A 72,089-nucleotide genomic window follows, 5' to 3' on the forward strand; every position below is an offset into this window, starting at 1 on the left:
TTATCGCCTGCTTTCGTCTCCCAGGGATGTTCATGGACAAGGGCCTCATAACAGGTGACAGAATGCCTGCCAGCCGCCCCCAGTTCCCCACCCCCACCCCAGAATGGTGACTATTATAAACCAAAAACGTATGCTCTCAATATATATGCAAATGATGCTTGGTCCCAAGGTGAAGTTCGCAGAGCAGCAACGCCGCTTGCCTCTGTTTTGCTCATTTGCAAAAATGTTGAGAGTAACAAAGACCACAGGAAATTGAAAAATTGTTACTAAGTATTAGAAAAAGCAATCATTTTCCCCAGGCAGCCTAATCCTGTGGAAATTGATCTCACCTCTCTCCCTGACATGCACTGCTAGGAAAAACACATAAGAGGAAAATGCCTGTCTCAGTGTTACCTGGTGGAAAATTTGTTTGGTTGTAGATTTTTTTTTTTTTTCTTTTTTCATAAAAACCACACCGTCCTGTGTTGTCAGGAGCTGGTCTCTTTGTTTGCCCCCTTGGCTGCAAACAGGTGTAGTGAATCCTCAAAAAGAAAATTAGTAACTGGTGTGTAATTGTTTTCTAGACTTGCTGCTGCTTCTGCTGCTGCAGCTGCTGCTGCTGCTGCACACAGCACTGAGTAATCTTCCTGCCGGGCAGATCCATTCATGCTACATGCATGCAGATCTGTCCATTTGTTGTCTAATTTTAAACAGGCTGATACCATCTCACTAATGCATTTGCTCTTCCTTTGCGTGGAAGTACAAATTGGAAACGACAGTCTATTACCCACTGCTCTGACCTTCGTGATGGAACATAATGTGAAAAGACCTACAATGCCTTTATTTGAGGGAGGGAGGGCGAGGACACAGTCGTGATTAATTAACCCAATTAATTTAGACTAAGATTATCTGAACAATTATTTCTCGATAAATCAGAGCAAGGTGTGATGATGACTATTATACTTAAGGTTTAATTACAGCATTAGAAAATGAAAGTACTTCGCTAGGAACACACTGGAACGCTCCAGTAGAACGTCTTTGGCTGTGGATGAAATTATTACAGCTTCTGCTGAAATGAAAATTATATATGAGAGACAATATAACTAGAAGAAGAAATCCTCCTCCGTGGCAAACTCATCCGAAGTTAATGGAAAAGTTTGACTTTTGGGGAAACACACTTATATGCCTTCTATCTGAGCGTTACGGGAGGACACTCTCATGTCTGTGGGCTAAGTATGAATCTACTGCCAGCAGCCGGCTAACTTAGCTTAGCATGAATAATGTGAATGGGGAAACAGCTAGCCTGGCTCTGTCCAAAGGCAACAAAATCCACCTCCCAGGACACTTAGACAGGGTTATGTAGGCCCTACCATGTGCTTCTCAGTTTGGACCAGTGACTTCCTGGAGTTTCCAACTGGTTCTGTCCAAGAAACAATTTGGCGCTAAACATACAGGGAACTGTCATTTATATACGTTAGTTTCTGTACAGATTAAAGAAACAACATACAACATGCAAACTCGTGAGCTTCTCTTTCCAGTCTTTATGCTTAGCTAAGTAAGTGTTCTGCAAGTTACTTGATAAATGTAACCCTAACCCGTTATATTTTATATGCCCAAGTGCAAAATCCAAATCACAGGAGCTGCAGTTTTTTTGATAAAGGTAAAATGTGTCAAAACAGACCATTGATTTTTGCATATCATTCAGCCCTACTTTTATTATATACTTGGTTACTGTTGCTGCCACTGACGGCTAACTTAATGTTAGCACTCCAGATGTCGGGTTCTCAGTGACGCTGTGGGATCCACACAAATCCAGGTCATTCATGATTGTAGGCTTTCCAGTTGCTAACGTTAGCACGTGAGACAACTCTGAAGTTGCAGAGAATTTCATTGCTCCTCCCACCACCTCCAGTGTGTCCACTGAATGGTCCAACACCAAGCATCAAACCCTGCACATAACTAGTTAGTCAACTTAATATAATTACTGAAGTTCAGATTGTAATGCTTCACACTACCCTCACTGTAATGTGTCACTGAGTGATGTGTTACTGCCAAACACTATTAGCCAGCTGCTGGTGGTGGCTTCATATTTACTGTACAAACATGAGTGTGGTATCGACCTTCTCATCTGACTCTTGGCAAGAAAGCAAAAAAAGCTTTTTCCCCGAAATGTCAAACAATTCCTTTAAGACCAAATGTTTGAAGCTGTAACCCACATCCTGCTCAGGCTTGATTCTTGTTGCTGGTACACAAAAGAAATTATCTTCGCCTTGGAAGCTGACACATTTGTTCTTAGTGGCTGACATGAGAGCTCCTCACTGAGCATGATAGTGGGTAGCTGGTAGAGATTTCATATGGTTTATTGCTCCCACTTTCACTGAGGTTATTTATTGAACTGCCATCGTGGCCCCTGCTCTGCACAGCCACCCAATGCCTCTGTGCCCCTCAGTATGATGGAGGAATTTATGCCACATGAACAGCATACTGAGCTCGAGTTTAAGTATTATTAAGAAGCATCATTCATGCATAGGATACTATTTACAGTAATACATTCACACATGCTGCGACTTCCTATGACGGCTCTTGAAGGAAAAATGATGATAGATTGTGTGCAGAGTGTGCGGCTGTAAGAGAGAGCAGGGTGGTGGGGGTGGCGGAGGGGAAACTAGGTTTCAAGTATTCCACAGGCTAAATGAAGAACAAACATGCACCATACAAGACAGTGAAGGAGAAAAGATTATCATCTGGAGATGAAAGGCAGAGAGAGAGGGAGAGAGGTTCATTCTCTGCCACACAGCTGTCTTATTTGCAAGGTGTTGAGAAACCAGTTTTTTTTTTTTTTTCTCTCCAAGAGGATGAAAAGATTCTTCTGAAGCCAAAAGGGTCTGCTATCATTTTTGGGCAGCTTGAGCGGTAGAGATGTTATTAGCATAAATTATCTCCCCCACCAAAGAGATAGGAACATGCTAGCTCCTTTCTGCTTTTCACACTTAATTGCCCTATTTACTGAACAGTTGCCCATGGACAACAAATGCACACACGCTCCGAGATGCATACAGGACAACAGGCAGACACAAGCCAAATAGGGCATGAGTGATACACTGAACTATCTGCCAAACAGCATTAGATACAGTACAGCTGGGGAGGCTGTTAAAGTCCATTCAGACTTCATGTTGGACTGGGAATCCACAGTAAAATGTTAAATATTGCCTTCGTGACCTTAACCATTGAGCCATGTCTGATCACTGTCTGTGTAAACAGACATTTAAAAAAGGATTTTGCGCCAAATGCATGCATGACGGCTGCCAGAGTCACAAAATAAATAAGACCTTTGTAATGAAATATATACTTGTTGCATCTAAAACAAATTCATGTTGTATTTTAAACTTTTTAATCATCATCATCTCTTGTCTTTCTAAAGAGCACAACAGTCTCCTGCTGTAGCAGCTCAAAAAAGCCTCATTGAAGTGACCCAGTAAGCAAGAGTGAGGTGAATTATAGATGGCTATGCCTAATGGACTCTTAGCTTCTCTTCACCTACCCCAACAAGCTCAGAGTGTCTTTATATAAGCAGTGGCTATTAGGAGACCATAAATCATATTTTCTGTTCAGTTAATCTTCTTTTTTGTCAGAGTTTGCCAGGTGTATGAATTAGCTGAAAGCTAAATGATTAAACAGACTTCACATGTCTGTAAATAGAGATAATAAAGCTCTGCAGATGGGGTAACTGTAGGTGGAGTCTCCTGTGGAACAGTGCAAAGGAACAAATCAACTAGATTGACTTCATTCATTCGGCGGGGCCAGGTCATCTCTGTAACCCTGGAGGGCCATACAGGATGTAAATGAGGCTGATTGTATCACAGCTTCCCCCCCCCCCCCATCCCATCTGACCAGAGTGAAGCCCCCCGCTCCAGCAAAGCAAAGTAAAAACCATTCCTCCAGCCTGAGGGGGTCAGTCACTATGGTAACGTCCTGAGGCAGTGACCACATGTCAGAGGGAGTCTGGGGGCCATAAGTGGACCGGAGCTCTGGCATGAGGAGGAGGAGGAGGAGGATGTGGAAACAATTGGCAATGAGTTTCCTGCTGCTGGAAACAAGTAAACTGAAACAGCATGTTTCCTCTTGTTTGTCACAATTCACCTCTAACCTGTAGCTAACTTGTTGCGCTCATTCTTTAACTTGTCTTTAAATCTCATACATGATGGAGCGGTGCAATAATTAATTTACATATTATATTACTATGAGGCAGAATACAGCCTGAGCACAGAATATTTTATGTGATGTTACTGTAAACAGGCTGACTGACGTCTTTTCCAGTTACAGGTGGCTTCTTCCATTATGTCATTACATTTCAGCCCGGGCTCAGCTGGGGGAGCGGACATCAATATAAGTGCTTTTCCAGTATCAATAAATATGGCAGATATATGAAAAATTGATATAAACTCATCGTGGTTCAGAAAAACAGAAACCTTAATAACTTGTTACTAGGTTTCAATCAGTTATTTAAACAGCGTTGTTGTTGTGTTGGAAAAAAAACAATAACAAAACATGATTGCATCGTCACAATACGATTTACCTGAATGCGATTTATGACTCGATACGATTGTCATCAATCAGTTAGTCGATCAGCAGAAAAATAATCTGCAAGTACTCTGTTAATTGATTAGTCGTTTCAGTCATCTCTCAAGCAAAACTGTGAAAAATTGCTGAATATTTTCTGGTTCCAGTGTCTAAAATCGGTGGATTTGCAGATTTTTTGTGTCATATATTACTTTAAGATGAATATCTTTCAGTTTTGGAGTAATGATCTGGTAAGTTGGGATGGGTGTTTGCTTTTTTTTTTTTATTTCATAGACTAAATAATCAATTGATTAATTTGTAATATTATTCCATAATAAAACTACTTATTATTGCAGCCCTGATTGAGATTCTTTCCATCCTCACTACTGCCGTCTAAATATCTACTCAAAACTCCTGCACTTGCCATATTGATGTGAGCATTGCCATGTTTATACTTTAAAGAAGGAAACTCGCTGAGCTTCACTGCACCGTACAGAGGGGCAGAATAATGAGAGCGTCTGTCAGAGGTGAACTGTAGCTCACCAAGATACCGACTGCAGGTTTGAAAAGATGCTGAAAGAGTTCAATATCAGTCAAGGCAGGTTCATTGTTCATTTTAACCTTCCTGCTCCATGGAATCAAGACTGAAGAATAATTTAGCAGTTAGAGAGATTTTTTCTTCTCATGAACAAATCATGATCTCTGCAACAACCCTGACGTATCAACACGAGACGCTGCAGGTGATGGTATCTTTAGGAAAACAGGTGGTGGATAATTAAAGAAATGGAGTTTATGATTTTCTGTGAAATATTCACCTGACGACTCATACAAGATGATGTTTATTAAAAGAGATATTACACCACAAACAAAAACAAAAAGCTTCACTTCAGCTCATTATTTTAGACAGTGATGCTTCCCCTGACCTTCCTCGTCCTTGCCTCTACACTATAAGCTCAGTTTGGTGACAGCAACGTGAACTTGTCCCGTAATGTACAATCACATATGTGTGATAAATCCTGACTGCACTGATTTAACAACCGCCCCCTCTTGAAACCTGTCGCGTCCGAGATGCAGGGTCACTCGTAGCGGCAAGGATGATTTAGAGTGACCCGGGTGAGGGGGGCACCCCTAAACGTCTGGATAAATCTATAGCACCTTTAACCACATTCAAGCACGATTTTAGGAGCCTGATCGACATGGAAAGTGCAAAATGAAATGAATGACATCAGTCATGAGTTCAGCCTTCCATCTCAAGGCTGAAGGACTTTGTCAAGTTTTCCAGGGGATTCTACAAGTGGTCTTATACACTTTTCATTGTAAACATGTTGTTTGAGTATATGAGTGTTAAAATGAACAAAATGATATAAAACTAATGCAGATACTGTGAAAACTAGCAGAAAATTAAGCAATAATTTTAGGAATCAACCACTAAAGGTGCTGTATGCAAGTTGCCGCTGAACATGGTTTCTTTTGCCAGGAGCAGGTGGTGGTGATGGTCACTTGCCAGGTGGACTGGACACTACTATAACGTATTAATCAAGTATTATTACGAGATGGAACTGCGAGAGCTAGCTGGTTAGCATGCTAACTTCAGCAGAGGAAGTGATAGTGATAGTGATAGAAATAGAAACAAAAGAAAAGTGGTTCTGTTTCCACCACTGGTGTCAGCTCTTGCTGAGTACAGGAATGAAGTTTGATTCTGAACCCACAACATTTCCTCTCGACTGGTTAGCAAACAGCTGTTAATGCTAACTTTGTCTAGCAACATTAAATATAGCTCCTTAAAGACAATTATCAAGCAAATATTTACAGCCTCTAAAACATGAGGATTTGCTGTTTTTTTGGTTTTAAATTAAACTGTTTAAATTAAATAGCTTTAGTTTCTAAACTGTTGAATGCACAAAATGAGCAATTTAAACATGTCACCTGGGGTTTTTGCAGAAATTGCAATTTTTCGCTATTTTCTAACATTTTATTTTTTGAAATCATTTGAAAAAAAAAATCAATTTCCTCCTGCAATACTTTGCTTTTCCATCATGATGACCTCACCACAGCCACTGTTACACAACAGCCACAGAAGCAGAACAGCTGCACAATAGGACAGAACAGAGTAGACACACAGATCTGCACTACTTTCTGATGCCTACACTTGCTCCACCGATATTATGTTTGCTGTAACAGGAATAGAAGTGTTAGTCGTTAATCTTATTGTTTTAATGCTGTCAGATGTTAATTAATCAAACAAGTGGCACAAGTGTTTCCAGTTGATGATGAATCATACAGGTGAATCATTTCTGTTTCAATTGAAAACTTGTTGCTTTTAGAAGCAAACACAAGATTTTTTTCCTCTGTAATTATTTCAATTTGATTTATTCTAACGAGGGAACAACAACTGTTGAGCTCTAATGAAAAATACACTGTATAATGTAGCATAAAATTCATAGAGTGAACTAATGAATCCACACATATACAAACCAACCCAGAGATATCTGGCCAATTTAGCAAGCACGGATCTAATTCTAGATTTCACCCTAATCAAAAAAGATGTAATTAATTAATCAGATAATTCACTGCCACGCATGGCAGGACACACATCTGTGCAGTGATAATGGGGAGAGAGAGACAAGCTGAGCAGTGCAGCACTAGTACTTCCCCCCCGGTAGCCCGCTCGTCAACAGTGCTGGTATCCTGTGCAGCTTTAGAATAAAGGTCCAGCACTGGCAGACGCTCAGCTAACCTCTCCTCTACTGTATGTGTGCTCTGTGATTGTGAGTACAGTGCAGTGTGTCGAAGGGACGGAAAGATCTGAGGCTGTTTGAGGTAACAGAGATGACATGAGGGAGGCAGCGCCTGTACACGGCAAACATAAACTGTGCCACTTCATCTGAAAACAATGGGGGACAGGACACTGAGTGTGCTCTCATCCACATCTCCATTGTCTGCCCTCCTCTTTTACTCCTCCTCCGAGCATGGAGCATAAGCGGGGTGAAAGAGGGAGGGGAGTGAAGGAGAAGGGGGAGCAGCAGTGGGGGCAGTGGGGGTCTGGCTGTGTTCTTTCTCCTCTGTCTGTGTGCGAATGCACAGACGGTTCAGTAGTAATTTGATGTGTGTCCCCGGGGACATTTGATGGATTAAAGCTAAGCAGCTCCATTTCGCAGCACCACCTGATCTTCCACTGCCTGTGCCCCATATAAAGGCTGGCGTGATTGCTGATCTCAGCTAGTCTGACAGTCTCTCTCTCTCCCTCCTCTCTCTGTCTGTCTCCATCTCTTCTCTTCCTCACTGGTCCCTTAAGCCTGCTGCATCACAGGAGCTATCCAGTGCTGAACAGGATCGCTTTTATTTTTTATTTTTTTATTTTTCTTGGGGGAAGCTGGGGGAGCCAGAGAGTATCACACAGCATTGCCGTCAGCCTTGTTCTCCACTGATTTCCATTTTCTTTCTTATCTTATGTTTTTGGCCGTTGTCTTCACATTAACCGCAAGGATTACCGTCAAGCCAGCTCTGCTCGCGTGCTTCCTCAGAGGGTCTTTTTATTTTCTCTCATGCGTTTTTCTCAGCTCTGTGTTTTTATCCATTGAAACATGCCCCGCTCATTTTTGGTGAAGAAGATCAAGCTTGATGATTTCTCTTCGTCCAATGTGGCCACATCCAATCATCATCACCACCTGGACGACTCGTTCACTTTTGCACGCTCCATCACAGACTCGGTGACCAGCCTTGGGGTTCGTCTCAGTGAGAATGGTGAGTTAACATGCCTCCACTAGTCTGCCCCGCTCCAGTTAGAGATGTGCCAGCGCTCCTGCCTGTAGTCAGCTCCGGTGCTGATTTCAGCATGCCTGACATTTCCACACTTAGCACAGATGGCATCCTCTTTTGTTTTTGTGTCGGCTGAGATTTTACTTTAGCTTGGGGCCAACAACATGCTCGTAGAGTGTAAATTATTATGAGATGCTACATGCAGCCAGCTGATTTTTGCATCAGTATCCTGAATAATCCCCTTCAGAGGCACCCCACCCCCATCTCTGTGCTCCCAGACTTTTGTTTTTTGACTCCAGTGAAGGACAGACACAATTCAGGTCACAGCCACGGATTAGCTTATGTAAATAGGCAACACAACGTGTGTCTAATCGGGAGAAGCTCCAGTTACGTATGTGTATGAATTCACCAACCCTGTGGTAGCTGAACACGCATAGACTGACTGTATCTGGTCATCATGTGCACTAAAAAATTCATGAATATGAGAGATGAGTATCAGATGATACATTTGTCCTTAGCTGTTATTGTCCTTGAGTTCCCATCACAGTCCGATCCTCCCTTGCCCCCCTCTTCCCATCCAAATGGAGCATGCACAGTCTCCCCACCCCCATCGCTACACTACATCTTTCTCTTCCTTCCGGGCATTTGAAAACTAGCAGGGGTTAGAGTTTCAGCCATGCAGGCCTATCGTCGCCACTAGAGACATCTACACACTGTACAGTACGGCCGGGAGGGAGGTGGGGAGCTGGGCTGAGGGGATAGTGAAGGGAAGGAGAAAGAAGGAGACAAAAATGCTTGGGGCAGCAATGAGGCCGATCACGTGATAGAGGTTGTACAGTAAACATGAAGAAAGGCACATAGCTGCACTGTGGTCAACACACAGACCGACCACGCTAAGCTCCAGTCAGCGCTGAGCGGCGACCTTCACTTTCACGGTCTGCTTTAAGCTCGCCGCTTCCATTTTGTGGCCACGTTTAGAGGGCCATATGTGTGTCTTTGTTATGATTTGTTGGGATATCTTCACAGCGCGAGGGGCTCCACAGTCCACAGTTAAATGTTGTGATGAAGCCCACCTGTTATTCAGCTGTGTCAATAACAAGGTTGAGTGAAATTTAGATGCATCAGGATTAGTGGATTTCATTTTATTTGTGCTAAAAGAGACTGGGCTGGTTTGTAAACTAAAGAGGTTTGTTAAATTCAAAACAAGCTGCTGGGTAAAGACAAAAAAAAAATATGGCAAGAAATAAAAACATTATTTATATTTACCAGGTATGTATTGTAGCTTGTAATGACTGTTCTGCAGATTTCCTGCTGCGTGATTTTATATTATTATTAAAGAATCCATTTGTATAGTTATTGTCACTCTCTATTGTTCCTGAATCTATTGTTCAACACCATGAAAAATAAGCAGTATATTAAAATAGAAGAGAGAGCGATAAGGCACTACATTGATGTTGACAAAAAGGCGTTTAATTTGAACAAAAGAATCGTCCTTTTCATGCTGTGTTTTAAAAAAAAAAAAAAAAAAAAAAAAGGGAAAAGGCAAAATAAAAGAATCCTCAGCAAGGCTGAAATACCTAACATCAGCACTTCTGCCGTGCCAGGAGATTTTCTTTCCCCCCATTGTGGAGACATTTGACTTGAGTGTCTGTTGAACAACAAAGAGGGGTGGCTGAGAGGGTCCATTAATTACATGCTTGCTTTGCATTAGAGAAATGAGTCTATGAGCTGTAAAGGCTGATACAGTGCAAGTCCTAAATGATGAGCTCCATGTCTGACCTTGGGTAATTGAAACATAGTAAACAACTCTGCTTACGCTAATGCACTATGGTTCGTTGAGAAAAAAAAAAGATCAGCAAAATAAAGGCCGTGCTGTTGTATGTGCTGTTTACAGCTATTTTCATGCCACTCTGTGGTGGGACTGTAAAACAGGTGGATGTGGCCACGAATAATTGTTGCAGCTGCAGAATTTAATTGTACATGTAAGAGTTTCGTTTTGAAAATTACAAACAACTCATCTTCCTTCATGTTTTTATTTTCTTTGAGAGGAAGTGTTGCTCTCCCTATCAGACAAACACCATCTGTGTGGCTGAAAACAGTGAACCCATGCAGTGCAGCATGATAATGTGTGCACAGGCCTGGTGTTTCCCTGTCCCTGGGTGTCACGGTCATGTCTTTGACAAAGTGGGTGTGTGAACAGGAACCCTTGGGAATGGAGACGCTGTAGTAAGAGAGCACTTCAACTGATTTCTTAATGGCCTGTTTCTTGAAGGCACTTCAGCGCCGTTTGCCGCTGTAGGCAGGTGACCCTCTTCACAAACAATGTGTATGATGCCATGTTTCATATTATCGGGGCTCGAGCAGCACCATGCTCAATGAAACATTATTGTGTGTCGCAGATACTTGATCTTTCTCCACTGTTCAAGCAGCTTCACTATTTTACAGATGATAGCCTATTGATCAGTTCAAAACTTTGAATTTCATTAAAAAGCAGTCAATACCTAATTTCCACTGCTTGCTGCACACAGTGCTTAGGAATGGCTTTTTTTCTGCAGTTATGCACTATTTCTCTCAGGAAAGGAATTTCACCACATCTTATATTTGCTCTAATATGTTCAACCTGTACAATATCAACCCTGAAGGTAAATTGCATTTAGTATTTATTCAGCTCCTGAGATTCACAGCATAAGAATATATATATTGAGTTCTGTTTGGATGCGTTTAGCTGCCAGCAAGCCTTTTAGCTCCTCTGGCACTGAGCAGCTTCGGAGGGAAAGGAAAGACATGAATGATGCCAACAAAAATATATCTCTCTGAAATCATGCTCTGTACAGTTGGGGGAGATTTAATTCGCTCATAGCACTTTGTGCTTTGCTGCATCATGCTTAAACCTGCTTGGAGAAGTAGCATGAAATCCTACAGGATGTAAGTAGCGATGTAACAAGTTGATCTGGTCCAAAACTATCAAATGTATTAGTCTGCAGGGAAACAAACAAACAGTAATTCATAGAGAAAGCTCTCAAATCAGCAACCTGTTTGAGGTGTTTGTTGTTTTCTTACAGCACTTTCATTAGAAAAAATACAAAACTGCAAAAAGAAAAATTCTGGAGAAATAATGTATTTAAGGTTTAGTGTTGAGACACGACTAAAAATCCTAATGCCAGCGCTCACAGAGCATTCATTAAGCAGCCATGGAGACAGGCCCCAGCCACAGAAGTGATGCACCATAGATGAAGAAAAGGATGTCTGATCAATGAGACTACTTTATTTAAGAGGGGCTTCAACATGCACCTTCTCACACAGGAGACTTCAGTGATGAGCTATTATCTAGCACTCATCCTCACTGTAAAATTGCAACCTCCCTGAACGCAGCTGAGCGCATCCTGTTTCCCTGCATCACTGCACTATTGTGTGTACAACCTGTGAGTTGTGGAGAAAAAAAAAATGCAATTAGCTCTATGCTGCCACTCACTCCTTTCACCATTTTACGAAGGGCAATCATCCAACATGATAATCATGTAATCACCAGCGTGTCACTGTGTCCTTATCCATCACAACCCCTGGCCAACTGTGTTTGCGTGTGTCTCTTACCCAGGCTACATCCAGGATTACATCACGCCATCTGTATACCAGGGGGAGAAGAAGATGGAGCACAAGCTGGCTTCGCCGGTGTCAGACCCCCTGTACACCCAGGTGAGCAGCGGAGGGGAGTACTGTGACCCCGACCTGAAGCACCCCGACAGCCCCCAGTCTGGCATGACAGCCAGCGGCTTCTACAGTGGTGAATCGGAGGCCCTGGCCGAGGGTTACACCATGGATGCCTTCTTCATCTCTGACGGGCGCTCGAGGCGAAAGGGAGACACCGAGAGTCGCGGAGGGGGCTCAAGGAGCAGCAGTGCGAACGCTGGGGCTCAGGAGAGGGGATCCGGCACGCCTCGCCACACCTGCAACGAGTGCGGCAAGACGTACGCCACCTCCTCCAACCTCAGCAGACACAAGCAGACGCACCGCAGCCTGGACAGCAAGATGGCCCGCAAGTGTCCCACCTGTGCTAAAGTGTACGTGTCCATGCCGGCGCTGGCCATGCACATCCTCACCCACGACCTCAAGCACAAGTGCGATGTGTGCAGCAAGGCTTTCAGTCGGCCGTGGCTCCTTCAAGGTCACATGCGCTCGCACACGGGGGAGAAGCCCTTTGCCTGCGCCCACTGTGGCAAAGCCTTTGCTGACCGCTCAAACCTCCGCGCCCACATGCAAACACACTCTGCCTTCAAGCACTACAGATGCAAGCGCTGCAATAAGACCTTCGCTCTCAAGTCCTACCTGAACAAGCACTATGAGTCAGCTTGCTTCAAGGGCTCTGCAGACGAAGACGACTCTGGATCAGAAAACTAACCACAAGGAAGAAGCAAAATTCTGAACCCCTGTTGTAGGTTCGCCACCAATAACCCTGTTCACTCTGCCCTCCATGCCTTTTTTCTTCCCTTTTTTTAGAAAGCAATATTTTCACTGAGATTACGTGAAGAAACTCTAATGATTATGGCAAAGACAATTTCAAAAGATGCTGGATTTTTTCCCTGCACAGTAGCTAATCGTCCACAGAAACATACAATCAAACAACCTTCCCCCAAATAGAGACTGTAGATGATAGTTGTACACAATTAAGCAACATGTGCTCGCATGGATGTGGGCACATGTAAACACACACATTCACACAGACATGTATGCACACACACTTACACACACACACACACACACACACAGAAACACACATTCGTGTACGCACGTGTGCACACACACACACACACACAAACACAGACAAACACACACACACACTTACACAATTATATATGAGGCCTGGCATGTGAATTTTTATCAATGACTATAATGATATTGATATCAATAGTAATAATATTTAGATTCCTGATATTTTATAGCAAATAGTAAAGAGAAAATGAAAAAAAAACAAACATAAAAAAGGACTAACAGTGTTCTTTTGTTTTTTAGAGACAAAATGACCTCTTGTATTTTTATGCTGCTTTTTATTTGCTAAGAATTGAATTCTTTTGCAACTGCCAACATGAACTTTTTATGAAAATGTGAACTATGACAGTATTTGCAAAAAAAGGGAGATCATTTTAAAAGGTAAAAAGACAAACCCCCTTTTTCCACACCAATGTTTCAATTCAACGGATGTTATTTTTGTATTTGATTTTTCTAAATTTATTTTTTTGTGCTTATTATCCCTTGTCGATCAAAAGCATCTTTGTAACTGTGGGTATTCAAAAAACAAAAACAAAAAAAAACAAAAAAAAGCTCATTTAAATAAGCTATACAAGATCATAGGCCATAGGTCATTCAGTTTAATCCTCCAAGTGATTTTAAAAATGTTGAACAGGCCTGTTGAACAGGTTATCACACACTACGTCTGATCAAATTCATATAGTCTTGCCCTGATGTACAAACAGACTCGGACAAAAACACTAAGAGCCAGACCAAATGATCTGTTGTTATAAGTGCCATGTGCAGTTGACTTGTCTATAGCAATGAAAACTCGTTGTTCTTCCTCCACCATGGTGGCTTGCATAAACTCTGCTGCCTTTATGGTGCATCGTCCAGTCTTAACAAGCAATCTTCCCCCCCCAGTGTTTGAGGTGCTCCCCCACCCACCGCCAGTGTTACCTCAGAGTGACGGTATGGACTCACACACCCTCAGTTACAAAGTGACAGTCAAATTATTCTGTTTGTCTGTTTTATATGTCGCTCAAAGCTCCGCCCACGGTTTAAGATGCATACCATCTATTTATCATGTAAATACTTTATTTATCTTCCTATTTATCTATTTATTTAATTATTTATTTACCTTATTTTTTGTGTATTTATTGAAAACTTGCTTATTTGTTAATGATCATGTATTTATTTATTGGTTTATAATTTAAAAAATGAACATCCATTGACCTTGTAAGATGCTGCTGATCTTCAAAGAAAAATGTTTATATGCATGAAAACTGTAGAGAGTCCATGGGACTTAGTTTTTTAAAGAGGAACAATGTACAGTACCAGTGCTAGAAGACTTCAAACAAATGAATGCAGAATTACTTTTTGTTTTTCGTGGCAATAACTTTACTGACACAGCAACTGACATGTATAACAATCACAGCTGTCCTGTTTTCAGTCAATTTAGGGCAATAAAAAGAAACAATGACAAATGAAAGACTAAAATATTCTCCATCTTGCTGTTTCCCCCAAAAGTCCCCTGCCTCCTGATGACAGGAGGTGTTTGGCCCCCTTTTTTTTTGTCTTTAAATCTCAGGCAATATATAATTCCCAGAAATGGCGTATGTTGATGTGCATGTAGAAATCGCCATGAAAATGTAACAGTATCCATTTGTTAAAATTAGAGAGCAGAATAATGTAGGTGTAAATCCAGCTACACCAAGGTTGAAAAATGTGTAAAAGCAATAACGATAGTGATGCAGTAACTATGAGCAACACTCAATCCTGTATTGAGCGTTTCCCAAACTGCTACAAGTGTTAATTAGACTGGAACAAAGCTGCTGATCCTTTATATATATATTTTATATTATCATTTTAACTGTCTCTTTTGTTTTAAAGAGCAACCAGGTAAAAAAAAAAAAATCTCTTCTGGCAGCTGAAGGGCAGGCGTGATTTGACTGAACTGTTAGAAGGTCACATATTATACAACAGGATTACAATAATTCTCATTTAGGTCACTGACATAATGAAGTATTTAAATAGAGTTAAATTTAAAGTCATCCACAGTTTTCAGCACCGTTTAAAACAGCTAAAGCGAATCTCTGAGGTGTGAGAGGAGAGAATCCTGCTGAGATAACATATGGATGGCTGTATACATTTCTAACCAGCACTAATGGAAATGATCTTGATGCGAACTGTCTCGGCAGAGAAAGTTTTCCAGAGATTGTTTGAAATAGAACTGAAACGCTGTAATGCGCTTCTAACTCCCCCATCATTTGTCCCTGCCTGGCATCCCTCCCCCCTCCCCACCAGCCGTCCTCATCCCGTCCCCAACTGCCTCTAAACAGACGCACCGAGGATGAGATGTGCTGAAGTGGGATTGGCGGAGGGTGGCGGAGTGTGGGAGGATAACAGGTGTTTGCAGACAGACTGCAGATAGGGAGCGTAATTGAGTCGGTGAGCGACCTCCAAGGGGAAGGTCAAGCACCAGCAGGCAAATGCACTGTCAGCTATTTGCATATTCCAAATGGATGACACGATCGCAGTAATGCTGAGCTCGCCCCCCCAAAAAAAAAATGTTTTAAAAAAACACACACATATACAAAACTGAGGAGAAAAAAGACAGAAAAGAGGTGTCTCTGCTGTGATTTTCTCTTCTCTCCTCCATGCTCCACCATCATCCTGTCAATGGTCGTCTAAGTGCTACAGCTGAATCACTGCATGAGAGCATCCAAACCACCTGTCTCCTGATTAACTTGCAGAACACAGTGTTTGGCACGTTGCTGTATTATTGAACTAATGCAGAAATCATTACTTCCAATAGATTCTTTTTTAGATGTTTTATATTTTCCTGTTGGACAGAGATATAATGTACCTCCAGAACCTGGGGACTGTGTTTTAATAAGGAAGATAAAAGTAGTGAGATCATTAAAAACAATTTGGAATTGGAAATGTGCTGCAGGCTTGTTGTCTATGAAACTGGCAGCGATACAGATACAGATCGTCCTCAGAGAAAATCCTCTTTACAAAATAAAAAAAAAAAAAAAAGGAGGCACAATTTGATTCTAAACTTCTGAATTTAGATGTAGGGAAACATTGTTCCTCTTTGATAATTTTGTAAATATATTTGTAAATATATCACAGCAATAATATGACAATGCATGTAGACATTTAATTGCTCTTTTTCTATTCATGTTGTCTTTTTTTTTTATTAAAAAGGAAAAAAAAGACAAATACAGGTACCAATTGCAGTCGTCTGGGTGGCCATTTGAATCAGGGAGTGTCTTGATTAAAAAGCTATCTGTTGTAAGTTACAAACAAAAACTTCAAACTCTGTGTATTCTCAAAGATTTGATCATGTTCTGTATGATTTCTCTGTTCTTGTTTTCTTTTTATTTATGTGCCCGGCTTGGCTGCGCAATGAAAAAGTGCCAAAAAGTATGATTTCCATGACAAAAGCCTTCAACATATGGTTGGCTGCTTGAAACCTTCCATATGGTCCTCAAAGAAAAAAAAAAAAAAAAAAAACTGATTAAGATTTTCCACTTTCTTTCTCACTCTCTCACTCTGTCTGTCTCTCTCTCTCTTTCTCTCTCTCTCTGTTCCAGCTGAGTATGAAGAAACTTAAGCCATGATTGCTGAGGGGTGTTTCGATTTATCTTGTTCTGCTACAATTAATAACGATGACAACAATAGCAATGATAACGTTAATAAAAACAATAGCACAAGGAACCTACAAGTCCACTCTTATTTCTTTTAAAATAGTCCAATTTGATTTTTTTATACGAAGAAATTGTTTTTTTTGTTCTTTTTAAATCACTGAGAGAAAAACACACACACACACACACACACACACACACACACACACACACACACACACACACACACACACACCACACACACACACACACACACACACACACACTGCAGACATTTACGGACAAACCAACCTGTTCATTCACTTTTCTTCATAATATATATCTGCAACAAAATGAAACGCTGAGAGCTGGTGAGTCTGGTGTGTGTTTGGAGGAGCCCTTAGTCAACATTAACACAGTGCGTGATTATAGTTATATGACTGTAATGTTCCATCAGCTGTAGCCTCCTCTGTCAATGTTTGAGGGATTTTATGAGTTTCACTGTCAGTTTACTAACTTTTAATTTCACCGCTATGAGGCACCAAAAAAAAAAAAAGAAAAAAAGAAAAGAAAAAGAAAAAAAAAGCCAATATCCTTTGTTTTCTACAGCAGCGGAGAACGGGAACAGTCAGAGGACCTGACAACACCAATATAGCTCTGAATAAGAGTTCCTGAGATGTCGGCGTTATCAAAAGCAGAGGCATCTGTTCCACCACTATTAAGCCCTTCCTGGTCATTAAATTTTAATGGAACATTGATTTCATGCTGGAACTACTCTTTCTGAGTGACTCAAAAGCCAGAGAAAAATATGGAACAAAATAAAAATGAATCATGACAGCGGACAGGGATTATTATTCTGGGGCTTTTCTTGATTGGTTTCCAGGGAATATACAACACTTGAATTCAATCGCTTGTGTCCTTCAGTGTCCTCCAGCAGCACAGCAGCTGTATAATGAGACAGCAGAGCAGAGCAGAGCAGGGACTCAGAAACAAGACACTCTTGCTGCACACTCCTCTCCTCAGTGTGGAGAAGCAGAGATTTCCATTGCTGCTGCTTCTATGCCAGTTATGTTGCTAAAGGTAAACAAATAACTAAATCGAGTGTCATGTCTGTTTTCACACGCTGCCTCTTCTAGGAGTCAAACGACGAGTCCACAACCAAGTGTTGATTCTCGTGCGCGCAGCAGCAGCAGATCAGGAGAGCTGCGGATCAGGAGTTTGCAGACCGCACATCAACATTCATGTGCAGCACTCGCTCAAACTTTACCCCGGCAGATGTTGTCCCTTATCAGATTTTATGATGAAAGTAAATAACTGATTTCATTACATGGCAATGGACTGTAAAATGGGGACCCATGGAATCCAATTACATGACCCGTGGGTGTGCTATGTGTGTGTGTGTGCTGTGTGTGTGTGCGTGTGCGTGTGCGTAACAGCAGTTGTGAGTGATCAGCACCGGGAGACAGGTAGGGAGACCATGGCCTTGCATACATATCCCTGCAACACTCTATAGCATGACACACAGCCACAGCCACAGCCACAGCCACACACACACACACACACACACACACCCACACACACACACACACACACACACACACACAGAGCGCATATCAGGTACATTATTGAAAACAACCTTTAAAATTGAGCGAGCTACACTCACACTTCAAAGATATTGACCTGAGAATGCCATCATCTTCTGAGGGACTGTCTGAGAGGAAATATTGCTGTCTTGTGATGGGGTGAGGGGCAATCACAGGGTTACTACAGCTATCTGCAGCAGCAGACACAGAGCTATCGAACAACACAGGAAGCAGGAAGGACCAGACGTTTGTCCTCTTCTTGGAGAACCTCGAGAAAGTCCAGTTGTCTTCATATAGCTGGTGATTATCATGCTATTTATAGGAAAACAGTGAATATTCAAATGAGCTGTGAGCTGCTGCCGTGCACAGAATAATTATCTTTACCCCAAAAAGGAAGCTGGAGAAGAAATGATATCTGCAATGGATGCTGTTGTCAATTTCAGCATTTTTGCTGCAACTGGTGTGTTTGTTTTTCTCATACATGACCGAGAAACGTCAATTCGGAGCTGAAACGATCGGTCAGATAACTGATTAGACAATTAACAGAAATTAATTGGTAGCTATTTGATAATCAATGAATTGTTTGAGTAAAACTTGTTCATCCCCTTGTTCTAGCTTCTCACCCTTGAGCATTTTCTGTTGTGTTTTGTGATTGGAAATTGAATTAGAGCTGAAACAATCAATCAATTAATCGATGAGTTGAATGACAGAAAATTTAATCCGTTGGTTTCAGATTCTCAGTTGTGAATATTTTTTACTTCATAGCAGTGCAAACTGAATGTCTTTGGGTTTTGGTCTGACAAAACAACATCTGTGACATCTGGACATCTTACATCAAATGATTAATTGAGAAAATAATCAATAGAGACGGGCCTAAACTGAATTTCTTTGTGTTTTGGACTGTTGGTCAGACAAAACAAACTATTTGAAAACGTCACCTTGGGTTTTAGGAGGGTGTGATGGGCATTATTCATTGTTTAATTCATCTAAATTATAATCACCAGATTAAGTGATGATGAAAATAATGGAGTTGCAGCATTACAAAGAGGAATAGTTGTTGCTTCCATCCATTTAAAACTCATTAAACGTATTTTAGTTGCAACTGGTGTCTCTCAGTTGAATAGAAATCAACATGTCCCCTTTGTAATTACATAAACTATCAGTTACTTGATACAGTGCTCCTCAGCTGGTGCTGGCCCTGGCTCTGACCCTTCTCATACATCTGGCGCCATCTGTTGGCTAATCACCAATTGTCAGCAGGAGCAGTTCAACGACAATAAACAGGGTTTGTTTGATGATGATAGTGCCATCAGTTCAACTGGATAAACCAACTGAAGGAGGGACTATTTTATTTTCCAAATGCAAACATGAATCTCTATTCAAACAGTCTCCACGTTATAACCGGTCTGCATGCACACTGACCAAAGTCACTCAGAAAGAGGTTGGTAAAACCATTTGGTTCAACCACTCAGGGCCAAAAACAAAACAAAAAAACCATAACTGCCCCTTTAAGAGCTAACAGTTTGTCTTTTCACATTCTGCATCACAGGAGAGATGCTCATTAAAAGCGCCTCCATTCCTCACTGTTTCATCAAGTGAGACTGCCAAGCTCTTTAACTCAGTGTTCTTGATGTTTGTGCTGTTTGTGTAAAAACCCATCTGTTTCCTCGTCTCTCTGTTGGCAGAGGGTCCACCTCATCCGTATGCTTCTCTTTTTGAAGTCATGTCAAAATCGCATTTTTATACATCTAAGATATCCAACTTGTCATCAACACTCAGGGAGAAGTCAAAGAGGGCACTCCTTAAATAGCTTCTTTTCCCCTTCATATGCAATACATGCAGAAACAAGGATCGCAAAGGAATTAGATATTTTATCGTTTGTTTCAGAGACATTTTAATAATTCTTTTGTGGCGTTTTAAGTTGCTAAAACATCTTATCCTGCTTCTGTTTTTGGGGTTAAGATAATGAACTGAAAGAAGTGTAAATGGAAAGAAAGACTACCGCTTAATCCACGTCTAAATAACCTCACTCCAGAGCACCACTTGTTCTCTCTCAGGGTGAGGTTGGGAGAGCAAATTTATTTCAAGGCAAAGGAAGATCATTAAACAGAAATCCCGCTCTGGGCAGCTGTACTAGAAAGAGATAGCGTATAAAATAATTTCAGAGGTTTAAGCAGCGACAGCCACCAGTGAATAATCAACATCGCCGAACAAATCAGTCACACATCCAGCAGCCGCAAACACAGCAACATCCACTGTTGCTAAGCCATGTCATGATTTCAGACACATTCATCTATCACAAAGCTATAGTTTGAAGACTGAAAATCGCTGTCAGAATAATTATCACTTTAAAAGCATGTCAACGTGTAAAGAAAAAAAAAGAAAAAAGAAAAAAAGAAAAAAAAGAGCAGGTATAAATAAATATAGCTCACTTCCCCGTCGGAAAGCTGGCAGGTAATTTTCTCCAGCTGCTCTAAGTGTGACAATCCCATGGGGACTGAAATCTAATATTAACAGCAAATCATTATGTGGGAACTGTTCTTCCATGACCTGCCACTGTACCTGTGTGACTAATTCAATCTAAGTAATTGAGATACGTTAGCAGCTAGAATGCAGTCCTGCTGTGACAGCAGAGGGTCACGCAGAGTGTAGTGGGACTCCAAACACACCTCAGCACTGCGGATGATTTACACGTCTATATGCTTTGACTGACAGGGTCTCTACTCTTCATGTGACGCTGGTTTCTTTTGGTGCTTTCGTTTGGTGCGTGATGAGGTTGCTTTTGATTGACAGCAAAGAAGCGACTCGACTTTGACATTGTATAAAGCAGCGAATGCCCAGGGGGGATATGTCACCATACATATTTACTATACTGTAGTTATTCATACAGAAACACCAAGTCATGTAGCCAGCTGCACATTCAGTGTCAGCGTATTATAGTCTAATTGGAGTTTTTCAGTTGTTTATCCACCACACTGGTGTCAGCTAAATTGCTCTTGAGGAAAAAAAAAGAAAAAAAAAAAAAAAGTAAAAAATATAAGGTGGCGTTCAAAGCTAAGCTGCTTTTGGAGAAACTATAAACAGATTGTTGCTGTTACTGCAAAACTATCACTTGACAGTCAGGCAAAAAGAGTTGATTATGTTCACTGCAACATCTAAATTACACAATGTATTTTGTTCAGTTTGATTCTACAAGGAAATATAATGTGTTGATACCACTGTAAATGATTATCTACTATATATATATATAGAGCTCCTTCATGTTATAACTGATCCCTGTGTGACCAATTAATCAACATAAAAGGCGCTGCCATAGTAGTTCAAAGTATTTGTAATAATTCAATACAATGGCCTGCCTCTCCTGTCCAAGAAATCATTTTAATTGTCTCATTAGAAGATGCTTTAGCTGTGGCTTGGAGAAAACAACAATAGTTCTGTTTCCGCTCCACTGCCGCAGATCTTTGAAGCTTTCCACTTACCTGTGCAAAGCTGTGAGCCCAGACGTCCTTTTTGTAACCACAGCAACCTGGCTGGCTCTTTGAAATCCCTGCAAAAATAGAATATCACCAAGTAGTAGCACTTTGAAGGAGAAGGCCTATATCACGCAACAGTCGACGATACAAAACACTGACTTTATTAAAAAAAACCATTCTCACCAAAGGGTTCTGAGCTTGTAGCAACTCCTTTCAACTGCATGACTAATTGCTGGAGTGAATTTTAATGAGAAACAGTTTGGCCATGAAATGAATAACTTATCTTTCAAAAGGGCTAAAGTTTATGTTTGCTGCAAATATATGACATGAGGTACTCAACAACACCCCCCCCCCCCCCCCCCGATGCTGGCCTGTTTACATGGAACCAATTAACCCTAATGTTCTGTGTGACAGTTCAAAAAACTTTTAACATTGTTTCATCAGCTTGATACTTCATGACATTTCCTAACAATTCCTTATTAACATGATTTTTATGATATGTTTCAGAGGTCCACTACAGTATTTCTGTTTGGGCTCTGAGAAACTCCAGCTGTGAAACGTTGTTAAACAAGACTGAGTATATGGTTGGACCATCCTCTAGGCTATTTGCATTCAGCCTAGTATCCGCCGGTTTCAGCCCTTTATCTGTTTGCTTCTCTCCTACTCCCTGAGCTCACATATACAGTATTTTAATGCAGCCAAATACCCAGTACAGCTGTTTATATTTACATGTTTTTCTGTTTCTGGTGTCAGACAACAGAACAAATATGAAATAATGACAGAAACACACCCCAACATGTCAACTTCCAAGGCGTTTCCTCTGCAAAAATCCTAATTTTATAATTATGACATCATATGACATTAATTGAAAAAGTAATTAACAGATGAAGATGAAAATTTGCTTTTCTTTTAACCCTTCATCAAACCTTTGCCTCTTCTACAAAATTTACAAATTCATTGTTAGTGTGTGTAGAAGTTTTTGAATGTGTACCAACTGAATATTTTTCCAGCTAATATTTGGCTGAATGAGAACATTTTTCAACTTCAATTTTCTCTTTTAAATGCTATTTCCAGTCTTCCAAAATTTTGATTATTTCTGATGGGGGGAAACAATGCCCCTGTGGCATGATTTTCTGTGCTTGCTGTCTTTATCTATTAATATTTGAAATACGCAAACTTTAATTATTCCAGGTCTCAGGAGGTAGTTTAAAATGTCTTTGGGGAAAAAGAATAAAAAGTGATGTTAAAATCATGTGAACCTTTGAACGCCTTTGCATGATTAAAAACTGGTTACCTGAATACGTTGGCCTTGACTCCTCGTCCTGTCTTGCTCTTTGACTCTGATCCTCTTCATCACCGACTCTACTTTTAGACCGGAAAAATTCACCGCATCTCGTCAGTAACATCAAAAATTACTTTTTAATTGCCTGTATTAATCACATGACGTCTGCTCTGTCTCACCTGCCCACATGTTGCCCTCCACGCGAACTCGCCTTAAACTAATCGCTGATTGGGATATTGAACGTGATTTTAGGAAATCTTTTTAAGCAACTGGACGTGCTTGGATGCGAAAACAACAGTATTCACCTGTTCCGACAGGCACCAACCACCACAGTGCCAACACCTGATGAATTCCAACCGTGGTAAATGGATCGGCATGGCCGCTCAGTCTAAGTCACGCATGCGCGAGCGAGTCAGCCATTTTGGAAAGTTTCGTACGGAAACACCCCTTGGACATATCACATTGCCCGATTTGCGTCGCCAAACAAAACACAAAAAACAATAAAGACGACACCATTCTGTACAAGGCAGATTTAAACTTTAAAGTTCTTCTACAGACGTGTTGCAAATAATGTAAAAAATACTCTGCTATGATTTAATCTATTGTTTAAAGTGGTTTTCCTTCATATAAAATAAAAAAAAAATGGAATGGGGCTCGAAGAGAATTTCAGTATCCGGCCCATGCCCCGCCTACCACCGCTGCATGTGCTAGGTTAACAGGTGAACAAGCTGTCTGAACCCCAGTCATTGGTTCACTGTGGCTACAAGGTGGAAATATGCAGTCATGGCGTTGACTGCTTATTTCGCTCATGATATGTCAGAAAACGTCATATGGACATGTTGAAAAGGTTGAAAACTTGATTTCCTTCAGAGGGGGCCTTTAACATTATGCAAATGTATATTATTATTATTATTATTATTATTATTATTATTATCATTATTATTATTACAAAGTAATTCATTTCCCAATTTTTTGAGAGGTCTTAATAGCTTTTTGGTTCCTTGTCTTGTGAACAGAGTCAAAGAGATGTTGTAATTTAATACATAACAAACAGATAGTAGGTATGATCTGAAGCACTCTAGGCATATGGATATGATAGTTGCTTACAATATCTGTAGTCAGATATAGTTAACTAATGTATGTAAACTTGCCACCATATGAACAGCACTTACACAACCTTAGAAAATTAAAAACTTACATGTGAAATAGCACCTCACCCCTGCTTGGGGGCTGCAGTGATGCCGGAGCAGCTTGGAGGTTATTTTTTTGTTGTTGACTTGGCTGAGGTAGCTCACACACAGAGTTATGACTCTTCTGTTAAAGCTGGTGACTGCAAAGCAAAGGACTTACCAGCAGGGGGAAGTGTAACACATGGCATTGAAATGTAATTTAAAGGGGCAGTGTGTGTGTGTGTGTGTGTGTGTGTGTGTGTGTGTGTGTGTGTGTGTGTGTGTGTGTGTGTGTGTGTGTGTGTGTGTTTGTAAATGTGTGCCATACATTTTAACATTTTAAGCGAGTGTCTGTCATTTAATATGCAGAAAATTAATAAGTGCACAGGTGTTACTAATATTGTTGCCGTCAGATAATTCACAAAAAATTAAAATACAAGTCGGACGCTGCTAACATAAAGGCTTTTCCCAACTCGACTGCTCTTGATTACGGTCCTGGGGCCCATTTTCAATAACGATCGATACTTTGTAACTCGAAGAGTATTTCTTGAATGAGAAGTGAGTACATGTGCATGCCTTTAGGAGCTTCTTAACATGGTGCTGAAGATGATGCAGATCAAAAATTGTTTATTTAATTGTTTGTAAGATGTTTTATATATCAAAAATACACCCATTATGAAGCGTAAACAACACAAATAAATGTTAAATTCTTTTGTTTAGTGAGAAAACAAAGCTTAATGTGCAGTAAAGGGTCCACAGGTTGCTTTGGTGTTACTGAGTGAAAGTTTAAAAATGCAAACTTTGAGGCAGACGTTATAGTCTGACTAAATTCTAGTCAGAGTAACTGTAACTCTGTATTCTTAAACTGACATTAACCGAAAATAAAGCAAGGGTGGTTCTTCTAAGTTTTGTTAATATGTACATCATCTGTTGTGAATGTCATTCAATGATCATTTCTGTATCAGACTTGCTGTACATGCATGTGGCAAATGGCATACACATATTAAAGATGCATCGCACTGAGAATAGTGAATGAGTGAACAAGGGGGTGACTTCAGACACAGCCCAGCACCCCTGAATCTCACCTGTGCTTTTCCTACTATGACATGTCAAAACGTCGTCGATGTCCTTCAAGTACACCTTTAGAGCTCCTCCTACTGAGAAAGATATAAAATGCAAGTTGTTTGACATTCAAGTTATTTTAGTCTGAAATTATATCAAAAACGTCCCTGTAGTCAATCTTTCTTTTTGTGTTAATTTTAGAAATCAACTGGTGCAGAGATGCAGCAGAGTGTGTGGAAGATTTGAATGGCATTGTGTGATAAATCTTTTCATAAACTAAAAGAAAAAACTCGACCGCACCAATGCTAATAATTGAGGAGGACTGGAGCATTTTATTTTCTATCCAAACTTTGTGAGGTGTCAGTGCTTCTGATGTCACTCAGTTCCCAATATCTCTATCTGATATGAACTCTGTCAACTCTGGCTATGATGTTTTAGATGAGGTAACAGAAATGAGCCTATGGAGCAGATGGTTTGTAGAAGGCGACAGGTGTTATGTGAACACCTTATGTCGAGATGTTGAGTCTTGCTGAGTTTGCACCTATTTCCTCATCATCAGTCTTTGTTACTCGTCGTCTCTGAAAAGGATCCCTCCTGCAACCTTCCAGATCGCGTTTTGCCAAAGAAAGAGGAGAAAAAGGAAGGAACATTCATACCTTCGTCGTACAGGTTAGTTCATATGAAAACCCACCTAAATCAAAGCCTTCTCTCACTTCCTTGAAGTGCCATCAAGTAAAATCTTTTCAAATTTGTATAAAAAATAACATTGATTGATGATTTACTCTTCATACTACAGTCCCTGGGTGGCACGGTGGTGAAGTGGTTAGCACTGTCGCCTCACAGCAAGGAGGTTCCGGGTTCGAGTCCCGGCTCGGACACGGGGTCTTTCTGTGTGGAGTTTGCATGTTCTCCCCGTGCCTGTGTGGGTTCTCTCCGGGTACTCCGGATTCTTCCCACAGTCCAAAGACATGCAAATGGGGACTCGGCTGATTGAATACTCTAAATTGACCATAGTTGTGGCTGTGAGAGTGAATGGTTGTCTGTCTCTGTGTGTTTGCCCTGCGATGGACTGGCGACCTGTCCAGGGTGTACACCGCCTCTCGCCCAACACCCCGCTGGGATAGGCTCCAACACCCTGAGACCCTACTAGAGGATAAGGTAGAAAAAAAAATGAATGAATGAACTACAGTCCCTGATGCATTTAAGGGAACATATGCATTCCACTCACCAGATATAACATAGAAAGCAGTCTTTTGCCTTCCTTAAACATACAAAATAATGGTATTAATGGTTTGTTCTGTTATTGATAACGTTAAGTAAATGCATAAGTATATTACGTAACGCCTTGTTTGTTGTTGGCACTGACCTTGAGACTGACCCTGCTTTCCAAATTAAGCCAGACAACAGTTCCCTCGCCTCTGTTTTTAGAGGAAGGAACTGTAGAATGTACTGAAGAATGATATAGGTAAACTACACATTGCAGGTCACTGCACACAGACAAGGCCTTTCCGACGTCAGCGCCTTCACAATGCGAGCACAGAGTCGCTTGATGGTCTCCCTTTGTGACCATCGAGGAAATGAAGGGAGACCTGGGGGCAGCTTTTACCGACCGGCCCTAAAGGACTCTAAATTTCTCCCCTGAATCGTCGCGTGTGAGAAGATTTCCTGTAGCTCGCTCACTGTCTGGAAGTAACCATATCCTCAAAGGGTTTCTGACACGCAACACCGGCATGAAAAAATATATTGCACCTGTTGCTTCGGGGAGCGGTTTCCATGGGTGGTTCTGTACGCTTTATCTTTGAGGATTTAAACAGATCAGGGGGATTTAAGGGGCTAAGAAGAGGAAGTGTTTGTGGTCGTTTTCACAAATGGATTGGGGCCATGTGAATGCTCATTTGCTGGCAATTTTTTGCCATTTGCTGTTGTATTGCTCAGGGATTACATCACAAATTAACTTGTGATGACTGCTTCATGTTTCGTATGATTTTGTTGGGTTTGATCTTCTCAGCTCAGCATAGTTTCTGTCCTGCAGCAGCAGAACAAAAAAAAAGATTGAAAATAAAACATAAAACTGAATCTAAGAATCTATTTTTACTATTGCTGTAACAACATCACAGTGACTAATGACTGAAGAATATAAAACTAATATTAAGCTGATTGATATCGAAATTGTTTTTCATGTGCAGAAAGTTAAAATGGTTCACACAGTACTTCCAAAGTTTTCCCTTTTTTCGCACTATGTTGAGGGCCCCGTGAGGCTGTGGGGCTCTAAGCAGCATCAGTTGGATCGTGATGTGGACAGACTATGATGAGTAGATTTTTACAATTAGAAGTATTGAAGAGGCACAGCTAACTTCCAATGCAAAAGAACACGTAGAATTAATTTTAAAGCACTAATTATGACTTAAGGAAAACACTGGAACTTAGAGTTGTGTATGCATCTCATTCATCTTATTTGTATGACCGAAAGAGTTTTATTAGTTGTGGCTTGTGCATGATTTTTAAGTAGATGTCAAATTTATCTGAAAAAGCTCTGTGCTCACAGATCTGATCAGAGATTTCAGCATGCCACCCTTCACTGAAAATACATTTTTGAATCAATTTTAAAAAGGTATTTTCCCACGGAGCATCGCATGGTCTTGTAACATGTCTGTATTGTATAGTGCTGTACAAAGTAAGAAGATTAGATTACTAGACTCTGGAGCATATTAAAGGAGACAAATCTGCCCGTTGTTTAATATTCTACAAGCCTGCTGAGATAAGAGATAAACATTGATAGACAGAGCTTTTCCCTCTGTCTTCTTTATAACTGCTGGGTCTATAAAGGGATCTAATGGCAGAATAAAACTACCAAAACATAAGCTGATTCTGGCTCTCCTGTAGAGTCTGTCTGCATTTAAAATAACGCTGAAAAATGATCTCTGGTTAGCCAGCTCACCCATTTGTTCCACTTGAGGAGGCATTACAACCAAATCCTCTTGAAGGAGTTTAGTTTTAGCTGTTCGAGCCGATGAGGACTTCTCACAGCTTCCTATCCGGAATTCCCTCAGACCACTGGTGGCTGCAGGCGTGTAATTTGTGCCAGATTTGCAATGCCGTATCCACCCTCTGACCTCACTGCAGAGACACATTGTGTATAAACCTTCATGTCTATGTGGCTTTGTCAGAGTATACATGTGGCATAGTAGCAAAAGGTTGTATTTCACACAGCCTTCAAACTTGTAGTGGCTCTATTCGCTTAAACACTTATCTGGTTTCCTCAGTACAGTGAAATTTGCATGGGTGTGCCCTGCCAATCAGAGGGAACATATGCAACTTGACAGAGCACCACTATGAAAGAAGCGGCAGACTTTTAAAAAGGCATTGTCTGTGGTATAACATATTATCTTGCCCTTCACATCAGCCTTGTCCTCTAACAGCACTCTGCTGAGCTCAGAGGAAGATTCATGTTGGAAATATCTATTCAGAGATGTGAAGTATGGAAAGAACATCTTACAAGTCCATCTTGTATGTGAAGTACAAGTTAGAAAGACCTTTTGCAGGGGAGGAAAATAAAAAGTGGTGATGAGTAAAATATTTTTGGCCTCCAAAGGGAGACAAAGATAAAGCCTGATTATCTAACAGTGTCTCAACCATGATGCACAGTATGAATCTGAAGCGAAATATGTGATGAGTCGTCGTGCTGAAGTTCCCATCAACTTGTTTCCCCTCAACACAGTCACAGCCTTAACCCATTTATCTCTGTAACACCCGACCATAAGCTACACTAAGCACTGGCAGAAACACCATTGAAAGGGGAGGCAGACCTCCCAAATCCCACGAAAAGACTAAAACCAACATTGACCCTCTGTCAATACTCTCCGATTTTGCCAGCCTAGTTATGGCTCTCAGCCCTGAACCCATTTGTTTAGACTGATGATATGAATCTATAAAACAGTCACAATTTTGTGATTTCAATTTTAAAATGGCTGAATAATTTCTTAAAACAGCTGAGCGCTGTACATTCCAGTAAACATTACTCAGACAGGAGTAAATAATGTAAAAAATGTTGGGGAGTTTTCAGCTGCAGATTTAATGCTAGTAAGTAGTTATGCAGATTGTATATGGGATCAACTCAAAATAAACTACAGAGCCTGCGTTGACCTTAATAAGTGCAACATTGTGGTGCACTGATGTGTTTTTAATTGTTTTTGAACGACAATGGCGCTCTATGACACAGAGCAATAAAATATATCTGTGAATACACAAACAAGAATTGTTAGCTGAATCTATTCATTGCTGGTTTTCAGGAAGTAAAAAAAATATAGAATAGCACCAGACTTGTTCTTTAAAGGGACGTAAAGGGCGGCATTACCTGGCTCTCTTGACATTTATGTAAATGTGTCAGCAGCAGAGGAGAACTGAGCAGAGCAAGAGAGAGTCTCCATTGCTCTATGTTATTGTGTGTAAAGAACAACAGGACATTAGTGAGTGAAACAGTGGTCCGACACCCTTCAGCAGTGCTGAGCAAAAGTAGATGAGGAGCAAAGTAACTGCTGCCCAACAGAATTAAGTAGGCTCGATCTGATCGGCTGTGCTGTAACTATACCGTACTTAAGCCACAACAGTTTGAAATTTTTCTTTCAATGGTGTAGTTCATTACTAGGAAAAGACACAAAAAAATTCTTGATCTCTCAACATTTTAATGGTAAATAGCGAGAAATTTCACTCAAGTCAGGGGATCAGCAAAGTCATTAGGGTTCATCCTCTGGGCACCATGAATGTCAGTACAAGCTTTTATATGTTGAGAGGTTTCACAAAATAAGTGACAACTTCAACCAGCTGGTGGCGCTAGAAAAAAAAAAAGTAAGAGGATCACCAAAGTTATAAGGATTCATCCTCTGGGTAACATGAACATCTTTACCAACTTTAAAGGCAATCAGTCCAACGGTTGTCGAAATAACAGCCAGAAACGTCAACCTCATTGTGGCCATTTGATTTCATTCTCTGGAGATGATGAATGTCTGTACAAAATTTCATGACAGTCCTATCTCGTAAAGTGATGGACCGTCAGACCGAAATAGCCATCCATAATGGCGTCTAACAGCACAGACACAGAAAACCTCTCACACCTCTGGCTCTGTGGCTCAGACAGAGCTGCAGTTCTCAGAGATTTACATTTACATTTACTCCTTTGGCAGACACTTTTATCCAAAGCGACTTACAACACTTAAGATCTCTGAAGCACAACAGCACAGACCTCAGTGGGGGGCAAACCCGATATGCTGTCACATCATGACTGTAGATAAATGGATCCACTTCTTGCGGACACAAAAGACCGTCTCAAACTTCCATGAAATAAGAGAGTTGTTGTAAGAAAAATTCAACTTCTGTCTATAGTTCCAAGTCAAGATTCTCGCTCTCTCTCTCCCTCTCTCTCTCACACACACACACACATGCACACACACAGTAAATGTAATCAACCATACAGTAACAGATACAGTAACAGAGAGTGTGTGAGACTCATGTGACATATGGCCATGTAATTTGTTGGCTGACAGTTCAGGGGGTTTGTTATTGCTGGATCATCAGATATCATAACAAAGCAAAATGAGTTAGTGTTTCTTTAATAGCTCATAGTATTTTTTAATTAAAATGTATGAAGTCAAATCTCTGGAGAGACTACCTTATTTTAGCTAATTGAAATATTCACACAGCCCTTGGCACTGCAGATTCCTGCGTTTGGTTCATGTCCTTTGGAAGACCTCGGTGCTCCTTCAGCAGACAGTTTTGGTGTCTGATGTCTGACTGTTGATGCAGCTGAGGCACACTGAAGTGGTTGGAGACTTGTGTCTGCTGATGTGGCTTTGAGGGACTAAATTACCCATTTGCCACCGCTTTGTTTTCTTGAACTCAGGGCAACGAGTAAATAAATCCCTGCCATTCCAGGATCATCTGGTCAGTGTTTATTTACTCACACTTAACTTTCTCCTGCTGCCTGACCTGTGATCCTCAGTATGAGCCAAAAGCAGCATTTAATATGGGGACATGACAGTAGGCTTAAACAACTTTGGATACTGTATTAACTCTACCCTGCTGAGAAATAGTGACATAAGGTCAAACATTAAGTCAGGCTTCCTGAAAAAGATATGCAAATTAAAGAACTTCTTACATTTGACTTTTGACCATTTACATTGGAAATTTAAGAGCTGGCAAATCAAAGAGAATTTACATACACATCCACTGCACATGTTCTCCGAATGCCTGCCCAATCATGTTAAAGATGTTCAGCAAAGTCCATTTTGGTCTGGACTGTATTGGTGTGGTTTACCAGCCAACAAAAACAAACCACAGCAGGTGGCAGCATCATAAACATGTCAAACTAACACAAGACAGTAAACTGCAGCAAACTTTACTCCCTCAATGCCATTAGAATAGAATCAATAGAATCTGTATAATCTGTGTACATTTGAATTTGACAAGTTTATAATCAAGTGCATAACCCAGAAACATTCATTTTATACAAGAGGAGATTTCACTGCATCCTGTACATACGGTCTTCACATACAGTCTTCCTTTTGATATGCTAACCTGCTGCTAACACTTCTTTACTAAAGTAACATTATGAATGACTGACTTTAACTTGTAATGGAGTGTTTTTATTAAGCTATGCCACATGTCTACTTTTATTTTGGTAAAGGATCTGTATATTTCTTCCACCACTGACTACAGGTACAACGTACTGCTATACTGTGTCTTGCAGTACTACAGTCTTCAAAAGTTCTTATTCTACTCTTTTTTTAAAAAATTTTTTTTAATTAAATCTGTTGCTAATTGCTTGAAAAGTGTGGAACTAAATTGCCAAAAAAAAAATGCCAATGTTTCTAACATGTCTGGTAGTCACACACAGTTTGTGGCTTCCAGTGATATAAGAATCACTTTATCTGTTCATGCATCACTGTAATATTAATGTAGGCTATAATCATTCATTTGTGATTTGTATTAATAACATTTAATCATATTTATGTTGAGCTATTGCTTGTGTATAGTCTTTTCAGCAGTTGTTGAGCGGCTACTGTAACAGTGAGCTGCTGGCAGCTCCTCCCATCCAGCTATAAGAGCCCAGCTGACCAGGTAGTCAGGCCAGTGAAAGCTGACTTATGAAAACACGGTCAGCGTATTAAAAACGTCTTTTTTTTCACAGGTGGTTTTACGCAGCCTTTTGTGCCATATTTGGGATGTATGAAAAGTCCCCGCGTTTGTTTTGGGACTAAATCTAACAGAGGACTTGGAGCTGGGGGGACTGGTGACTTTTAATCATGACTTTTGCCATGCTGCGGCCCGTGGCGACGCACTTAATCTATTCAGACTTCGCTCTCATGTCCGAGGATGATGAAAACCGCAGCGAAAGCGACGGCAGCTCGGAGCAGAGTTACTGCGACTCCAGCGAGAAGCGCAGGAGGATTTCACGCAAACTGGAAGGAGAATCCGCTGTGGTCATGAAGCAGAGGAGCGCCGCTAACGCCAGGGAGAGAGGCAGGACCCAGAGTGTCAACACCGCGTTCACAGCTCTCCGGACTCTCATACCCACCGAGCCGGTGGACAGAAAGCTCTCCAAGATTGAAACTCTTCGCCTGGCGTCTAGCTACATTTCCCATCTGGCCAACGTGCTTCTCATTGGAGACGGCTGCGTCGACGGACAGCCGTGCCTCGGCGCGGTGCATGTGCAAGGAGAGAGCGGGGCGAAGCAGCCGCGGACCATCTGCACCTTCTGCTTGAGCAACCAGAGAAAAGGGGTAAATGCAGTTTCATATCTCCACGGTCAAACGCAGCGGATGCGTTAAATTGATCACAGAACGTGAAACATGCTCATCAGCTTTGAGCCCAGACACGTTATTATTTTTTATTGATCATGCTTTACAAGAGTCTTGTGTGATGCAGCATCTGCCAATGTTTTAAACTTCGTGTTCAAATCGCTTGAACTGGAAGTGTGCAGCGCGTAAAAAGCACTTTTACGCGCTGCACACGTCTGTAAATTCAGACTGTCACACACAGATGGTTGTTTTTTTTTTATACTGGAAGAACTTCACTGTGCCGCAAAACATGATGTAACAGACAACATAGTTTTCAGCTTCTTCTTGCATGTAGAAATCAATGTGACATTAAATGATAGGGCTTTAAATCGGTTGTTCGTTTGCAGACAATGAAAATGAAACATGTCTTTATTTCCCTAGAAAAGAATACAGTGACTTGTGGTGCAGTTAAACTGCTGATGAACCTTCATGTGACTGAGACATTTCTTTCTCTCCAGATAAAAGATGGAAAAGACTGTTTAAAAATGAGAGGGCTGGGTCCACTGCGAATGAGACGCTGACTGAAGACCAGCGACTGATCAGCAACCTGAAAATAATCAAAAGACTTTCTCAGGAGCAATTCAAAGCTTGGTGTACACGACTTAAACACTAAACACCAAACACTAAACACACACACACACACACACACACACACACACACACACACACACACACACACACACACACACACACACACACACACGTAGATGTACACATGCTGGATCAAATGATGGAAGAAAAAGAGTGAAAAGACTATTTATACTTGATCGAGAAATTTAAGCATAAGCCTTTCAAAGATGCAGTGCATTTGTTTGAAACTTATGATTTTTTTGTCCTTTTTTTTCCTTTTTTCTTTTTTGAAAAAGTTTTAAATAAAATATATTTTATCAAAATAAAAGCGTTTTTTTTCTCTTGATTCCTGTTCATATAAAATCAGATTTGTTATATGACAAAAAGAACCACACATGATATAAACAAAGCTGTCCAACTAAATGAAGTTGCTCTTCTTGTGGTGATGACAGGGAAATTAAGTACATGGAGAGTGTATGGATGAAATGGAGAGTAGAAAAAATAGAAAATGTTTATTTCCTCAAAGAATCTTTCGAGGTCTTCTCTGTTTCAGGTTGAGCGGCACTTGAGAAATGTTGCTCTTATTACAAAGAAGCCGCAGAAAGCGACTGTTCTCAACTCAAACACTGAAATTTCTATTAAGAATCTTCAAATTTCTTATTTGACAACTAAAGGTTCAGTGAATGTACAGTGTTCAACTTAAGCTCCCTTTGCAAACATGGATCCTCCTAATCATCAATTTAGAAGGATAAAATGTCAAATTTTTGGTCTTTATGGAAAGATGTCACACCCACACCCACACACACGCACACACATTTCCATTGTTTCCAGTAATGTTGCCAAGTCGTTGTTTATGAAGCCTGCAGAGCCACAGCAAAGGTTCAGGGTTTCTGGTGTCATTGCCTGGTGTGTATTTTTTTTTTTCCTCCAAATCTCACGATTGGTGTTTTTTGAAGTCTGTTATCGATTAGTCACGGCGGCAAATAGTAGCCCACACTCTGCTGGGAGCCCCCAACACAGCTGTTGGTATGTCAGGGGGATAAATCACTGCTGTTGGCCCAATAGACAGGGAGAGATGGGGTGAGAGGTCAGAGGTCACGGTGGAGCACAGAAGTGAAAGCCTTTTGACTTGTAATCGTAGCAAGGCTCATGCTCTTACTATCACTATGGCCATGACAGATAATTACTGTTCTATTTATTTATACGTTTGTTAATTGTCTTGTTATATTTTCTTGCAACACGGCCCCTGCAGCACACAGCCGATTCAGACCACTTGCACTGGAAAATATTTCATAACTGCTGAGAAATGAAAAGCAGCCCGGCCTCTGTAGGCTTCTCTCTGTCTTCTCCAGTCAAAAAAAGTCACTCTAGTGATCGGTCTAACAGGCATATTGCGGCTCAGACACACAAGACAGCTGAGCCCGAGTTCCTGTCTGGCATCGCTTTGAATCAGACCGCAAACTTAGTCCTCAAAATGACAGAGGAGGGCTTCCCGGTGACAGAGGAGGCTGTATGGAAAGAGAATTTTAAGGCAGTAAAAGGTGCATGCTGGGGGTCTGACCCCCCTCTCCCCCCCGCCCCCTACCTCCCCCACCTGCCCTGTCAGGCTAATTGGAATTTGCTGTGCTAAGTTCTCCATGCTCGGGGGCCCGGGCCTCCCCAAATGGCTCCCCGAGGCTCCCCCCGGCAGGAAGATGTCACGGAGGCACAGGAAGGGAAAACAACGCCCAGCCGACCTCTCCGAGGAACTCTCTGTGCGGCGGGCTTTGGGTCAGTGCCAGTCTTGACATCATCCGGCGCTGGGACCCAGATGTACGGCTCTCTGGTGGTACTCCTCAGAGTGAGCGAACCAAATAGTGAGTTTTCAACAAAATCGGAAGGAGAGTTTTTCTTCCCCCCCAAGATGAGAGGTAACAAATTGATGGCAGAGAGCATCAGAAGAGGTGTAGAGGGGGGAGGGAGGCAAAGGCAGCAAATAAGGTCAGTGTGGATCTGTTTAACATGTCTGACAGGCGAGGATCCACCTGGGGACCACTGCAAAGGTTTACAGCTTCAATTTGGTGAGTTTTTCCTCTTCCGTGAACACTTGCATCTCTTAATCCCAACAGAGGTTTTAAGCAGGAAGAATTTCAGCGGACATGAAATGAAGCTCGACTGCAGTTCCACCTCCTGCCAGTTTTGTGACCTGAGATGAAAAATGGCCTTGATAGTCTGTGCGCTATTGTTTTGTGAAAGATATATATAAAAAAATGAGAACAACAGCAGCAAAACACTTGTTACTTTTCTTTATTTTCTATTTCTGCTATATTTCATTGTCATCTCTTTGATGGATGAAGCCTGAATTCACCTTTGTAACTTTATATAAACAACCATGTAGTTAAGTAGCACAGAGACAAAGAGGTCCTTCCTTCTTTCCGGCAGAGTAAAAATCACTGAGTTGAAAATTAAGGTCAGTGTACGACCCACAGAGTACATATTGATTGTTGTGACCCAGTGTCAGTGTTATTTTTCTTTTATTACTGTTGGGTTATTTACTGAAACTCAAGCTCAAGTTTTACCTGAAAACTTTATTGTTAGATGTATCAAACAATATGGTAATATATCAACATGGCAAAGGATACACATATTATTAATCAATCAAAAACACATACTGACATGAATGTTTAAAAAATGAAAAAAAAAAAAAAAAATGCAAATAACCCAACGGTAATAATGAGAAAAAATAACAGTAACACGGGGTCAAAACCCGTGTTGCCATATTGGACTGATAAAAAATAGCCCAACCACTTTTCATTTTCAAAGTCTTTAAAATTACAATTATTGTTTATGACATTTTCACCCATTTGAACAGATGTAAGCTTTTATAACAGAGCAATATTTTTGAACTAGGGGAAAAAAAATTTCAGTTTCTGTTGTTATGAACTGAAATGACATTTGGTTTTGACGTCATTAGCTGTCGGTCACTGCATGTCGAGCTGAACTCAGTGCCCTGTCGGTCTCAATCATAATACTCAGATGAGAGGAGGGGCAGATTTATGGGAATGCAGCCTAACTTTTTCTTGGTGGAAACGGAACAAAAAGCAGCTCAAAGAGAGTTTTAGCCAACCAGTTAAATGAAAAGAAAGAAAACCACAGAAACTGGCAGCACTGGTAGAAAACAAATCCTTGTCTTGGGTGATTTTCTACACATGGGTCCTGGGTAAAAATCAAAACAGTATTGCGTTGGTGCTATATTGACCCAAACCAGGTAAACCAAGTAAGTTTTAGTGGATGGGATTAAATGCTGAAAATAAACCTGATAAAATAGAAGTACCAGATTTCATGACGATTAGAAGTTATGTGTATAGGATTTAGATGCAAGATGGCTGCACCACAGCAATAAAGTTCAATTGCACAATAAAAATCCCTTAAAACAATATTGAGTGTGTAAAAATTGTCGTCTTTATGTTGCCCATTGTGCAGCTGTGTTTTATTGCACGTTGCAGACTCCAGTTTCATGTTTTGTGTCTACCTCACTCATGCATAAATGTAACTGATGTAATGTGACATCTCAGTGTGTTCATGTTGAATAACAGTTGTGTGATCTAAACAAACAGAAGAGGAAACAGATTTAGGAAGAACAAATTCATGAGTCCTGTTGAGCCATGTCTCTTTGAGATTAAACACAAAATCACTGCTCAGACTGACTTTTGAAACATGTTTCTGTCCTTGCCTCAAAAAAAAAAAAAAATCTAAAATAGATGATCCAGAAACAGGAAGGATGTAAAGCGTTTTTTCAACATCATCTGGGAGCGCAGTCCTGATTCCCAGATGGGTGCTTATCTTCGGGATTTTGTAGTCTTGCCAGAGAGCTCTTGTTAGAAACAAACCTGCACATGGTAATATTTTAATAGCTCTTGCTCTCAGAGTCTGTTTCAGCATGTTTCAAACACTCACTGGCTGGGGAGATGGCCCCTCACTCCACCTGCATGTCAAAAATATTAATGATTCTGAGTCACTTTTGTGGCTCAAGACTCAGATACCTCACTTCCGATGTAACTGAACATGACCGCTTTTCCGAAAAGAGGAGGAGGCGGAGGAGGAAGTCTGTCTGCCTGACCGTCAGCCGAGCTTCTGTGGGGGGTGGGGGTGGGGGTGGGGGCCCTGTCTGAGGAGCTGATTGTGTCTCCTCAAACATACAAGAACAATTGTTTTCATGTGCCAGAGACTTTGGCAAGGCCTTCAGACAGAGGGAGGATGATGGAGGGCTGCGCAGTGAATAGGAGGGGTGGGTGTGGGGAGTTGGTAAGAGGAAATCCCTGAGAAGAAATTAGGGAACAATACAGATCGTCGGAACATAGCCCCGTTCTGCTGCAGGCTCCGACAATCAACCCCTAGTACTCAGCAGCCTGCCAAGGAGGCAGAGGTGAGAATCCAGCGATACCGACTTAAAGGGGTTTTCGCTTCCTTAAGTAAACAATTGAACAGGCAGCATGATGCAGCTCTGCAGCCTCAACTCCTCCACAAAGGCAGGACATCATGTCAGGCAGTTACAGTAATATCCAATAGACCTAAACAAGATGTAACGGTAGAAATCCCTGTATTCTGAGTGAACATAAAAGTGCTCGTCGGTGTGAATTGGATGTTTATTATAAAAGATGTTTGAGATGTGTGTGTGTGTGCTCCTTCTAATTAAGAAGCGGGTTTTGATTTGACAATTTACTGAACCAGTCTTATATTGTTGTTTTACTACATGTGAGATATCAGTCAGCAGTGCTGCAGGAAGTATTCAGATCCTTCACTGAAGTAAAAGCAATAATGCAACATAAAAATCCACTCCATTTCAAGCTTAAGTTTTTTTTTTTTCTTTTTTTTTTTACTGTTTTGTGGTTTGATCTATAAATGTCATATTTGATAAACTTAGACTTGTCTATAGCAGTCAGATAAATGCAGTGAAGTTAAAGGAGAATATTTCCTTCTGACTAAAGTAGCATGAGAAATTGAGGGTAAAATGCCTCAAATTTGCACTTAAGAACAGTTAACCGAAAGGTTACCTTCCACTAGTGTCAGGAAGTTAAGTTATTTTCTGCTGCTGATGCGGTGGAGGTTTCTCAATGTAACCATTTTGGTTAATTGAATCTTTAGTTTTAGGGCATTAAAGTTTTCCAGAGTTTCTTTTACTATGGTCATTCAGACTGAAAGAGGTGCTAACTAACTAAGTAACTAAGTAACTAAGTAACTAAGTAAGTAGTGAACTAAAATGAAAACTTAAATTCTCTTCAGGGGTGGGAGGTTATATGGTTTTAATGTTGACAGAAATTTGGGTTTGTTTTATCTTACTAATCACTCTTACTAATTTGTTGGTGCAGGAATTGAAATGCAGTCAAATCAGTGGCGAGCAGCAGCCTTCTTTGTAAGAGATTTAATATTCACACTGAAAGCCATCATAACCAAATGTGAACCATCCTCTTTAAGGAATTAATTCTTAATTCCTAATTCTAACGTAGCGTAAACATGCAATAGGAACGTGCCCGTTCCTATTGCTGTGGTTTTTATTTGCTGTTTTGTCTTCATCTGTTCTATTGTGTTTAATTGTGTTTATGTTTCAACACTTCCCTGTTGCAAAAACAATTTCCTCTTGTGGGACAATAAAGATGATGTATGAACTGAAGTAAACTGAGAAAGATTTGATCAGATTCAGAAACGTAGGTGCTGTTTTGGTTCATCAAAGAGCTTTATATCTGTCAAACCCCAGTAAGCATGCAGTCTTCATGGGAAAGTGTCCGTGCGTGGGGCCTTTGGGAGAGATGGCGGAACCATTGGGACGTTTCATTTCAGCGAACAGAGCAAACAGTCAGAGGATTTCCTCAATCAGAGGCTGAAGAGTGTGCAGTGAACAACCTCGCTGACAGAAACATGGAGACCTGCTCTAGCAGCTGGGCGTGCTAACAACGTCTGGGATTTACTGTGGCGTGCAACACCCTTTAGCTACAACACGGAGAGCCAGAATCAAACACATACATGCACACGTCACATATGCACTCACTCACACTTACACCCACAATTAAACCTTCAGAGAATCCCAACTTTGATGAACTTCAGCAGTTTTTGTCGCAGATATTTTTTTTAAAATCACACTTTTTTTTTTTGCTTTTTTGCTTGTAACACATAGTTTGTATAAATGTAACACTCTCTGGTGCTTCATTAAACAGCAGTGGTATATCAGCACCCTTGTGTTGACTAACAACAGAGAGATATGTCAAGAATGTGGAGTATCATGTTTTTGTCAGAAATCTAAAACCTCTCACAGCTGCAGTTACTGGTGTCCAATTTAGGACGCGGCCAAAAAAATCCTCATTTCCACTGATGTTCTGTTGTAACATCAGTAAATTTCTATGTTGAGCTTGCTGTGCCAGCTGCTGCTGAATGAGGCATTGTTTAATGCAGATGGTGGAATCCAAAGACCTCACTCTTCCCTTTTCCATAAAGACAGTCTGCTATTAATAACCATATATCGACCTCCTTTGTCAACAAGAGCGACACATACAAATAATATGCTTGATGGAAGACAATGGGGAGTTCCCTGAGATGAAAACAACAGGATGAGCCAGCCTCATAACTCAGTGTGTGTGTGTGTGTGTGTGTGTGTGTGTGAGTGAGTGAGAGAGAGAGAGAGAGAGCGAGAGAGAGAGAGAGCGAGAGAGAGAGAGAGCGAGAGAGAGAGAGAGCGAGAGAGAGAGAGAGCGAGAGAGAGAGAGAGCGAGAGAGAGAGAGAGCGAGAGAGACAGAGAAAGAGGGCGAGAGAGAGAGAAAGAGAGAGAGAGAGAGAGAGAAGAGAGAGAGAGAGAGAGAGAGAGAGCATCTCATTGACAAATTAAGTAAAGTCCATCTTAAAACCAAACATCCTCCCCTCTGGACAGCGATACAGATTTCTGAACCACTTTAATCAAATATAGCATAAAAGGTCTCTAGGTTCCGCTTTCAGTCTAGCACTTTAAATTATCCTTAATCTTAGGCCTACTTGTTGCAGCCTTTTTTTTTCATATGTGCATAGTATTGCATGTATAATATTTACACATCTCATGTTTCCTTTTGCTGTTTTGTTTGCTTCTTTCATATAGTTGAGTTCAGGAAATTACACTGCACCACTAAAGCATTTGGTCAAATCACAAATAGTCCACAAGTGATTGTCGCTTCCACTAGATGTTGCACTAGACCACCAGCATCTCAGACCAAAACAAAAGCTTCATCCGCAATAACCCCACCCCCTTCACATTCTCACTCAGCAAGGTCTTATTAACACAGTGAAAGAGGTACTAAACACACAAGAAGAAGCATAACTAAATAAAGTTACTTTCTGAGTCAAGCTAAAGCCATTTAGGAAATCTCCATCTGGGAAAACCCAGACCACTATTGCCTCCACAGTCGGGACTGGGAAAGAAATTCAACCTTGGACTTAGCCACACGGATAACACTGATGGAGCCTGTAAAAATCTTTAAATCTTTATGGATGTTTTGACAGGACAATGGCCATCCGTGAGTCCGCCTGTGCTCTGGTCTCATCTCTTTCTTTGTTGGAAGCCTTTTTAGACAAAAACATGGTTTCTTCAGTGGAGGAAATTCTGGAAGGTGGCTTTTACCTGAACCGTGCATACTGTACTGTGCTCACCTGTGGGCGTTCACTATGTGTTTATGAACACTCAGTTTAGGGAGGGCCAACAGTTTAACAGGAGGGACTCACATGCACTAACATGCATACAACATGCACGTGCTGCCAGAACTGGCTACCAAAACAAAAAAAAAAAAACAGAGAAACTCAGATTACTACAAGCTCACAGGGGGTGTGAATTCGTTCTCTGCTCAGGACGCCATTACTCCACTATATCTTTACTTAGAAAATAGTTGTTTGCTGCTATGTTATTGTTTAAAAACGAATTTATTCTGCTGTTTTTTATTTTTTCTAGTATGCTAGAAGAGCTTTTTTTTTTTAGCACACACACACAGAACAGATAGCAAGTGCACAGACATTTACTGAATTTGGCAAAATGTATTGGATTAGAATTGCTTAGTCCATCTTTAAGGAAGTGATCCAAAGCTCAAATGTTCTGGTTGTTCTGTTAAAAACAATATGATCATGAGTTATAACAGTAGTAAAACAGTAATGATGCACTGCTCTAAAGACCCACATGGTGGCATCGTTTCTCAGACAATACCTCCCAAAAATGCCTCAGTGCTTCAAATATGTGCCTTTGACAGGAAGCTATGGTTCCATTTCAAGTAAAGTGAAGGTAAAAGATGTCACACACGATATTCTTCATTAAGGTGAGTTAAATCTGACTTTTTATGTACACAATTCAAGCTCATATTACATCAAGATTTCACTTTATCTTCATGAGGGCTACAATGGTCAATTTAATCTTTTTTTGAGTGCTGCTGTAGAACTTTTATACAGAAAAGAGGAGAGGGTAGATGAAATAATCAACATCTGTCAATATAAGCAGCCTTGAGAATGACTGTACAGGATTAGTTTGAGCCAAATGTCCCTAATAAACTTGAATCTGTCTGTAACTGTGGTGTGATCATCTCAGCTGCTGTTGGTGCATTACACAACCCAGAGTCAGGTGGGAATTCAAGCCCACTGCAATCAAAATGTTTCACTGAAGTGTTCAGGTGATGACATTGACAACATGGATTTCCTCTCAGTGACATGGTACAAGGTCAGTCACCCATTTCAGGCTTTCAGGCATAAATTATGCTAAGTTTAAGCTATAATAAAGCCAGAGATATAGTTCGTTACATCTTGTATGCCGCTACTTTTCCTTTCATTTGATATGGAGATCCAAACATTTTTGGTTGTTTCTTTGTACAGCTCAAGGACGATGGACAAGTTGGCATTATCAGGAGAGATAAAGGTGAAAACATAACGCATCCCTATGACTCCGCTTCTGTGGCCCAGTTTGGAGAAAATTACAGTTTGTTGCTTCCCAGGGTGAAACCTGAAGATTCAGGAACCTATGAGTGTGCCATCAGTGCGAATATAGGACAACAAAATCTGAATTTCGAAGTCAGCCTAACAATTAATGGTAAGCTTTGAATTTAATTTCGACCATCATTGGAGCATCTGAACAGAGTTCAGTATCAGCTGTATCAGGAGAGTGTGTGGACAGGTTTTCTTTACTGTCATCTTTAAACTCTGGATTTTTAATGGATACATTTTTTTATGGCAGCTAAAGCAGGTTCTATTCCTTCATATTTCAAAGTCAAAGTTTCAGAATTCTGTCACGGACTGCACATTATCAAATAAACATGTACTGTAAAGGCTGGAATCTAACTGTTTGCCATTTAACCATATGTCAGATATAATGTATTGTCACATATACCATTATATTCCAATATGATAAGAATAGATGGCTAAATACATGTCTAATGCTCAAAATAATTTGTCTACTTTAACCTAATTTGTGCTTCTGCAAAAAGACACAGAAGGTGTGGAACCACATTAAAAAGCAGGAAACCTACTTTAAGATTACCCATCCCCTCAAACACTGACATTTTCCTTTCCACTGTGACATACGTATGTATGCATGGAAAGGTATTCTCCCATTCATTCTGAATAAATGTCTACCAATGAACAAATACCTTTGCTTGATAAAATCAGTCAGCTAAACTCAGCTAAAAAAAAACATGTTCAATTGACAATGAAATACACCAACAGTTATTGCTGTAATAGATTTATACCAGTTTGGAGTGAAATATCTCATTCATACACTGATTTCCTCTATTTTTGTCTTTAATTTTGTTCAAAACAGAATGTGTGACCCAGCCTGAACTGACAACAATGGCAACTGTGTCAAACACGACTCAGTCCATCCTAGCCTGCAACATTCAAGTCGAGGACCTGCCAGTCATATGGAGCATTACGGGCTATGTGGCAGTGAGCTTTGTGAAAATCGTTTTGTGTGTAATCAGCATTTGGGTAAATAAACTCTATTTATCTGCATTATCTATTTATCGTGCACTATATGGATTTGTTGCAGGTTATGTTATCATTTTCAAGTGAATTGTTTATAGACCACATTTATAAACTAATCTAAAATAAAATAACTTGAGGGGAGGGCCTTGCTGCTGCATGTTTATGAGCTTAAGGCGAGACAACCATTACAAAGAGAGTTACACTAATCAGGTTGCAAGGAGATGATAAAGAATGATAATCAGTAATAATATAATCGGAGTTGTTCCGATCAACATCATTTTCCAAACAAATAATGACCGAATAAAAAATGAATTTGTGACAACATAATGATTAAGTTTAGCTAGGTTTAGGGAAACCTGGTTAAGATTGGGGAATGATCGTGGTCAGAAAGAGGAAACAAACAGCGATCTCCTGTATTAAAGGACCAGTGTAGTGCCATCTTGTGGCGAGGTTGCAGACTACAGCCAACTGAATATCCCTTCCCTCCATTTCCAAGCGCGTGGGCGGTTGCCTTCGGGTAATGTAAAAAAGCGAAAGACCCTCCCTAAAGCCAGAGTTTGGTTTGTCCGCTCTGGGCTATTGTAGAAACATGGTGGGCTCTGTGGAAAAGAACCCACTCCCTATCTAGATATGAAGGGCTCATGCTAAGCTAACAAAAACATAACGATTCTTAGTTTCAAATGATTAACTGATACATAAATGTAAACATAATTATGAGTATAATATTCCAATAGATCCCCCCCAAATGGATGCCAAACCATGGATGGATTATGAAATAATGGGCCCCTGAGCACAGGCATGTAAATTGTCATCTCATGGCATGTTCATCTCTTTGTAGTCATTTTGCGTCTCTTTGCGGACATTCAGAATTTCTTTGAAGTAATTTGATTGACTTTCCAACAAGAAATGTTAAAAGTCACTTAAAGAGGGTCTGACCCATGTGGGCTCCTGGACCTGTGCCTGGAGGCCTCTTCGGTTATTCCTCCATGTATGCTCCCCAACATCCTCCATATACAGACTTTGTTGTTGTCTAATAACAACATTTCATTCCTTCTTTGTTCCCGTGATAATTACTACAGCTGCTAGACAGCTTTGTCACTTGAACATAAACATGTGCTGTTTTGGGTCATTTGCTGAAATGACTGAAATGCTGTCATTCATCTTGGGAGGACACTTGCCTCAAGAAAAGATTTGATTTTCGCAATACATCTGAAATATGTATTTATTTGTCTGTTTTTCAAAAGTGACACATGAATGCTCAAGATTAGTGGTTAAATCACAGATAACCACATGGCTAAAGAATTTGAACTTTTACTTCCTATTATTTAAATAGAGAGAGAGATTTTTTCCATCCAGCAAACCTCGGGCTTCACCTGGTTTGAAGGGAAAGTACAGCTGCACGACAGACTTCTGTTGAAATATCTATAATTAGAGTGGTACTTAACTGGAACCTTGAGACAGAGGTGCAGAGGAGACAAAACCCTTTAACTCTTAACTGAGGCTGATCAGGCAGCAGCAATATACAGACATAAGTAAATGACGACATAATTGAGCAAGCACAATACAAAATGTTTTAGTCAACATTTGAGGGTGCGAAGGCAGAGATTTATATGAGCAGAATTTGTGGTCAAGTGAAGATAGAATTGTGATGTAACTGTTTTAAACTAGGGCTACAACTAACAATTATTTTTATTATTGATTAATATAATTTTTCATTAATCAGTTTAACATTTGGCCTTAAACAATAACAGAAAATACCCATCTCAATTTCTAAAAGCACATCTGCAAATGTCTTGTTCAGTTCAGCCAACAGTCCAAAAGGTAAAAGGTATTTAACTTTTAAATGAGAGAAAAAAAAGCAGCGTATGAGAATTGTTTTAGGTTTTTTGCTTGTTTTGATTGAAATGATTAATCGATTATCAAAACAGTTGTTGGTTGTATTTCTGTCAATCGTTTCAGCTCTAGTTTTGACCCTGCAAAAGGAATTATGTAACTACATCTGAGTGATCAACAGGGTTTTTCAAACTCACAATTATCAAAAGTGCTAACTCTCACTTACAGTGCTCAGAACAAACCCAAACGGGAACAGAGCAAAATCTGGTCAAGTTCTTTTTTAAAGTGAAGTGTCATCATGTTAGACCAGATTATTACTGTTATAATCTGGTGTCTGCACAATTATCAAAAATTAAAATGTCAAATTTAGTGTCAGAGGACATTATTGCAAGCAATCAATTTAGTTATTGAACTGGGAGGGATTAGTCTGTCTGACTCTGTAGCAACTTCACTAGGTATTGTAACATCTAATGCAATCCAATTCAACATCTTGAAGAGATGAGTTATATTCAGTGTGAAAACCCTATATACTTCTGTGGGTATTTGACATTTCTGACTAAAAGATGGCTGTTGTTTAGTCATGTTGACAGACTGTGGGCGAGCTGCTCTGAGGTACCATTTCCTCTAACAGCAGCCTTTCTAAACTGCATAGGTTTTTGTTTCTTCTACATGGAGTGGGTTGACTTTTTCCAAACAAACAACTCTTTCAATTTAATAGATTTATTCTGTGTTGTTTTGTCTCTTTCCCGGATCATTCAGGTTATTCGCATCAGGTCTTCAAACCGACAGCAACGAAGGTGGTGAAGCTGACTGCCTGACCTGTTTGGAGACTTCAAAGAGATCATGTAAATACACAGAAAAGTCTTCTAAATCAGCACCTGGAACTGATTATATTTCTTATTTATTGTATTTTTTTTTCACATAGATTTATGTTGGGGGGGGTTTGTGGTGGCCTCAATTTGGAAAAATTCAAAGTGACACAAGAGGATGTAAACCTTGTATAGAGGAACAAACCACAATCACACACACATGTATTTGTAAATGGAATCTATTGCAGTATATAATCGTTGTGAAAACTGTAAAGTATCTTTTACCAACATTCATCAAGTTCATTACTTAAATCCAAAATCTAAACAATCCACGGGAATATGTAAAATAATATATTTGCTTTGAGCTTCCTCATGAAAACTCAAATGAGTCGTTGAGCTTGTGGTTTCACCCACTGCATGTTACACTTTTAGTTCCTGTCCTAAATTAAGCGCAAAAAAAGAATGACATTATTCTGAAACAGTGACATTACAACAATAAACAAATTAAATCTTGTCTTCCTGTTTTAGAAGTAAAGTGAAGTGAAGTGAAAGTGCAGCTTGGCATGCTGGATTATGTGTTTGTGCTCTCCTGTCTGTGTTGACCTTCACTGTTAGGGGATGTGAAGAAATCCAGCAGCTTTTATTCTGCAGACACCTGGTAAAAACTATCACAGAGGAGCGATCATCCACCACTGAGTTCTCCTCCTGGTTTACAAAGTCACACTAAAGCAGGAAACACATTACATGGATCACTGCCTTTAGTAAATATTGATTAGAGCTCATCCAGGAGGCGAGGTGCCTCACTGAGAGCAGCTCAGCAGGTACACAGTGTGGACAATAATGTGCACAGATCACCACCTACTGGCAAATCCTCAGACAACACCACAACAGTCAGAGGAGATAAAAATCAATCAACTAAATCAAGACTTATTTTAGTGCATGTTAGAAGATCTGTGGGATTTGGTCTTGGAAAATGATGGAGTCACAAGAATAAGTATAAACTTTTTCAATGTTTAAAATAAAAATATTACTATAAATATAATAACTTAAAAGAAGTTCACAAAAGTTATTAATGCATAATTTAATTTAATTAATCAATTTATATTAACCTTTTTAAACATTGAAAACGTTTGTACTTATTCCTTTGGCACACTAAAGGCTTCATGGAAGAAGACAATAGAGAAAAACAAGCTCCACCTCTGAAGTGAAAATAAAGTTCAGTAAACTTTTTTCACATCAGACATTTTGAGCTGTCAAACAGGTGTAACTAATCAACTAATAACTGCGTACTGATTGCACACACACACACACACACACACACACACACACACACACACACACAGAGTTTTGTTATCTCAGTCAGTGGCAGCACAGCATTCACCCACTCTTCCTGCAGATAACTACAAGTTCAGCAAGTTCTCAAACGCTTCATCTTTTGCTTCTTGAGGTAGTTCATGGTGGATCATGAGCTTTACTTTGGATCAGGACACTTACGTTCAGAATTTGCTGATATTTAGTGGAATCCATCTTTCTCTATCTGCACAATGTTTCCTTTGATATCGGCTGCCACAACCCCAAAGCAGAATATTTCCGGCCCCAGGGTGGTGGCAAAGTAGAGCACTCAAATTATGGAAGACATAACAGAGTAACCACAATTACCCTGTTTACTGCAGGGGATGTATTTATTTGCCTTCACTACAAAAATCAACATAGTACATAATTTGGTGTAGCCCCTTTCTAGACCAGATATCACAAACTGTCACAATAAAATACAAGAAGAATGACAAAAAATGTAAAATATTAAATTTGTCCACAGAAAGGGAGAGAGTTGCAAAGTTAAGGAGCCACGACTTCAAAGTCACAGTCTTGTTTTTGAGCCCATGAGAAAGGAACAACCAACAAACCCTGGGCCTCAAAGACAAACTGGACACAGTACAGCCCAATAACGTTTCTGAAGAGCTCACCAACACAACTCTGAATCCTTCCAGGAACATTAGCAAAATGAGAACATCCAGACATCTTTTACATTACATTGTCAAGATGCGAGGATTATTTTGAAGATTCAAAATAATCTATATAAATGTAGCACCCCTACACTCTATAAGGTGTTCAAGTGGCTTTACTCACATTAGGCTGGAGTGATGAAGTGTTTGGGTTCAATTTCTTCTGCTACCACGAAGGTTTACCTGTTTTGAGTGAACTGATTAATGCTCTACTAATGATTACAGAACCTGTCAATCTTAGCAGTATATATATATATATTCACTTTGGTTTGTCTATATTTTAAATGACTGATCCCAAACAACTCGTTAAAATTGAAAGGAACAGATGTTTACTGTCAGTATTTTTAGTATATAAACAATATTAACTCATACAATTGAAACAAATCAAAACCCATAGTAAGACTAATTAGACCACTTTAAAATAACAACCAATAACTTACAAAATAATATTAAACCAAAACTGACATATATACCAAGATATCTAAACACAAAATGTCTTGTCTGTGGCAATTTACTTATTCCTCCATGACACATTAACATCAGATACTTAATAAAACTGTAGTGGGCCCACACACACTTACACACACCAAACACAAAACGTTGCAGGCCCGTGTGATCCTCATCAGGGCAACACACAGAAAGTTCAACTCACAGTTTTGGCGGCAGTCCTTGAGGAACAGGTCCAGCTCCGATGAGAGAAGCTCGATGGCAGTGGTGATCCCTCCTCGGGATGAACACCACCCGCTTTTTCCGATCAATAGTGACGTCCTCTGTGCTTGTAGACTGTAGTTGCTCAGCCACACTCAAAGTTTATTGTCCGATCAGCAATGGTGTCCTCGGACCTTACAACTAGTAAACTTTAGGTGCTATACACCGACACACTACGAGAGTCCTGCCCGGTTAGCAATGGCGTCCTCTGGTCCAGCGGCACGCCGCCTTCAGCTTAGCACAGACACACTCGTACAACGTGTTACTCGAACCGTGATTAAGCAAAATCACAGCTGTCTACTGTTTTTCTTCTGTTTACAAACACTTTATCCAGCTGTTTTTAGCTAGCGATTTGTCAGTATTTCTACCCTCCTGTCTTCTCTCTGTAGTTCCGGGTTTTGTTTTCACCCCGCCCTCTTCCACACCTCTGACCAATTACCACAGGTGACACAGACTGATACCTGCGAAAACCAATCAGAGTAACTGTAACTAAAGACACAGAATGTTTTTTTAGTTTACCAAAGTTTGCTGCCCATATTGTTTAGAACTGTTAATTTAACTACTTGTTTAACTATTTACATCATATTTTGCTTATGATTACTTTATCTTAAGTTAGCAATTTTCCCTTTTATTAAAACTAGATTATTCTCAGTTTAATTGCTTTACAGAATTATTGTCATCTAACTTTATTAGGAACTGACATGTTTTAATCCCTTACTTTTACACCGGGGCTACATTAAAAAGGGAAATGTAACTGCAACAATGCAACACTATAATGGAATATAACTTCACATGTGCTAAATCTGACTCAGCATGCAATAATCCTGTAGCACTGTACTATATTTTGTGGGTCACTACTTTCCCACAAAATGTCTTAATACCTTCCTGGAAAGGAGCTCACATGTACAGAAACTGTTAGCATAATTGTTGAGGCATTTCTTGGAAATGAGTCTTAACCAGTTGATGGTCTTCTCATGTTAACTGTTTGGTAAAGAACTTTTTTAACTTGTCTTATCATTAAAACGTATGTTACCATGCTAACTTTAGCACTTAGCTTTAATGCATAGCTGGAGCTACGGTGGAGCTGTACATTACCATTAGTAATTTTAAAAGTTTAAATTTTACATTATGGTTATGTCACACAATATGTTTTATTTCTTGCATTTTACATATTTTTCTTGTCCATTAACCGAGATGTGTAGGCATAATTTAAAAAATGTCTTATTCAACTTCACTGGAGAAAAAAGTTAGGCAATGCAGATTGTGAAAAGAGCACTTTAACTGTAAGGGGACATCACTTTTCAGTGGGAGAACATAACAAGAGAAACAGTGTGATCAGTTGAAAAACAATGTAGTTGCATTAATTTATTAATAAACTGTCCTTTTTTATTTTATTTCATTTTTCTTGGTGGACCCAATAAGAGTTAAGCTAGGCTAATGTAGCACCACTGAAGGGTGCAAAAAAGTTTGGAGAATCACTGGCCAGATAAACAGTGCTTTTGGTCAATGGTCAGTTCAGCAGTAGTGAGTGTGTGAGCTGTACTTTTCCACCTCCCTGCCTCTAAAGATGCTTCACTCCTCTTGTCAAGGAGAGTGAGTCCTGCTGGTGGGAAACCTGACAGAAAGCTTAACTATTTGACACCAACATACGAGGAGTTAACGTGTACCAAAGCGTGTAGTTAATCTTCTCTACACTCAGCCAGAGGCTTCAAAGTGCTGCCCAGCAGGCTCCTCTCAGCCAGTCCGCAGCTCCTTCTCCTCAGACGGAGCAAAACTTTTCTCCGGAGATGAAAATGTCAGTTGTGTCCAAGAAGCTGTGGTCCGTCCACAAACAGCTGGTCCTCCTGCTCACCCCGCTGCTGTTCCTGCCTTTACTTTTTACTCTGCCGGAAAAGGTGAGTGGTTTTACACTGTGTGAGTTCACGAGTTCATGTGTGCATCTTAACGTTTCTAGCATTTTCCATGAATGATGAACGAGTCAGGTTAATTCACACAGGCCTAAAACACCTCTGTCTTATCTGATATGGACATGGATAAAATCACAGGCAGGAGGTTTAATGTCTAAAATCAGTTTGTTCATTCATGACCCTATTTTTCATACAGACGCCATTAATTTGCATTAATTGATAGTTTTCGAAAGACTGACCAGAAAAAATGCCCATTGCTTGATTACAGGACTTGACGAAAACCCTCAATCAGAGCTGACGCTATCAGTCGATTAGTTGATAAATTCTTAATCTATAGAATAATAAAATGCAACTATTGAAATTATACATTAAGCAGTTTAGTCATTTTTTAAGCCCAAATAGTGAAAAAAAATTGCCAAATATTCTCTGGTTCCAGCTGCTCAAAGAGGATTTGCTGCTAATCTTTGACTTATAACACTGTAAACTGAATATCTTTTAGTTTTGGACTTTTGATCGAACAAAAAAGGACATTTGAAAATGTCACCATGGGCTCTGGGAAGTTGTGATTGATATATTTTCAACATTTTTGACATTTCATCAGCCAAAAAATGAATCAATTAATTTAATAAATATTCAGCAGATGAGCAGTTAATGTAAATAAGTGTTAGTTGCAGCCCTAGTAAAGACTCAATAAATCTAAAAGGTTTATATTATTTATTATGTTTATATTGGTTTGTCAACATTTAGTATGCATTTAATTTTTCTTATTTATTTTCTACAAATGAACACATGCACAATGCTTTCTGTCTTTCTCATTCTGACACACACACACACAGTAATTTTATTTTCTGAAGGGCAATGCTGTGTCATTGATGCCCCCAACAACATGTAGTCCATCATCTGTGAAACACAACCCTGCAGCTCATTTGATTGCTTCCTTTTTACCTGTGAAATCTCTTTATTGTTTTGTTAGTTGACTGAACATTAACCACCACATGTTGCTTATCTTTTAGGAGGGAAAATGTCTTTATGTGGTGGTGCTGATGGCTATGTTTTGGTGCACAGAGGCCCTTCCTCTGGCTGTCACGGCGATGCTTCCAGTCTGTCTCTTCCCAACACTGGGAATTCTTCCATCCAAAAAAGTCTGCCCCCAGTACTTCCTGGAAACCAATTTTCTCTTCCTCAGTGGCCTCGTGATGGCGTCTTCAATCGAGGAGTGGGGCCTGCATCGCAGAATAGCCCTGAAGGTCCTTAGTATTGTCGGGGTCAAACCAGCCTGGTGAGAAAGCTTTGCTGGAAGTATGTTTAAAGGATAAATCTGGTGATTCTATATTTATCTCATTGTCAGGAAAAGACCAAACCCAACAAACTTGATCCCACTAACAAGTATTGTTTGTAGGATCTGTGCCATAGTGCTCCTTTGTTGTCCAAAAACTATTAAAACCATACCACTACACTGGGCGACACTCACTGTGTATTAATCCACAGCTCAAAACAGTCCCCTACATCATCATGACTCCTGTTTGTCAGCTTTTTTAAAAGCAAATGTATAAATGTTTGAGAGGTATTCTAAAGATTTATGTGTTTCGTCATCGCAGACTCCGAGCTGAGAGCAATGACAGCAGGTTTGGGAAGTCTGAGCATCGACAAACAAACATTGTTGGTTTTGGTCTTTTGATGTGATTTATTGACAGTAAGAAAATAGACCCAACTCATTCCTTGAAGCAGGAGTTTGTGATGGTGTTTGGTGTTACTGATTTAACATTGGGGATCATATTGTTTCCCAGGCTCATACTGGGAATGATGATGACTTCATCCTTCCTGTCCATGTGGCTCAGCAACACGGCCACAACAGCCATGATGCTCCCTATTGCTAACGCCATCCTGGAGAGTCTGTTTGGAGACCTGGAAACCCTGAAACAAAAGTGCAAGTGCACAGAGGAACCAGAGGGCGAAATAATAAATGGTACGTTGTAGCTATGTTTTTACAAATTTACTAACCAATCGCCAACTAATTGTTAGTTAAAGCTGCTTTAATTAATATTTTTTCTATTAACAAAGGAGCATTTTAGCATCTTCCAACTCATTGTTTAGAGCTGGTAGAGACCAGAGACACCACAACCATGACTCCAAATGAATGATAATGTAGCTCTATGTTGACTGCATGTGTAAATAAACAACCTGTTTGTCATGTCATGTCAGTTGTCAAGTGATGATGTGCCAGTGATGTCATTACAGCTTGTACCACTGCCCCCAAAAAAAATCAATTCATGCAGGTTTAGTAATGTGGGTTTATGTGTCCACACTTTACAAAAAAGATGTACACAGACAGCAAATATTTTTGCATTGTGTTAACCTCGTCTGCATGAGCCTTTAATATGTAATCTAAGATGTGAACTTTGTGCAGTTTTTCCAATACAGTGAGTCCTCGGATACAAAGTTAGTCAATATTCAAGTGGTAATTGATTAATGATGCTTTATTGACTCAGTCATATATTAAATATACCAAAAAGCACTGGCTCCTAAAAGAGCTCAAACTCATAATATAACTCATTCATTCACTCTTATACATATGATGTAAAGCTGACACACAAACTCTTTGCTTCACTTCGTTTCAGGTCAGTCTACTTCAAAGCTGCATTCACTGCCCTCCGTGCCCTCAGAAAAACAAATACTATCAATAGATGGGTAAGAAGAACACAGAGATCATCCACAGTCCTTTCAATCCCAGATGGTGTTTGGATTCTGTGTTTGTTTTTTTTAAGGAAGTATGACCCTTAAGAAAATAAACTTTATCATGTAAAAATAATGATAAGTCTCTTATAATTTGAAAAGGACGGATGGGACAGAGCAGAGTGACACGAGGACAGCTGAGGAGATCCGATCAGAGTCGCAGTATCAGCTGAAGGTGTGGAAAGGATTCTTGATCTGTATTCCTTATGCGGCCAGTATCGGAGGGACCGCTACGCTCACCGGCACCGCACCCAACCTCATCATGATTGGACAGCTGAAAAGGTACAGCTTTTTATTTCGTGCAGCATTCAAACAGAGAAGTGGTCATTTTCCGGTTCTGTTTGACAACAACCCTTTTGCTTTAAAGCTACTTCCCAGACTGCGACCTCATCAACTTTGGCTCTTGGTTTGCATTCGCTTTCCCGCTCATGCTTCTCTTCCTGTTTTTGGGATGGATATGGATTGCGTTTCTCTATGGGGGATTGAACACACGGTAAAGTGATGTAATGTGTTTGTTTGTTGCAGATAAAGAATTTTCAATTGATACCTGTATTGATATCCTTATGATTTCTAGCTACGCACACTAATCACCCTACAAACACACATCAGTAAAGGCCAAATGTTATGACTATGGTTTTGATTTCATATGTGGGAAAACACTTTTAATTATCAGGCAGATTACTCTTTGTTTTTCTTTATAATATGCAGTAATTTCTCTCTTTTATGTTATGCAGATTGTGTTTCAAGAGGCATGACCGAAGAGCCCAGGCAGAGGCCAGAGCCAAGGCTGTAATAGATGAGGATTACAGGAAACTAGGGCCCATAAAGTGAGGACTCGTGTATGTCTTCAAATCTCATGCAATAGATGGTGAATGAGTACGTTTTTATCACTGAGCCTTTAACTGACTTTTCACTCTTACTCAATTTCAGTTTTGCAGAGGGAGCCATCTCTTTCTTTTTCATATTGTTTGCTGTTCTCCTGTTCACACGAGATCCCAAATTTGTCACTGGCTGGTCTGTGTTTTTTAAAAAAGGGTAAGAAAGGCACACTTGATGTAGTCTGTTATTCAGTACAATAGTTTTTTTATGTTAAAAGAAATTATTGCAGAATCTATATGAGATGATATGAGATGCTTGTTGATTATTCTTTTGGGTTAATTATGTCCTCCTCTTGTTGTCCTGCAGGTATGTCTCAGATGCAGTGACTGGTGTGATCATTGTGTCCATATTGTTCTTCTTCCCCTCACAGAAACCTTCTCTGAGCTGGTGGTTCGACCCTCAAGGTCAGTGACCTCTTAAACAATACACCTATACTTTTAATTTACAAGAAACAGAATTTATTCTAATTAACATTATAAACTATTATTTTAATGACTGATAGTATAAAATATTGGATATTATAAATAAGCAAGGTGCTGTAAAAAAAAAGGATGAAATAAGAGTGCCATCCATCTAAGAGCTAAAACAACTGGAAATGAGCAGTTGCATCAGGTCAAGTCAGAAATTAATATTAATTTTGATATATTTGTGAAAGATTCAAATACATTCAAGACTGTGACTCTGTTGCAGAATAGTGAAAATAAGCTGAGGAATGTTAATAATGTAGATTAGAGAGTCTGGGTAAATTTCCCGTCTGGAAGTGAGACTGTAGTTTCTCTGTTTCTGATTAGAATAAGCTCTCAAAGCTATGTTGTCACACTTTGGGGGTTTTGTTTTTGTGTGTGTGTGTGTGTGTGTGTGTGTGTGTGTGTGTGTGTGTGTGTGTGTGTGTGTGCGTGCGTGCGCGTGTGTGTGAGCATGCGCACAAACTGTATGCACGTGTCTTGTGTGTGTTGAAGACACGTGTGCGTGCGATTGTGTATATTATGTTCAGCTGGTCAAATAAACCACTGGATGCAAGCAGAAAAAGCAAATCATGGGGTTCATTTGTTCCTTTCAATGTAGGTCAAAATTTAGAATGGAGCAAGAATTGCGCCTCTTTTTCTTTAAAATGCTGATTTTTTAGTTGCCAAAGGCAGTTCAAAGTTTCAGCTCGTGTTTCTGTTATTGTTTTGAGTGTTTTGAAAATGAATCTAGGCACTGATAAATGATTTGTGATCTGTAAAATGCATCCGCTGTATTCACAGGAAGTAAACCAGACATTGTTTATACTGACGTGGTTTTGAACGACCACTTAAGAAGTTTACTTCAACTGCATTAATCTCACCTTGCGTCAATAACGCTGTAGAAAAAATGACGTCCTAAATATATCCAGGGAGAAGTCAATTGTGATAAACATCTACAAATGCTGAAACAGCACAGCCTCATACTGAATTATATTTTACTGCATATATAAAAGTCTTGATTTAAAACAATGTTTTTTTTATTGTTTTGTCCCATGTTGTTTTTCCTCAGGTTCAAACACTCCTTATGTTCCTCTCTTGTCATGGAAGAAAGCCCAGGACTCTGTTCCCTGGAATATCATTCTGTTGCTTGGAGGCGGCTTTGCAATGGCCAAAGGTTGTGAGGTAAAGATGTTGGTCCATGTCAAAACGGCCAAAAACTTGTCATGAAATACGACTGGATGAGTGTTCATCATGTTCTCTTATGTTTCTCAAATCAGTAGGTCGACATTTCTGGTTAACATAGCTTAGCATAAAGACTGCAGATAGAGGGAAACAACCAGCCAGGGGTAAAAAAAATCCACCTGCACCACTCTATCACATATCTCCTTTGTATATACTGAACAAAAACCAAAATGTAAAAACAACAAATTGTGGTTTTGGGGGGGTGTCTGTGCAGTGACTTCCTGGATAAGAATCTATAACCCCCTCACAGTTTCTTGTTTTTTGTTCAGATTAAACAAGCAAGCTGTAATATGTTAATTAGTGAGTTTTAGAGTGGCTGGTGGACAGATTAATTTTTTTAATCTTTTGGACAGAGCCTTGCTAGCTCTTTACCTGTTTCCAGTCTTTATATTAAGCTAAGCTAACAGGCTGCTGGTTGTAGCATATAATTGTCTGCAAAGAAACACATATCCCCAAATATGAAACTCTTCCTGTCAGATTTAGTTTGTTTGCTAATGTTTCCTTCCAGCTGGATGCAGGATCAGTGACTCTAAGTTGAAAAACGTTGTCATAAGCCTGTGTGATAAAAATGTATCTCCCCTCTCTCCTGTTGCCTCTGTGCCGCTCTGCTCTGTTTGGGTCTGTTCTCGACTCTGCTTTATTATGTTGTGATTTGATCTTTGACCTTTAACCCCAATCTTGTGGCGTTTGGCAGGAGTCTGGCCTTGCCTCCTGGATCGGAGGCCACCTCCAACCTTTGGCCGAGGTCCCCCCTGCTGCAGCTGTGATGTTGATCACTGCTTTCCTGGCCTGTTTCACTGAGTTCGCCAGCAACACGGCCACAATTATCATATTTTTACCTGTCATTGCTGAACTGGTGAGACTGGTCTTCAACTTACAGATATGTAGAGAGTTAGACTTTATTTAACTATGTGTTCCTGTTGTGTAACGGGTCGATGAAGTTGACAGTCAGGCAGACAAGCTGTGAGAGTCGAGCTAAAGCAATGGAAACTCATGAACTGGACAGGGAACAGGTTTTGTTGCTGACCTCATCCTTTCTGTTGGCCGAAGGCTTAGTAGACTTGTTAAACTCTTTCAATAGATGTTCTTATGTTTGTAGCCTGTTGGACATTAACTGCTGGTGGCAGTAATTATTAACTGGAGCTTTTGCACTTTGCAATGGTACCTATACTGTAAAGAACACAGTTAAAGTAAAAAATACTACTAAACTAAACTAAACTAAACAAAACAGAGAGAGAAATCTCAGATATAGATATCTCAAATTGCTTACAAATTAAGCCAAAACTATCTGCATGGCTTCACACACCTAGAGGGAAGCGAACGTTTATTAGACTGAAGAAATTGCTGCTGTTTATATCACAAACATATAGCCATGCTAGCAGTGTGTCAGTCAGGTGGCACTTTGTTCCAGACTGAAATATCTCAACAGCCGTTCGATGAATTGACATGAGACTTTGTACAAACATTCATGAGCCCCAGTGGATAGATCCCAATGATTTTGGTCCCTTGACTTTTCATCTAGCACCACCAGTGGTCTGAGGTTTTAAAGAGTGCAACTATAGATAAACCTGCCCAGTATAGTGCTGTGGTGCATAATATCCTGTCCCAAAAATGTTTTGGTCTTTGTCTTTGCCTCTGCAGGCTATTCATATCTCAGTGAACCCTCTGTACTTCATGATACCTGCCACAGTAGGATGTTCATACGCCTTCATGCTGCCAGTGTCCACGCCCCCCAACTCCATCGCCTTTGCATCAGGTCATCTCATGGTCAAAGACATGGTAAGATCATCACAGCAGCATTTTACAACAATATCATACATGAATTGCAGTTTATCACATATCCTCATGTCCTCGCAGGTGAAGACTGGCATTGTAATGAACATCCTGGGTGTCCTCTCTGTCTCTCTGGCCATGAACACATGGGGCGTTGCCATGTTTAACTTGAACATGTATCCAGAATGGGCTCAGTCCATCAACAAGTCTGCTGTTGTTACTGATGTGCACTTCTCATCTGTCCAGTCGCTCAACGCTACTCTCTGAACACTCACCCAGTCTCAGCAGGAGCACAGGAGAAGTATCAGAGGATTGTGTAAAGATTTAATACTAAACAGGGACAAAAGTCTGTCAGTAGACATCTACACTGTGTCACTACAATGTCAAAATGCTCTGGGAGCTTCAGCTATTACCTGTTATGATGCTTTTAATAAGTTTGTTGTATTCAAGTGTCTGTTTAGGCTCTCAACTGTCAAGATTTCATGCTGTGAAATCTTGGCACACACTAAATTGTAAGTAAACAACAACTCAAGCTTTTAAGTATTTTTTTAAAAACATGTTTTGAAACTCCAGTCCGTAGAGTGTGCTGTTTGTATGGATGCAACAAGGCTGACCTCTGCTGAAAGAATGAGAGAGACATCTGTGAATAATTATTTTAAAAATATATAATTTATGTTAAAATCACTAAGAGATCATGCTACTTGTTTATGTATTATCTGGCACGTGTTTCGTGACCAGAGCCACAATGCATAAACAATATTTTAAATCTTTTCTACATTTCTACATCTACCCCGACTAATGAATGTGTAAATTTTGTTACAAAGTGATTTGCATTCTTACAGTATAACTGCTGTTACAAATAAATTGTTTGAGTTTGTATTATGATCATTTAGTTGTATGTGGTGTCTGTATTTGCCTGTGACGAGAAGGTTTATCGCTAAGGGGCTTGTTATCAGAATATCTGCAACAGTTAAATCGTGTTTTAATTTTTAATAGAAAACCAACAACTAAATGAAACCAGGTTTAACGCAAATTTTTAACACATTTTGGCCTCTGAACACACAACAAGAGCCAGGGAGAGTACACAGTGGTAAATTCCTTACAATGTTTATTTGGTGTTGTAAACTGTCTGAAGTCACAAGGCTCAACAACAATAGGTAACTTGTGCAAGTCTTTGTGGTTACTCAGTGTTAGCAGGGTCAGCGCAAAAGGTCCTGTGGTGTCTAGATGTGAAACTATAAATTACCTGACAGAGCAGGACAGGATGTACCCTACTGTCAGCACCACACAAAATACGTGTCTACTAAGTGTAGATTTATAGCTTTGCTTTTTGAGAATCCAAACAGAGATAATAAATACTTTAATCTTCTGTTGTTACTCATAATTAATGTAACTGACATTTTTTTTGTGTTGATCATAACTAATTCTATGTTGAATCCCATCTCTCTCTGGTGACATAAGATTGTGTGTGTGTGTGTGTGTGTGTGTGTGTGTGTGTGTGTGTGTGTGTGTGTGTGTGTGTGTGTGTGTGTCTGTCTTGTGACGTTCTAATAACGTTCTCCTGCCCTCTATGAGTGAAGGTGAATATTTTCACACAAGTATACACTGTCAAATTATACATTGCCCATCAGTGAAAGATTAACAAAGAATCATCAGTGAAAGATTAACATTGAGTCCCTATAGGATATACAACAGATTCATTAATCTGGCGAACATCCACAGAATCCACAGGATTAAAAGTAATAATAAGAAACAAATGTAACTTAAGAGAAGAAGACAACTAGAATAGTGGCTAGCTTGTTAAGGTGTGAGCTAATCACAGGAAAAAAACAAGTTCTACTAAATAACAAATCAGCAAAATGACAAAAGGAGAACCTACAGATAATACTCAAACCGAGCTGCTTCATTCTATCAAAACTGAATTTTAAGTTTGGAGTGTAGATGTTTCTTGATGAAATGTACCTTCGGGGTTGTAGTTCACAAATAATAATTCATTTATACATTTTTTCAACTAAAAGCAGCTAGCTTGTTCTGCTCCAGTGCACCTGCTTTACACTGATAGAGAGGAAGATGATGGACAGATGAGCTTCTGACAAAATGTTGCTATTGCCATTCAGAAACAGTTATTATTAAGTAGTAAACAAATATATTAACATTTTTATTTTAATTTGTCCCGTGATCTAGAGAATATTTAAAAATAGCTATGGATTGGTGTTTATTCATTTCTTTCATGTGACTTTCAAGCCCTGTGATTGGTGGGCCTGAGTTCCAAGTGGGCAGGACCATCCGCATATGATTTGAAAATGTGAAACAGTCATCAGTTTTATAGTCTATTTGACAGACTAGAGGAAAGAGTAAACAGGAAACGGCTCAGCAATGAGTCTGAATGCAGCCAAACTTTCCCCCTCCAGCAGATCAGTGTTAAAAGGCTCAAGTGTCAAGCTACACACTTTTGTAGAGGGACTTTATACGAAGTATGTGTGATCACACTGGTCTGGTATGTCACCCTAAAACTGTACTGTGGTTAGTGTGCCCTTTGTCACATTGTGTGTGTGAGTGTGTCATGCCTCTCCATATGATTCTGTCTCATGTATGGTTTACATAGAGAAGAGTTTTCTTCTCGTTTCCTACGTGGGAACTTGCAGGCAGCCCACAACCATCAACATGACCATGACTGTTCAGAGAAGTTCCCCTTTTTACCTTCATAGTCCTCCATCACTTCCCAGTCCTGCTTTTCCTAAATCTAACATCAGAGGATGTTTATCACCGAGACATTTATTACTCCTCTCAGGTAAGATTTTTTATGTTCTATTGTTTTATGTTATGTTTTATGTTTATATTATTTTATTAATTCAGCCTTAATATTCTAATAACTTCCCATCTATTTATCTGTCTGTCTGTCTATAAGAGCCAGACGCACTGATTTCCAGGAGACTTGTCATCACAGTCATTACAGAAATAAACTGTTTATTGTCAATAAATAGTTTATGCACATAACTCTCCCTAAAGCCTCAAATTTTCTTTTTTTCTATTTATGTTTGTGTGTGGATTAAACAATTTAGATATAATGTGTTGATTAGCGAGCTGTAGAGGTGCTAGTGAGTGCATTTTTGAGCTGTGAGAGCTTCTTACAGTAAAAGTGGCTATAATCAGTATTTTATTCCAACAATGTATCAAATAACAATGCAACAATGATAACAATGCGAGTGATGAACCAGCAGAGAATTATCACCTGAATCTGCAGCTCTCCTTTTTTATTTAAAGAGATTTATATTAAGTTTCAGTTCTTTGTTTACCTGTCTTGCAGCAGTTTTACTGTTTTGGTTCACTCTCACCACTCTCAAAAACCCACTGTACTCTGTACCTGCTCAGCAGACAGATACAGTAACTGGTGAACATAGTGGAGCATTTAGCAGCTAAGGAGACAGATATTTCCCTCTGAAGTTGAAAGACACCAAAAAAAGCTACAACTAAGTTAATATTGGACTTATATTCATCTGGAGGCCTGTAGCTTCAAATGAATGATAATCTCACTCTGTAATTGCTGGATGTGAAATAATAAGTTCACCATTAATTTAAATGGTGATATGTCGATGGTCAAAATTTGTTCCTGCTGCCTCCCAAAAGTCCACAATGCTATGCTTATTAGCTTTCTTGCTGAGGGTTAGATGAGAAGATCAGTCAGAAGATCTCATACCTGTTGGTTGAATATGAAGCTGGAACCAGGACACAGTTATCTTAGCATAGCATAAAGACAGGAAACATGGAGAACCAGCTAGTGACTCTGTCCAACGGTAAGAAATCCCTCTACCTGCACCTTTAAAGCTCAATAATTACCATGTTATATCTCGTTTTGTTTAATCCGCACAAAAAGCAAAGTGTTATGTGGTGTCACTTTGTTACAGCTGTCCTTTATGCTAAGCTAAGCTAACATGCTGCAAGTGGTATCTTCTGATTTAGCATCCTGAAATGGGAGTGGTATCAATCATCTCATCTGTAATGATCTCATCTGTAAGGAAAATAAGCGTATTTCTCAAAGTGTTTCCTTGACGTTGTTAAAGTTGTATTTTTTTTTTTCCATCCTCAGGAGCAGAGCCAGCTTTTACAGACAGGCTTCAATATCTTTCCTGCTTTATCTCTGGGATGTTTACTCTGCACCTTCACCTGCTGGAAGACACATCCTGACTCTGCTGTCCCTCTGTTTCACACTCGCCATCATCACCGGTGGCCTGCTTCATCACTGGCTGTCCAAGACTCTGAGATATGACCATGAAGCCTCTGCTCAGACCACCTGCATCTACTCTGTGGCCATGTTTCTGGTCTCATCCCTGTGTCACCCTCTGCGCTGCGTGCTGACTATGATTCTGCCCACTGTCTGTACCAAACAGGGGCGCAAACTCCTCATCTCAGCCTCTGTCATGATTTTAGTGGTGAACGTCATCCCTAATATTACGGTGAATGTAGGGGCGGTGGCACACATCCTGAAGTGCACCGCTGAGGGTTTCACAAAGACTTTATTAAATTCATCTGAACCTTTGAACAAAGTGAAGCGAGACCTTGTTGAAGAAACCATCAAAATGAATAGGGAAGACTTGAGCTTTGTGACTAATTTAAGGAAGTTAGATCATTTCACAAATGTTAATGTGTCAGAAGTCAAACGCCGGTTTAATGAAATGATTGGGCAGATGGAGGTCAACTTCTCACACACCAGGAACCTGCTGAAAGAGTGTAAACTGCTGGCGAACCGAATCCTTGCTGCTGTTTTTGTTGCTTTGCTAATCTTTGAATGCGCACGCTACTTGAAATCTTATCTGACATCAGTTCAGTTTGATAATGGCTACACCTCCAGAAATCTCCTGAAAAAAGCAACTGCCACTGGTAACAAAAGACCAGCTAAAATAAAAATAAATTCCGCAAGCTGTGAAGTAACAAATCAGGAGTGTACCTCTTGCTTCATGTCATTGGTTGTGGTGACGTTATATTTCATTGCAATAACTGCAATAGTAGCTTTGGATCACGTTGTACATCACATAGTTGAGGTGATTGTGCCCTGGTTACTGGATTTTCCACCTACATCTGCCGGCATAAGTGTCAATTATAAGGTAAGACAGTACACAGACCGTTTCTCCATGACTGCTCCTTTTATTGTACATGCAGCATTTTTTTCATCGCTTTTAGGCTTTTCGTGTATTTGCTTTTGTCTTTTAGCTCCAGTTCTTCTCCCCTGCATCCTGTATTATCCCACAATTCTGCGTCACACAGGAGCTAACCAACTTCCACAGGGATTACAAGTGGACATTCAGCCCAGAGCCCTCGCTCTGTGATGTGACAACTTCAGCTCCAGACCTGAGAGTCACACTCCTGCTGGGATGTCTCTGGCTGATGAGCTACTCTCTGGTGTTCCTCGAGGTCTACGCCAGACGGCTGCGCAGGAAAATCTCTGCATCCTTTTTCAGAGAGCAGGAGGAGAGGAGGATGGCCTACTTGATGAAGAAAATACAAGAGAAACAGAATAAAAAAGAGCAAAAAGAGCCTGTTTCTGTTCAGGTTGCCTGTGGTTGAAGTTGTTTTGATATTTTTGGCCTTGCCTGCTGCATGGAAATATCAGTCATTCCACCACTTTGGTCCAGATGGAAATATCTCCAAGAAATTCTCTAGAGGCATATTTTGGTCCCCAGAGGATGAAGCTTTTCCTCAGACGCCACCATGAGTTTAACATTTAGGGTTTTAGTGAAATGTCTCCACAGCCATTGAATGGATTGTCATGGGATCTGTCACAGATATTGTGCCAAAACAATGAATCCTCATAACTTTAAAGGTCCCCTGACTTGTCATGTAGCATCACCGGCAGGTCAAAGTTTTATGAAATCTCAAAAGTTACTTGATGAATTGGCACAAAATGAAGTAGAGAAATTCATGTATCTAATGATTTTGGTGATTTCCTTACTTTTCCTCTAGTGTCGAGATTGAAATGTCTCAACAAACAATGGATAACTTTGTTAGCTTAACTTTTAATCCAATCATCAGGCCAAAATTTAATTATTCAGTACTTTAGCTGCCAATTCCTGCAACACATATAACTTTGTGTTTAGTGCTAATTAGCAAATGTTAGCGTGCTAACACACAAAACTAAGATGCTCAAGATTGTGAGCATGCAGCATTTAGTTCAAAGCACTGTTAAATTCTGCCTCACAGAGCTGTCAGTGTGGCTGTCGACTCCAAGCCTTGTCTACAGTACAGTTCTTCTTAGGTCGTATATCATTCTGTTCTAGCAAAAACATAAACTGAAGAAAGGGCTTCCTGTGTATGAGTCACTGCCAACACCTTTTCTTTTGCAAGCGTGTCACCCCTCTACAGGCTCCTCTCAGGCGCCCACACTTAAACCTGATGTGGTTTTTATAGATGGTGCACAACATCTGCTGATTTTACATCCACTCTTTATTTTTTTGACCTACACATGCCTGGTAACAGCTTCTTTGTTTTCTTTTCAGAGGAAAGAAAACTGTACATTGTATTTTTCTGTGCTGTGTGTGCAGTGTTGTTTTTTCTCTTGTGTGATTGTGGCTATTTCTTGTGGGGGTTTTTTTGTTTGTTTTTTTTACTCCTCAGTCCCACTAGATGCCACTATGGTGCTTTGGACAAATGAGGACAGCACATAATATAGTACCTCCAGTCTGTAAATGAGCACTGATAGATTAGATCTAGGCAATTTTTTTAAAATATTGTATTGGCCTAGATAACCATAATAAATTAAATGAATCTGTTTCATGCACACATAAAATAATTCACCAGCCTATTTTAGTGCGGCCTTATAAAAAAAGAATCACTTCCTTTCTCTGAAAAACTCCTTTGCATATCAGTACGCTCCTGCTTAAAATTCCCATGAGGCTTCAGGAGTTTATTTGAAGACCTCATCTTAGAATAATAATAGAAAACCTCTTTATCATCTATTTTTACTCCTGACTTCTTAGCCACTTCATGATTGTCTCAAAATTCAGCAGCAGTCTGTGTAAAGATGATGGTCCAGAAATTATAAATAATTCATATATTTTCCTGTTACTATGAATTCCCACATCAGTGTGTTGCTTACTAAGAGTGTGTGACAGCTCTGGTCTTAAGCTCATTGGAAATGCACTTAACTGAAAGGTGGATTATTGCTAAAAATGTAAATAAAAAATTAACCCCTAACGCCCAAGTTTCCCCCTTCTGTCTCTCCTTTAGTAGCTTTAAAGTCACACAAATCAACATATGCTATATCCTCCTGAATATATTCTGTATCAGCTTGTTCCAGCTCTTCATTGAAGCTATATGATGTAAAACATTAAAAGTGACAAATGAAAATATCCTAGATGTCTTTCATTTTACATATTCCTCAAAGTTCAGCCTGAAAGGTTTGACACATTTAGAAACTTATTACATATTTTTGATGCACAGCATGAGTCTCCATTTATCTTCAGACCAGTGGACTGTTAGGAAAAAAAATAAGATATAAATATTGATAAAGATGTGAATGAAGAGACAATAGTTGTTAGACACAATATATGACAGACATCTTAGTATGCAGCAGTTAAGGCGGACAATTACCTGGAGCTGTTCTGCAGGATTTTTTTTTTCCTCCTGTGAAGCTGTTATCTGTTCATTAGAGACAGTCTGGTGGACCGCCTGAAAACTATTCTTCTACGAAAATGCAAGTATCTCTCATGTATTGGCATTCATACTGACAGTGTTGTCTACAGATTGAGGGTCAAAGAGCGGTCCAAGCACGAAGTGGTTTGTTGGAATCTGTTTTGATAGCTTTGAGAAACAGATTAGTTTTTTTGTTTTTTTGTTTTTTGAACGATGGGTTTTAATCTTAATCTAATGTCTTCAGATATTGGGTGCACCCGGCTGTAGCAGCATCAGCATCTAGCACACAGTCAGACAGACTGCCGGGAGCTGTGAAAGCTTTCCCAAATGTCACAGGAATAGCAAGAATCTTAATCTTCTGATGTGTGTTCCTGTTTGTCCCTCAGGAGTTAAGAAATTTATTTCTAATTCTCATCTCCTGAACGAACGCTAACCCAGCGAATCTGAGGATGTCAATTTGTCCTTTCATATAAGATGAAGTGTTAACTAAATTATGTCTGCAAGTGACAATTAGTGCCATTTCAGTTCAATGGCGAGTCACTGCAGTGGATGATGTGTTGAATTGCAGGCTACCTCCTCCGTTCTTTCAATAATTACAGGGTTTATGGTCACATCCATGGACACAGTGGTTGACATGACATCCTGAGCTTGGATGGGGAGGAGGTGGAATTGATTTTCAAGTTGGTGGCTGAACAAAAGCAGTGTGTATCAGTGTGGATAAAGTGGTGTGTGATGTGAGAGGGAGGTAGGGAGGGGTGCACTGGGAAAATAAAGAGGGAGAGAGAGACATATGTGGACGACCAGAGCGGCTCTGGAGGAGGACTAAGCAGTCATCTGTGTTTCTTGGTTGACTGCACCTGAGTGCTGCAACCATGTCAGAGTGAGCTCTGCCTCTTGGAAAAGGATGGTAAGCTGCAAATTTTCCTCTCTTGAAAATGTTAATTTATTCTCCCATGATTTTATTTTCTCAACTTCATTCAACTGTGAATGTTTTATTTCTGCTTTATTTCAGAAAAGAGGGGGGTAATATTAGAGGGTAGTCTGACTTCTCTGGGAGAGAAGGTGAGGGTCTTTAGACTTTTACTACCCTAGCAATATTAGTTTAAAAAAACAGATAGTTACAAATCATGGCTATATTATGATAATGATTATATGCTGAGGACAATACATCTTAATTATTCCTGCCAAAGTCAACTATAAAAAATGCAGAATACACGTCTTTATGGATTTTTGTGATTGTATTTGTGAAATGTTATCTCTATTGGTAGTTATTTTCCCTTCGCTTTAGTTTGCATCAAATCAAAAAGTTTAATAAAAACAGTTAAATATGTCATATAATGTTGGCCTTTTATTTAGCATTTTTTTATCCGATAATAGAGAGTAGCTGGTATATTCATAATTTTGTTATGTTTGCCATAAATTTTGAAATTGATAATTCTAATTCCCTCAAAAGCATGAGGTTGGTGTGAAAATCTCAGTCACTGATATATTAAACCTGCAATAAACCTGCATTTTTTGGCCACTTGGGGGCAGTGGAAACATATCATCACTTTTTACATTGATATGGTGAACTTGTTAGCAAACAGTTGCTTATTTACACATCCTGCAAATACAGAGTGAGACTATCATTGATTTGGATTCATGTTTCTGGCCACCTGATGAATCGGAGTCCAATATTCACTCTTGTCTGTTTCTGGTTTTGGATTCCATTGACTCATGAGGGAAATATCTGGCTCTGTAGCACCTAAATGCTCCATGATGAACACCAGATGCTTTGCTGTTTGGCGGGTTTTTAGGGCTTTTTACTGAGAAAACGACCGCCTAGTTCTCAATCAATCAATCCATCAATGACCAAACACAACACAATGAGAGCAGTGGGAGTTAATCAAAATAGTGACATTGTGGCCAGACAGCTAAACGAGTTGACACTCAGTATAAAGCTGCAGATTCAGGTGATAATTCTCTGTAGGTTCATCACTACGAGTGACCCCTTTTCATATTGTCATAGGTTTTTGTCATTTGATACATTATTATGAAAATATTTATTACTGTTGCTTTAAGGTTTATATTAGATTATACCATCTCAGATTCTATACTAAATCAGTACTGTATTTTGAGATGTTGCAGTTAATTTTGTAAGTCAAAGGCTGAGTCCAAAGAAAATATTATTAAGCCTGGACCAGGCCTTGTTTTCTAACAAAGAAAAATTAAAAATTCAACCTCCCTCCACACCCCAGTAATTTTCAGACAATCCCCATCTATTCTCTATTTACATTTCTGCCTTTAGGATTCTTGTTTCATGCCCTGGTGATCGACTGAAGTTTGGCCACAGGACTTGAACACAATGGAGAACAGCACGACCATCTCCCAGGACGTCACCCAGGTTTTAAATCTGACAGTAATGCCTCTGAACCCTCTCGAAGAGCAGGTCATAACAATATTTTTGACGATTCTCATCTGTGGAGTTGGGATTGCTGGCAATATCATGGTGGTGCTGGTTGTGCTGCGCACTAAACACATGGTGACCCCGACCAACTGTTACCTTGTCAGTCTGGCTATTGCAGACCTCATTGTGCTCCTGGCTGCAGGGTTGCCAAATATCTCTGATGTTGTAGCCTTCTGGATATACGGCTACACAGGGTGCTTGTGTATAACTTACCTTCAGTACCTGGGCATCAACGTGTCATCCTGCTCTATCACAGCATTCACCATTGAACGATACATCGCTATTTGTCACTCCATAAAGGCACAGTTCATATGCACCGTTTCCCGGGCCAAGAGGATCATAGCTGGAGTCTGGGTCTTCACCTCACTCTACTGCATTATGTGGTTCTTCTTAGTGGACATACATGAAACTGTCTATGCTAATGGAGTGGTGGTCACTTGTGGCTATCGTGTATCCAGGAGCCTCTACATGCCAATCTATTTCCTGGACTTCACTCTCTTTTATGTGATCCCCCTCATTGTGGCCACTGTGCTTTACGGACTCATCGCAAGGATTTTGTTCATGAGCCCCCTGCCGTCGCATCTCAACGACAGAGCCGGAGGAGGGTCTGTTCACCAGGGTCACTCCAACAACACCAAGGCCAACAAGGGCGCAGTCTCTGCAAGGAAGCAGGTACTGGAAAATTCCACCTTTATGAGAAATGTTGAGATCTTAATAATTTGTGATTAAGAAATCTCAATTTTAGCTAAACTTTTTTATAATGCTAGTAGAGTGGCTGTATGAGTGTCAGTGTCAGCTGGTCGGTCCACCACTTTTGGTAGATTTAGTACAGACATTCATGGTCCCCAGAGGATGAATCCTACTGACGTTTCCTCCAGCGCCACCATATGGTTGACATTTGTGATTTTGAGTAAATGTCTCAACAACAACTGATGGAATGTAATAACTTTAGTGAGTTTTCATCCATCACCATCAGATCTAAAGTTTAATTTGTCAAAAAATTGTGGTTTGTGACCAAAACCCTGCAAAACTAATGAAATTCCCATCAGCCTCAGGTGTACTTCGTGTTTAGTGCTAATTAGCTAATGTAAGCATGCTAACACACTAAACTTTAATCTCCATATTTAAAACGATAATCGTGGGGTTCTTGGCTTTTCGCCTTGCCTTCAAGTGTGGTTGATCGAAACTATGAACACTTTAGCTTTCTGATGTGGTCAGACAACCTGTCGTACAAACTAGTTATTTTAGCATAACCTGAACTTTATCAGTCATTCTGAGCATGTTAGCATGCTGACGTTAGCGTTTAACTAACGACTAACGAAGTGCAGCCTCACAGAGGTGCTAGCTGGGCTCTAGATTCTTGTTAAACATCTACAACACTGAGATTGAGTCATACAGTTGTGCCTGATAATTGTACTCTTCCTCATTATTGTCACATGATAACATCACTCTCCCGTCCTTTGTATCCTTGCTCCTCTACCTCCTTCTCTGTATCAACAGATAACAAAGATGCTGGCCGTGGTGGTCATCCTCTTCGCCTTGCTCTGGATGCCTTACCGAACACTGGTGGTGGTCAACTCCCTCGTCGACCCGCCTTACAACAACACCTGGTTCCTGCTCTTCTGCCGGATGTGCATCTACACCAACAGTGCCATCAACCCCATCATTTACAACCTCATGTCTCAGAAGTTTCGTGTCGCGTTCAAAAAGCTCTGCAAGTGCAACTGGCAACAAAAGGAGAAGGCAGCCGAGTACAACATGCCGATGTATTACGGCATGATCAAGGATTCATCCCACGAGAGCAACGAGCCGATGACGGAGCAGGAGGACGTGAGTGGCCAAACCATCAAGAGGTTCAATGTAACGGATGATGACACGAGCACTTTCAGCATCTCTTAATAAAGGCTTTGATGAGTGTGTTGGGTTCATTAAGACAGACTGTGTGTATGATAAATTATTTAAGGATATCTTTCATTTTAATATTTAACATTATTATTATGTTATCATAGTTGTTTCCATCTGTTAGAAAAAGTATTTACTGACACGAATCTGTAGATATTCTCTGTGTTTGCTTTGACACAGGTTTGTGTTTGTGGTGTCGTTGTTGTGGTGCTTTTGCATCAGTATCGTAACTGTGAAATATTGTACCCCACATTTTAGTGCACATAAATAAGACATGAAGGGAAAGATGGGTATTTTATGTGATACATGTGTTACTGATGCTGTGGGTACATATTTTGAATTTTTCTTTGAAACAATATTCAGACTTTATGTGAACTCGTTTTGTCAAGAGAAAGCACAAGTTCTGTTTAACAAGGATTCAATTTATTGCTCACTTAAGAGAACACTATTGAGGTGATATTTCATCGCAGACCTGTGTGGGCTTGTATAGACTGAGTTTAATTGACAGCTCCCTTACTCTCCTGTTACATCTGTTGCACCTGTTAGCTTAGGACCATTTACACAATTATCATTATTACTTCACAGAGTTTGTTGACATCGTGTAATTCCCAGAATTGCTCCGTCTAATTTCAGCATGTGTAGAGGTCTAATTAGCCAGAGAAAACTGATTGAAAACACCTGTGTGAGCGTGCAGGACTTTTAATATTAAGTGTTTTTAGGCTCAGTTTGTAGCAAGAATGTTTTTATGCCTCAGCAAGAGCCGGAGGCATTATGTCTTCGGGATGTCCATCCGTCCATCCCTCCATCCCTCCATCTGTCCCATTCTTGTGAATGTGATATCTCAGTAACGTCTTGAAGGAATTTCTTCAAAGTTGGTACAAACATTCACTCAAGGATGAAGTGATTAGATTTTGTTGGTCAAAGGTCAAGGTCTCTGTGACCTCATAATACACGATTTTGGTATTTTGAACATAATATGTCAAGAACTCCTCAAAGGTCAAGACTTCACACAGCAAGTATTAGATAATTTCACACAAATGGTTAATATTTTATGTGATTCTGGATAAACAGGGATGTAATCTGAAAGTAGTCTCAGTGAGGAAGTCCGCAATCGCAAGGTGTTATTTCTAGTTTTTCATATACCAACTGCCTCATCTTTTACTTCTACGATTTGTCACTGGATTTACTTGAAAATGAAAAAAACAAAACAAAAACAGTAACCCAGCCCGTCCACTGAAATGACTCCAGAGTGACTCTGCATGCAGGAAAAGTTTGTATCTTTGGATCATAGACATCCAGTCTGACAAGCTGGTAGGCAGGAACTAATGATCATGGAAGCTCTGATAGCAAACAAATCAGTTCCAATTCAAAACATCATCCGAGTCAGAGAAGGAATATAAAGTTGTCATTACAGCCACTGGAGATGTGCAACAAATCTGACAGCAAAAACATTTTAGAAAAATGCTAATTGTTGTCGCCAAGTTTGCAGTCTCTCTCATCTCACTGCTGTCGTCTTGTGTTGTCAGCCACACTACAGCATCTCTCAACATATGGAGCTCTCGATTTGTCATATCACAGTGAATTGGTATTGAATATCTAGAGCCAGTGTAAGACACATGTGTAAATCCCTTTCATGTTTGAGCCAGAAGTTGATCCTGTGCAAATACATTTTGTAAACAGGCTTTGCAGCTTCCTGTGGACTGTGGGATTAATAAATCCCTTTACAACCCTAAGCATGTATAGATTTTCTTTATTTATGAGAGTTTTGTGTGTCAAATTAAAATAAATCTTCAGAGCTACTCATCCAGTACTTTCTTTAGAAAATTGTGATTAATATTGATTTATATAAACTGAAGTGAAACTGTAGAGACACAGTAAAATATTTGCATACATTATATAAATTCCCTATTCAAACATCAGGTTTCAAAAGAGCATAACAGACGGAACTTTTCAAGGTCAAATTTATTATTCTCTTTTGTTTAGATTTGCATTAATTAGCTTATATCTCGCCATGTTTGATTGAGCAAATGAGCACACCTTTGTTTGCTTTTTTCCAGTTCCCTGTTGCAGCTCTAAACTATAAAAACATAATCAAAACTACATTTAAGCATATCAGTAACATAAATAACAGTTGGAATAACAATAATTAGCAAAACATATGTTTTCTATGGCAGAAGCCATATTCTCAGTCACGTTGAAAATATCTC

General features: G+C 40.0%; 5 protein-coding genes across 5 annotated transcripts; all 5 read left to right on the forward strand.

Annotated features, from left to right (window-relative positions):
- Positions 1-7,918: 7,918 nt before the first annotated feature.
- On the forward strand, positions 7,919-12,959 carry LOC111235025 (transcriptional repressor scratch 1-like). The gene is made up of 2 exons (XM_022763313.1): positions 7,919-8,283; positions 11,894-12,959. The coding sequence occupies exons 1-2, from the start codon at positions 8,124-8,126 to the stop codon at positions 12,691-12,693; spliced, it is 960 nt and encodes a 319-aa protein (XP_022619034.1). The 5' UTR covers positions 7,919-8,123; the 3' UTR covers positions 12,694-12,959.
- A 19,416-nt stretch (positions 12,960-32,375) lies between these two features.
- Positions 32,376-33,587, forward strand: LOC111235094 (transcription factor 15-like). Its single transcript, XM_022763413.1, has 2 exons — positions 32,376-32,996; positions 33,512-33,587. The coding sequence occupies exons 1-2, from the start codon at positions 32,520-32,522 to the stop codon at positions 33,572-33,574; spliced, it is 540 nt and encodes a 179-aa protein (XP_022619134.1). The 5' UTR covers positions 32,376-32,519; the 3' UTR covers positions 33,575-33,587.
- A 16,928-nt stretch (positions 33,588-50,515) lies between these two features.
- slc13a3 (solute carrier family 13 member 3) lies at positions 50,516-58,480 on the forward strand. The gene is made up of 13 exons (XM_022763115.1): positions 50,516-50,823; positions 51,849-52,114; positions 52,623-52,801; positions 53,454-53,523; positions 53,671-53,850; positions 53,936-54,061; positions 54,303-54,395; positions 54,499-54,603; positions 54,754-54,851; positions 55,963-56,075; positions 56,830-56,991; positions 57,777-57,914; positions 57,993-58,480. Exons 1-13 carry the CDS (start codon positions 50,716-50,718, stop codon positions 58,173-58,175), a joined length of 1,821 nt encoding a protein of 606 aa, XP_022618836.1. The 5' UTR covers positions 50,516-50,715; the 3' UTR covers positions 58,176-58,480.
- Positions 58,481-60,363: 1,883 nt separating this feature from the next.
- Positions 60,364-65,183, forward strand: ocstamp (osteoclast stimulatory transmembrane protein). The gene is made up of 3 exons (XM_022763363.1): positions 60,364-60,699; positions 61,996-63,010; positions 63,117-65,183. Exons 1-3 carry the CDS (start codon positions 60,665-60,667, stop codon positions 63,468-63,470), a joined length of 1,404 nt encoding a protein of 467 aa, XP_022619084.1. The 5' UTR covers positions 60,364-60,664; the 3' UTR covers positions 63,471-65,183.
- A 2,695-nt stretch (positions 65,184-67,878) lies between these two features.
- LOC111235084 (thyrotropin-releasing hormone receptor-like) lies at positions 67,879-69,879 on the forward strand. Its single transcript, XM_022763403.1, has 2 exons — positions 67,879-68,652; positions 69,481-69,879. Exons 1-2 carry the CDS (start codon positions 67,879-67,881, stop codon positions 69,877-69,879), a joined length of 1,173 nt encoding a protein of 390 aa, XP_022619124.1.
- The last annotated feature ends 2,210 nt before the right edge of the window (positions 69,880-72,089 follow it).

Source organism: Seriola dumerili, unplaced genomic scaffold, assembly GCF_002260705.1.
Source record: "Seriola dumerili isolate Sdu_G_001 unplaced genomic scaffold, Sdu_1.0 BDQW01000468.1, whole genome shotgun sequence".
NCBI lineage: Eukaryota > Metazoa > Chordata > Actinopteri > Carangiformes > Carangidae > Seriola > Seriola dumerili.

Coding starts and splice junctions, on each gene's coding strand:
- LOC111235025 (XM_022763313.1), top strand. CDS start 8,124: ATGCCCCGCTCATTTTTGGTGAAGAAGATCAAGCTTGATGATTTCTCT. Junction 8,284..11,893: donor GGTTCGTCTCAGTGAGAATG/GTGAGTTAACAT, acceptor TCTCTTACCCAG/GCTACATCCAGGATTACATC.
- LOC111235094 (XM_022763413.1), top strand. CDS start 32,520: ATGACTTTTGCCATGCTGCGGCCCGTGGCGACGCACTTAATCTATTCA. Junction 32,997..33,511: donor TGAGCAACCAGAGAAAAGGG/GTAAATGCAGTT, acceptor CTTTCTCTCCAG/ATAAAAGATGGAAAAGACTG.
- slc13a3 (XM_022763115.1), top strand. CDS start 50,716: ATGAAAATGTCAGTTGTGTCCAAGAAGCTGTGGTCCGTCCACAAACAG. Junction 54,062..54,302: donor TATGGGGGATTGAACACACG/GTAAAGTGATGT, acceptor TATGTTATGCAG/ATTGTGTTTCAAGAGGCATG. Junction 54,396..54,498: donor AGGAAACTAGGGCCCATAAA/GTGAGGACTCGT, acceptor ACTCAATTTCAG/TTTTGCAGAGGGAGCCATCT.
- ocstamp (XM_022763363.1), top strand. CDS start 60,665: ATGTTTATCACCGAGACATTTATTACTCCTCTCAG. Junction 60,700..61,995: donor ACATTTATTACTCCTCTCAG/GTAAGATTTTTT, acceptor TTCCATCCTCAG/GAGCAGAGCCAGCTTTTACA. Junction 63,011..63,116: donor GCATAAGTGTCAATTATAAG/GTAAGACAGTAC, acceptor TTTGTCTTTTAG/CTCCAGTTCTTCTCCCCTGC.
- LOC111235084 (XM_022763403.1), top strand. CDS start 67,879: ATGGAGAACAGCACGACCATCTCCCAGGACGTCACCCAGGTTTTAAAT. Junction 68,653..69,480: donor CAGTCTCTGCAAGGAAGCAG/GTACTGGAAAAT, acceptor CTGTATCAACAG/ATAACAAAGATGCTGGCCGT.